The sequence below is a fragment of the Plectropomus leopardus genome, chromosome 22 (assembly GCF_026936395.1).
Source record: "Plectropomus leopardus strain MGB_pleo_1.0 chromosome 22, ASM2693639v1, whole genome shotgun sequence".
Taxonomy (NCBI): domain Eukaryota; kingdom Metazoa; phylum Chordata; class Actinopteri; order Perciformes; family Serranidae; genus Plectropomus; species Plectropomus leopardus.
Genome location: NC_142197.1, coordinates 15,370,653 through 15,442,741, shown reverse-complemented (window position 1 = coordinate 15,442,741; position 72,089 = coordinate 15,370,653). Strand labels below are relative to the sequence as shown.

The window sequence follows — 72,089 nt, the reverse complement described above, 5'->3', positions numbered from 1 at the left end:
TACTGTGTTTTTGTATGAGGTCTGCACTGACCAATTCATTCGAAATAAAACTGGCAGAAAAAGTCACACTGATGCACAAGTAGTGGGTGGACTAGTTTGCTCTGAAACTGCCCTTATCAGAAAAGATCAGACCAGCATGGGGTGATTTGACTCAACTCGACACTCCAAACAAATGGGAAATAGCTAGTGTGTTTTTTTAACAGCGAGTTGTAGGGTCTATTAAAAGAAGTGCCCTCCACTTTTTCTTACAATAACACCTAACATCCAAGGCAGCCTTTTTCTCATCATTTTTATTTGATCTGTTTTAGTCGTTATGCAACCGTGTTAGACTCTGTCTTAGAGTTCTCAAAACAGACCCGGATCTGCAGTGAACGCTTGCTGGAGAAAGTCATTAAAATACAATATAAAGCAAATATCCACTCTCAACTACAAGTGCAATTAAAGATGCTACAAACCTTACAAGTCCTTATAGACTCATACACTGTCACACAATGCTTTCACAGCAGTCCTTACATTCCTCATGTGTGTCAAATTTAATTCATTTAATGACACAATGCACCAAAGATCTAGTAATCTACCTGTTTTGAGGCGATCCTCTCGAGAACTCTGCAGCATATGCACCACAACAAATTGGATTTTCACTGTACTGATAACACTTTTGCTCCAGTAAATATGTTGCAGGTACTTATTATTGGCTCCACATAAAAGAACATACAGAACCTTTTCAAATAAATGTAGCAGATTCAAAAAGTCCTGGACAATCTTGAACACAACTACTACACGACTATGATGACATGTTGAGACAGACAGAATAAACTGGATATAGAAGGGCGAGAGAGCAACCAAGTATTTTGAAATTGCCCCACATACATATTGTAATGAAATACATTTCGAAACCAACAAGCTCCCCGTATGACCACATACGTCATTGGTCCCACATGAGCATTCCCCAATTTATTGCTAAGTTTAGGAAAGGAATCATGGATGGAGGTCATCACCTAATTATCGCTCTTATTACTAAGTCACCTCACCTGACTTCCTCCTCTGCTCCCGTCATGATTATTATGGCCAGTAGAGGTCACAGCCCACAATAAGCATTAATATAGGTCTTTGTAAGCTTCTTGTGCAAACTATGATGGAAACGTCTTTGGGGAGGACAAACATTGAAACTCATTATAGAAAATAAGCAATGGAATTTTGCTGGAACAATACAAATATTTGTCAAAAATATATTTATTTAAGAGCCTTTCAGTGGATATATAAAACCCAAATATTTCCTCAAATTCTAAAAATTATAATACTGTAAGTTCTGTTACTCCATTAGTTAACTCAGTAACCTTTAAGTTATTTTTGGACTGAAACCCAAATATTATTAATGTACCTTGCCACAAATCATATTGTCTAAGGGTATACATTTTGAGCTCTGTTTAGATCTAACAATATAATATAGATGTCTTCGGTGGACATTCACAAAGTTGACAGTGGTCAAACAGTAGAAAGAAAATGTTATGGTCAGAGTTAGACATGTATGGAAAAATAGTAATAAATAATGACTTTATCTTCAGTAAATTCTCATGTCATTACCGTCTGTTTCTTCATGTGCATGTGTGTCTTTGTCCTTTCATCCTCGTGTACTACTACTACTACTAATAAAACATTTAAGTGACATTCTGAAGACATCTTTATAGTTGTTTTATCAACTCTAATGACAGAGCTAAATAATAATTCTCAAATAGCTGGGGTAAAAAAAATAAAATAAATTCAGTTTTCTGTGACATAACAATAACACCGTATTGATTTAATAGTGATGGACTAGCCGAATGTTGCACGTGCATGTCTTCGGGGATGATGGAGCATCTCCATATGTGAACAATAAGTCGATTTTTCAGTTTGCACCACAGCATGATCGCACAGGCTGAGCATAATTTCAAGCCTCCTGTATATTCCTGCAACTGTTCTCTGTATGACTGAGCTGGGATGCCTTAAACAATAAATACAGTAGTTTGTCACAGTGTGAGTTTTTATATTAAGGCTCAAAGGGTAAGATGACTGTGGTGAGGAAAGTAATTACCTTTCAGTGATGAGTATGTGCAGTCTGACAGTGTTTGTAATTGTAACTCCTGGGACTCTTTGTGCTTGTGTGTGTGTGTGTGTGTGTGTGTGTGTGTGTGTGTGTGTGTGTGTGTGCATGTGCATGCGTGTAGTGGTTTGTAATCCCAGTGTGCTTTCATGCATGCATGTCTGCTTTATTGCGCATGCCTGTGAGTTTCCCTCCTCGCCAGCAGTGCAGTTAAGACACACATTGTGGATGCTGCAGCAAGTAACCACACATCAGTGTGTCAGGAAACAGCTGGAGCAAACATCATCTGTCTGTGTATATCTGTTACTAAAGAGGTAGCAAAGGCCATTTAATTTGAGTGTTTGCATGAGACAGCGTTTTTTAAAAATATCTCCAAGTGCTGAGCTTATATTCTATACAAGCAAGTATTGCTGCAGTATGGATAATGTCTGTTGTGCTGATCTTAAGCAGATGATAATGATAGTGACTAAAGGCGGTGGGCAACACTTATCATTTTAATAGAGTATACTGGGATCCTATATATTGCATTTGTTTAAGCATTGTTAATGCATTCATTGATTTCCCAAGAGAATTTCCTCTAATTGTGAAGCAAAAAAGTTTTCCAACAGCACTGGAAGGCAGCATCTGCTAGCTGCTAATGTGACTTCTGGTGTGTAGTAGTTCAATGTAGAGATAATGAGGTAAACACTGAACTTTTGGAGTCACATTGGAGTCATTGGCTTTTAGACATATTTTGCCATGCAAGCTGCTTTGAGTCATTTTTGGTCTTTTTCAGTCACTTCACATCTTCTGCTGACATGGTGCTGCAGCCTCCTGTGGTGTACCAACACAGTCAGAGTCAGATGCAACTTTCAGCTTATGATCATGAATTAAATGTTGATTACAAATATACTGCAGGATTTCTGCGTTGTATGGGAAGCTATGGAATTTGATTATAGTTATCCACGTCTGGATAATTGTTGAAAAAAGAGAAGCAATGAAAAATGTTTGTGTTTCCATAGTGGCCCATTTCTGTTTTTTAAAATATGACATTCAGAATTTCTAAAAATAAATTGATCATGCAGTCAGAGTGTTTTAATGGCATTTAGAGCAGGCAGCGAGCGCAGCCAAAATGTTTCCCACTGTGTGTGATAGTGTGGGCCAGAGTGAGCTTCATGTTGTCGAAGCCAGGCAGAAAGTATGGTGTGTGACTAAAGTACATCCCTTTAGAGTTGCTTGTGCGACACAGCCTCAAAGCTCTGTTCCAAGTTACTTTTAAGTGAACAAAATCCAGACACTTGGGACCAAATTAGAAGGCAAATGTGACAATGTATTCAAATCACATATATACATAAAATCACAAATACCCAAATATTAAGCTTGTCTGAGGTGAGCATTTATGAGTTATGCTTTGACGTTGTTATCAGAAAAGTAAATGGACGTCTTTTCTGTGTGAAAAAAACAGGCTGTTCTCTGGCAATGTTTGAAAAACAATGCCCCAAATTTGTAAATATCCCATAAGCCAGTAATTTGTGCACAACCCAAATAGTCCAGAGCTGTCTAGTTAGGAGGCAAGTTTGGGTGATGGATGGGTCAAAAAACACAGGGCTTTCCTCCAGGAACTGTGTGACCTTTGAGTAAACTTTGAGTCATTTTATAAGTATGTCATCAACACGCTCTTTTCCTAAACCGTATCTATGTAATTTTACTTGCCCAAACCTAACCTCTGTAATTTAACTTTGCTTACGAAGCTTTGTGTTAAGGATGTAACATTATTTGTTGGGAGCTAATTCATAGGATATCTTTTAAACTGCTTTATGAGGATATGTTGAGAAACCATACCTTGATGTCGGTGTTCATCTTTGTTTGAACACAGTAAATAAACAAGGTTCTGCTGATGCTGAGAAAACTGATTTTTTTAACAGCTGGATTTTATAACCATATATTTACATAATAAACGTCTTGCTATTTGTACTGTAATGTGAAATATGGTCAGAAAAATATTATTGAGAAATCAGGAAATTTAAAACTGGAGAAGAATGGAATTTTAAATGGAAAATGCATAGAAACCCTAGTAATGATATGGAAATATGACACCATCAGCATTTAGATTGGTCTATATAAACATTGCTTTCACTATGCAATTCTGTTTGTCACGATCTTTTGGGAAGATGAAGGCTCAATCTACAGCACAAAGCAAGAGTGTCAACCACTGCACAACCAAAGCAAGGAGGTTAAAAAGAGGAAAAGTCATGACGTTGTATTGTGTCTAATCATTAGAGTACAACACATTTGGAGTAAAATTTGGCCTGCACTTCCTGACAGGTTCAGTAGCTGGCGGACTATCATAGAACATGAGGATGATCGATTCATTTCACTGAGGTGTCCGCGGTCGGCCTTGGGTTGAAATATATATTTAGAAAGATAAGGGCGGAAAAAAAAAGCCCAAATAAAAGACAATAGACAAATGCTTTCCATATGAAACTGTTCGGCTGCCACTTATTTGAGCCTACCACATCAGGTCCAGCGCACCAAAGGAGGCTTAAAATACCCGAAGAGCACCTGAGCGTACACGACCACTTTATTTCTAGTGCTGTCTGCTGTAACTCACCACGTTGCACGTGTCATACCTCATAACCCTCATGGGGTCAAAGAGATTGTCAGTGAATATTCTTTACCAAAACAGGAGGAGGATAGTGCTTTAGTTTTCCCCGATAGCTTTTGGTAGCTATGCCCAGTTACCAGAGAGTATTAATGTAAGTTCTTTGCAGTTACTGGTAGTGAAAAAGACGGAGGGCGGAACAAGTGAAGTAACTGTGGAAACTGAACTGATTGTCTGTACAACAGGGGCACCAACAACAATATCACTTGAAAGCACAAGGGGGAAAAGTTTACAGTTTTCACATAAACTTAAACTAGCACGTAGCAGACAGTGTAACTCTACTGGATTCTAGCTGATTACAGTAATCACTTTTATGTTCAAGATGAAGTGGTTACTGGCTCATAAGTAATTAGATTATCATACAGTGGCAGGTGGTGTGCTGTCTGCTCTTCAGGTGGAGCCACGCTGCCAAAAAGCCTGTCTCACAGCACTGTGAGCTGTCATAGCAAGCAAAGCACAGGTGTAACTCATAACATGAACAATGGCTCAGCTCCATTCAGGTGCGTCAATAAACCGTGTCTTTAGAAAAACATGCAGGGCCCTAAATTGAATGCAGTCAGAACGAACCTTGACTGTCACTTACTTCTAAGAGGCTTTCCAGAATCTTTTGTCTTGAGAGATTTCGTGCACAACCTAGTGAGCCTGTGGCATAAAACCAGGGGATATTGGGGGAGTTTCTCCTCTGATCTCTTAATCTCAAATAGGACAGCCTAATTGGAGCTAAACCAGACAAAGCTCTCATGGTGCCTACGCTCTGAGCTAAACAAGGATAATCTGCCAAAAGAATGAACATTTCAAGGTAGTTTATTTTAGTTCCTCTTGTACAAAATTGTCTTTCCTTTCCATCATTTAAACAAGGTCAAATTCATATCACTGTTTTATATAACTAAAGGGCCCAGTTACAAATACTTCACAACTACAAAAGACTGACATTCGAAATTGCTGGTTAATGTTATATTAAAGGTCAAGTGTATAGGATTTAGAGGGGTCTATATTAACAGAAATTGAATATAAGTACTTTTCTCTTTTTCTCAAGTTATCAGAGAAAAAAGGTCAGCCCACATAAGCAGGCGCTGGGCTCGCCACCTATCTGGGACGGGCCAAATAGCATTGGAGAAACACTAATTTGTAATGTGAAACTACTTTCTTTAGTGTTTTTACTGGTTTAAATCCTACCCAGGAGTTCACACTTAGAACATGGGAGAAGTTTCAGCTGGTTGCATTGTGCGATCCTCACCACTAGATGTCACCAAATCTTACACACCAGTCCTTTAAAAACAGCTAGCAGCACAACACTGATGTTTAACCACATATATATGGTGTGCTTTGAGCATATTCAGCAGCTCATTTGCATTTTATTCCAATTTTTCTCTTCACTTTCTATAATTGGAAGCATCTTCTGAGCTGTGCTTAATGTAAACTGCTCTGAACATTTTGGCAGGAGGGAAAGCATTTTTGGGGGAAAACAAAATCGTCTTCTTTCACAAAATCCTGGTGTAATCCAATTTTCTCGTATGTAAAAGAACAATAAGCATTAAACATCGTTTTTTTTTTGCACTTTTTGTTCTTTTTCCACATTGTCTGCCTCTAGTTTGTCATATCAATGAATTTGAGGAAGGGTTTTTGTCATTCAGCAGATATCTCATTTTGGTCTGAGGCTCTCTCAACGTAAGAATCAATAAAATCTCAGCTGAGTAGAAATTCAAATACCTTACAGTGTCTGTACAACGAGCCAAGCCACTATTGTCTGCTGAAGGGTTGCATATTTAACTTGCTCTCTGGCCTTCCGTCATTTGCAGCCAGAATTTAAATGTGGTATTGTGCCTTGCTGGAGGAAAGAAACAGGCTGAAACATCTCAAACTGGAGTAGGCAAATGTTCTTTCAATAAATAATACATGTGCATCACTGTGTAAAATAATCTTGTTACATGTTTAAAACTCATCTTAAGAATCTGTTCTTGTTTCAAGAAAATACGATTTCAGAATTCACATTAGCAAATGCAATCTGCTGTATACATGACAGAACACAAAAAGTGTCAGTGTGTCTTGCACTCAGGATGAACATTTATGTTTGCAGTGTATGAGCTTTGAAATGCAACGCTAGTAGATCTTATATACCAATGACTCTTTCAGTCACCGTCCACCATTCCATGTCTTTAACAGGCTGTCCCCAATGTGCTGACCACTAGCTCAGCTGCGGCCCTGGAGGAGGAGGGAGGAGAAAAGACCTTTGAAGTGAAACGGATCCCCATCAGCCGCAGTGCTTTAAAAAAGTAGCAGCTCAAAGCTCTGAGATGGAGAGAAAGCAGGTAAAGAAAGAGCACACTTTACTGCACTGAAGGCAGATAGGTGCTGTGTGTGTGTGTGTGTGTGTGTGTGTGTGTGTGTGTGTGTGTGTGTGTGATGACATGAAAACTGAAAAGTCGAATGTGCATCAGAGAGATTTATGTGTGAGTGTGCGTGCCTTTTGGATTTGGGGTGAAGGTCCTTTGCTTCACTGCACACACACACACACACACACACACACACACACACACACACACACACGCATATACGTCCACACACATGGGAATGGTGATGTGGAGATCCTTCATTGAACACGTCTCAAGCTCAGCCAAGCATTCAGCTCTCCCAGTGACCTAGAAATGAATGACAACGCAAAGAAAGCTAGACCAGTCCACTCCTCCTTTCCCTAAGGTTCATGAATTCTGTCATCAAGCAAAGAGTATTTATCTGTAAGACATGGGTCTTTGTGGTATGAGAAACATATTGAGCAATAAGATTATATGCACACTGACACTCTTTTGACATTTAAATAGAAACAAAATTGCAGCTTTGTTGTCATTTTCAGTCCAATATGATTTCAGTTCATCTGGTGCTTGACCATGGAATAGTTTGAAGGAATATCAATTACACACCTGGAGTTGCAGTAATTTTGTGAAGAAAAAGTCTGTTTATCTGGTATGCCTCCACGGCGAACAAAGAGTCCAAAAATGGAGAAAAATGAATGATGAATTGAAGTACAGGAGGTGCGTGTTTACAGAAAAACTATATCAAGAGAGCAGTTAATATACAAATGATAATTTTGCAGGTGAAGTATTTCTATAAAAACTTATGCTACATGAAAAGGGCCTATGTCAAAGTCTGTAGAAAGACTCTGGCTCCTGTACCACTGGACAAAAAACCCACTAACACCCACTGACATTAAGCTTGTGTATTTATTGGGAGAGGTCACAACTGTAATTCACTCCTGGGACGAATTACTCTGTTAATCACGAGTATTTAACGGCTCCTGCTCTGATCGGTTCTGATCGGCATTGATGAAAATATAACACTATAGCAATGGATGTGCTTATTTTAGTTCCTTTTCCAGTGTGATACAATGATGTGCCACCACAAAAACTGTCCATCACTGATCAAGCAGCAGTCGAAGTTTGTTCAAAATTTAGTAGGTGCAGAGTTTGAAAGAGAGACTGAATTAAAAAAAACTGAAGTAAAAAAAAAAGATTTCTGGCCTGTACGTGACATCAAATGTGACACATTTGAAAAAATTCAAAAACAATAAGGCATACTTGACAACTGCAGAGCATGTGGTTACTGGCAATGGGAAAAGAGTCTGTTGCCTATTTTAAACTTAATTTCCCAGCATTAAAAACAAACACATGCATACATCTGCTAAGTATGGTGGAAAAAAGGCATCACTGTATCTAAGCCAAAACATTAATGCTGTTAACCTCTTTCTAAACCTGTAAACTGTCTTGCTCTTTGAAATGTACTGTATTTCTTAAGTTCTCTTCCTCCTCCAATGTTCCTTTTTCTCTTGTGTTTCTGGCACTGAAAAAAAACAACCAGTCAGAGTGTTTCTCTTGGCCGAGTTTACCATCAGGTCTATACTTCCCACTCTGCTGGACTTAGACACTGTGAGGTGCAGAGCCAGAATCAGTAGGATTCTGAAATACCCTTACCACCCCTGCAATAGGCTATCCAGCTTCTACTACTCTGGCAAACACTTCCTGTTTAGCCACAAGCCCAACAAAGTGAGACTAAGAAAAAGCTTCTTCACATCATCATCATCAGGATGGCGAATTGTGTCCTCTGGCACATTGCATTTAATGCACGTATGATATACTATGTACGTCTTACTTTTTGCATCCATTGTTTGTTTTTCTGTATGCAACAGGCCTTTAAATCCTTGAAAAAATGTTATGTTGTTGGAACAATATGGATTTAATGGCCTTTTTTATTAAAAGCAAATATTATTATATCATATCAAACATGGAGGAAGAGACTGCACTGGTACAGAGGGAACTGGATTTTGAAGCAAACGTGCCTTGAGTCGAGGTAACTTGAATATATCTTTAATTGGCATGAGATGTGCTGGTTTTAGTGTTGAATAGTATCCATAGCAACAAGAGTAATCAGGTGCCACAAGAATGTAGGTGGCTGTGCACACAAAAGTATGGAGATTATGACCCATCTGTCGTATTTTATATTAATGGCTGTAGCACAGGCTTTTGTTGTACATTTTCTCTTGCCCTTTGTCGGCAGTTGCTCCTCTGACCACATGCACAAAATGCACTAATGGAATGAGGTTGAAAGTCTCATTCTCATAAAAATTAACTAATAAAAAATAATTTTTAAATCACAACGCTTTCCTTCCCTTTCAAAAAACACCCATCTGAAAAATGCAGATAACAGTAATAAAAAGCATTACCCGACACAACAAGGACATTAAAATCTTAGTAAGCTTGCATTGCATATGACTAAAACAACAAAAGTAAAGATAGGGGTCTAATATTCTTCTTAGAAGTGCATTTTTCAGTTCAGGCCTAGAGTGAAGGGACAGGAAGATTGTCTTAAGCTGAAAAAAGGGAGACAATCAAAAGACACACTGCGCTGAGTGACACAGCGTGCCCTCGCTCTCATCCGTGTTAACTTACATCCAACTGACATGCCGACTCACAGAGACTGGAAATGAGCAGGAGATGAGGTTTCGACCCACTGAGTCACATCTCGACTGGTTTTTTCTTATACATAAACATGATGACTGACGCGTGTGTGTGACCTGATCCATCTTTGTGTATGTGCTCGTCTGTGTAAGGGTTTTACTGCGCTGCACACTGAAGAATGAAGGTTTTCAAGGTGTGTTTGATGTTTGTTTTGCATGAAATGTTTAATAGATGGAGAATGAATGCTCGAGTGTTGAAACGAATCAGATGTGGTGCATTTCAGGGAAAAGAGAAATTGTGCTGTAAACATGGAAAATGTAAAGTTTAATAGAACTGACAAGCCTACTAAGATGTATATATAAAACTGATCAACCAATGAGCACACATTAGTGCATTTCTACTGAGCAAAGTTAAGGCAATCTGCCATGTGGGAGAATAAATGTTGGTTTTGTAAATTTCTGCAAAACATAACATTTTTGTGTTCTTATGTAATGGATACATCGAAACTTTGCATTTCTTCATGATTCAACAAGAATGTGATTAATGTGTAGTTATATTTAGGCACAAAAACAAATTCATTCGGTTAGGAAAGGACTTTAGCTTAAAACACTCCCTTTATGTGGCACAATCACTGCTGGAAAAGCCACAGATGACTCGCTGAAAAACACCTTCTTTTGGTGGCACAATCTCGGTTGGAAATGCAGAAATGTCTTACTAAAAGACACCAGGTTTTGGTGGCACAATAAACACTGGAAGCACTGTCAATGTCTTTGTAAAAATCACCAGCTGTTGGTAGCACAATCATGGCTGGAAATGCAGCAACGTCTTGCTGAAAATCAAGTTTGCTTGTCAATAACTGCTGGAAATGTACCAGTATCTCACCAGAAGACACCAGGTTTTGGTGGCATAATCACTGTTTGAAACTCTGCCAATGTCTTAATAAAAAACAAGTTTTGGTGTTAGTCGCAGCAGGAAATGGCAATATAGCAATAAGAGACACCAGGATTTGGATGCACAATCACTGCTGGAAGCACTGTAGATGTCTTGCTAAAAAAAGGGAATTTTGTTGTCACAGTCACTGCTGGATGCCGCCAGCGTCTCGCTTAACACACCCGGTTTTGATGGTACTATCACTGCTGCGGTTTCTTCTAGCAACTGGACTGTAGAAAAAGACCAACAGAGTGACTGATTGATTGACAAAACTACTGACTTTGCCATACCTTAAGCTACACTGCTAACATGGCCAAAAAATAGATTCCTTTGCAGGTGTCTGGGCTATGTTCACATCTAGAGTTGAGGAGCTCAGATATCTTGAGGAAACTGGGCTTAGAAGAACTCCTGTTCTGTTTTGAAAAGAGCCTTTTGAGGTTGTTCAGGTATTTGATCAGGAGTCCTCTCCTGTGAAGGTATTCCAGGCACATACAACTAAGAGAAGACCTCTGAACACGCTCCAGGAGTCATATATCCCATCTGGTGTGGGGATGCCTTTGGATCCCCCAGGAGGAGGTGGAGAACGTGACTGGGGGAAAGTCAGAGGACATATGGGCTACCTCGCTTAGCGTGACCCTGATAAAAAGTGAAAAATGGAAGGATAGAGCTAATGTATTTTTTAGACATCTTTGTGTTGCAGTTAGTAACTGAATAGCATCATTTTTGCTGACAATTTTCATGCGCCTGTAAAATTGAAGGCAAGAGATGTGATGAACAGTCATTCAACAGTGGTTTTCTGTTGCATTTAAAAAAGAAAAACACTTCTTAGGTTTGGCAGCCACACACGACTCAGCATCTCATCTCTGACTAAATCCCATTCTAACCACTCATCAGAAAGTGAAATATTTATCTTGTCTTTTCCACAACACTGAACAGTAGTTGACTTGTGTTGCTAAATTATGTATTTATGCAACACGAGCAGACGCATTTGAATGTTTTTTGACCAGCCAGATCAAACTGCTGCCATTAAAATGTATGAGAGGGCAGAACAGAGCTCGGAAAAGATGAGAAATGAATGGATGGAGAGGCAGGAGGAAAAAAGGTATAGAAAGAGAGGGAGTGGGAGGATGAGTAAGAGGTAGGGAGGGATATTACTGAGCAGTTCCCAATGGACAGTCTCAATATATCATTGCACTATAGCACAATCTTGAAAATGAAAAGTCTCACTTAGTAAATACTGACATGTAATATAAACCCTAGTATGTGCTTGAATGCACTGTATGTGTGCATGTGTGTGTGCCCTCTTACCACTAAATGATTTTCTGCTTATTTTTGCATTCATGTTCTGTAGGCCTGCAAGTGAGATTGATGTGAAAAGAAAAGGTTGCTACATGGCAAAATTTGATTTCTTTCTAATAGCTGCCTTCTTCATTGCCTCTAGTATTTCTGCAATCAGATCAGTAGAATGAAGAACAAGATAAAAGTCAAAGTTTTTAAATTTCTCTAATCAGCATTATTTTCAAAATGCCCAAACTGTAAAAGCTCAAATTCCTGTATTTTTTTTTCAAAAGGTGCAAATTCAGAGATTTTGTCTCTGACAATTTATTTTCCTGTTTAAATCAATGTCAGCTGTTTTTTTTTTTTGTTGTTGGGTTTTGGTTTTTTTTTTGGTCATTTGGGGGCAGTTGAGAAAACTAAAAACATGAAAGGACATGTATATGTAAAGTTACCTATTCATACACCCAGTGCAACATTAGGATTCTTTTAATGCTGGAAGTTACGGCCACCAGCTGCTTACATGAATTTGCTCTTCTCCTGCCGATTTTAACATGAATTTGTGTTCCACAATCTAGCTTAATCGGGGTAAAAATAGGATGTGTCCTCTGACATGCCGATACTGAGTTTACAGCATCCTTTCATCCCGAAGGCATCCCACAGATCTCTCTTTGTCCAAAATATGTTTTCTGACATCCCCAGGATGAAAGGTGGCCATAAGTCTCATGCTCTACTAAAACACTGAGGAGAGCTGCAGATTTGGGGGATAATTTTCTGTTAGTCTATCACTATAATTAGCCTGTCAAACATATAGAAACATACATATTAGTCCATTCTGTTGTTAATATAAAACAGTAAATGCTGCAGCTTTAATACTGCAATACTTCTGAGAAACTGCGACTTGTAACAAAGCTGCAGGTTGTGCCCAAACTTTTCCAACAGCTAGGATTCCTCTCTTAAAGGGTTACTAATGGTTGGCTCCTGAATGGCTGATCTGTGTCAATGCAAGGTAAACAACAGAAAAAGGAAAAAAAAGAGAGAAAGTTAGAAAGATGGTAACTTAACTCCCTGGTTACCTAGCAACCATTCATAAAGCACAGCCAGAAAAACCTAGCCCGGCCAGATTGCTTGGCTGGGACTTCCTGTTTTTAATAAATGCCCAGTTACACTTGGAGAAAAACAGAAAGGTGGGAGTGTGTCTGAACAAACATTGAAACCTGCAGCGAGAAGAAGAATCTTTGAACAGCAATTTCAAAATAGTCTTTAAGTACTTCCCCCTCTATGGATGGAAACAACAAATATGTACAAGATTACACAAGCTATAGAGGGACTGGGGACTGTGTTTTGATGTTATATACAACCTAAAAACTGAGCAGATAAATATGTTGTCAGCAACAGTGGTAGCCATCTTTCCTCTATCCTCAGTCTATTATCCCTCAGCAGCAGCCACAGTCTGTCTCCTTTTTATACACTGAAAATCAGAAAATACTGTAACAGCATTTTACACATCAGCAACAATACTTCAACAAATGGTACATCATCACTGGTTGAATACTCAGATGAGATCAGATGACTTTTGATGTCATCTACCCAAAAATAAATAGTGTGTTTAGCTTACTGGAAGAAAAGTGGTCAGTCATGGACACATGTAGTCACCAGTCACCTCATAAGAGTAACCCTATCCATTCCTTATCACTGGCAGCTGACGCTCCCAACTTAAATTCTGTCATTTTACCGAACCTTATCGTCTGACTCATTTTATTCCTTAATATACAATTCTCACATTTTCAACACGTTTCAAAAGCACCCCAGAAGCTAATACAAATACATGGCCCTCTGGAACAACGACATGTTGCACAAAACAGATCGATTTCTCCTGCTACCAGGCACTGTATGTGGTATTGTGTGGTATATTGCCATGTGTTGGACAGAAAAAAATGTGTGTCTGGTGGAATTTTACCTCCTGCATCCTTTACAGTCAAGATGGTGGTGATGACAAAACACATGAACTAAATCATCTTGTAATGTGCCTGATTATAGTTGATCATATCATATATAATTAGTGTGAATTTTTTTCAACAATTGTGAATCACTGCAACCATTATAGTACCCAAAGCAAACAGTCATGAATTAGTACAAGGATATTAGGCTAACTGGTCCAGTAGTTCGCGAGATTAGCTGCAGACACAGAGATACACACACCCACACATATGATCCCCTGCAGGTTTATGCCTGGTGGATATAATAATTGCTGTATTTTTTGCCAGTAAATATTTATAAATCAAAAAGGGAACTTTTTTCTCCATTATCAGGCAAATTGGATCGTATGTTGTGTACTTAATTTTCTAGCAACAACAGCTTATCATTTTCTTTTCTGGCAGCTTGTCAAGACTTTTGTTTGTCATAGAAATCAGATGTCAAACATTTGTGTGACACGGCTGTTCCTACAATGTGAACAATGTGACAACACTACTGTATATTGTTGTATAGCAGTAATAAAGGCCTAGAACTGGTCCTCCAGAGCCTGAAAATAGAAGCACAATGAAAGAGATGTAAAAGTGACAGTGAAAATGATGGATCAGAACTTCTCACTGTTTGATCATGAAAAGACTGCTCTACAATAGGAAGCTGAATTAGGGGGAAACATGCTTTTGAAGACAATCGCATAAAGAAACAACAAAAAGACAAATAAACAGCCACACGCACTGCCACATACACACACACACAGTCGGGGCTGCAGACACTTTCAGAAGTATGTTGCTGATTGAGGCTGATTGAGCGTGAGCGAGTGCACTGGCAGGAGGCCAACTGTTTTGGGGAAATTACTACGATGAGTGGCACATCGCCTGTCAGCTTTTCTGGGGCTGGGTTACACGCACACCCACCCAACCACAGGCACCCACACACACCCACACACACACACACACAGAGTGTTTCTTGTGAGACTGGAGGGAGGAGATAGAGAGAGAACAGATAAAAGCCTGAATTGCGGTGCATTTCAAAGTGAACAATTCCTCATTTTTTCATCAGACGCTTCACAATTGGGCTTCCTCATTTTCTGTCGGAGAGTTAAATGACAGATAGTTGGTGGATTTGATTCAAAGTGCAAAATGAGCAGTTGATTTCACAACAGTGTGCTTAAAATAACACTTTCCAAATGCCTTTCACACTCTTAAAATGGTGTTACAAATGCTTGATGTGTCTTTTTAATACATTGTGTGTGTCCTGTAGAGGCTCTCGGGTTGTTAAAGGGACAGTTCCCCTGAAAATCCCTCTTAACTGTAGTAATATTTATCTAGATTGTTTTGGTGTGAGTTGCCAAGTGTTTGAGATATCAGCCATAGAGATGTCTGCCTTCTCTCCAATATATAGGATATATATTGGAGAGAAGGCAAACATCTCTACGCCCAACATCTCCAACATGCAGCAACTCACAGCAAAATGATCTACAGGTAAAAGGGAAAATATGGGTTTTTGATGTTAGGGTGAACTGTCCCTTTAAAGAACTTAAACCAACCTTAGAACTTAACCTCAAGTAGAATATATATTTGAATATGAGTTTGATAATGTTTTTTTTTTTCAGATCTGTGAGGGTGAGTGATGCTTTTCTTTGTCGTCTTTCTGCTGAACGTCACAACACAAACTTGTTGTTTTGACAAAGTCTGCATCTCCTTTTCTCTTCTGGCCTGTTTCTTCTTCACGTTCCCACGTCTCTCCAACTCCCCACTTTCTGGCTTTGACGTGAGACAGTAAGAAAATAGAGAGAAAATGACAGAGACCACCTCCTCACAACAGTGGGAGTGAGAGGCATCCTCTGGGGGACCGAGCAAGACGTCTTTGGTGGTTGCAGAAGCTTTCTGGCATCTGCTCAGTGCTCCAACACGATAGCTAATTCTGTTACAGGAGGTATAAACAGTTCTGTTCTATATCCTTATCGCAAACACAGACCCAGGACGTCGGATACTAGCGTCATCATTGTATAACACTTTGGATGCAACAGACAAAGAGAAGGCAACAGAGAGGAGAGAGGGAGAGGGTGTGTAGGATGTGTTGGAGAACAGAGCACAGTGATACATCGCTGATGAATATTTTAAAGGGTCCTCTGTGATGTGAAGAGGAAGAAAAATGAAGACAGTTTTTGCTATGGTACAGCTGTAGTGGGAGGATCTTGAGGAAACCAGGACATGAGGACACACACTGAGACTTATTCCCAAAGAGGGACCAGGTTTAACATGTTTTTCTTCATGTTTCAAAAGGAAACTTCACTTTAATTTCTGTAGTGAAGTGTGTTCCCTTAATGCACTGTGAAACTGCATAACTCTTTTATACATTACAGAATTACCATATCCCGGTTCACATATTTAAAAATCCTTGTGGCGTCACTGTTTCTCGTCCTTTTTTGTTATGACAAATGAAGTTGCACACTAGTTTATACAGTGATGCACAATTTGGCTCATTCATTACCAGTTTGCAGGTCAGGCCTCCAGAGCAGATAAATAAGTATATAGTAGTATAGTATTTGGTTGTGATGACATGACACAGGTTGGATCGTTACCAAAACCATTCAATTACTGTGTCAACTGTCCATCCATGTATCATCATGTTGGCTTATCTCTAATGTTGCAGAGTCATTTCTATAGGAGTGTAAGCCCCCGAACCAACAGAGCACATTCTAGCTGCCTTTTTGTAATAGTGTCCAATGAGAGTAGTGCATTTTGCTCGCTGCTTTTGCATTGCTGAGCGACGCCTCGCCTTTTTCTATTCTTTGCAGCTTGTGTTTTTGCAGGAGCGCCCTGAACGCCTTGATTTGAAAAAAACTTCATCTTGGAGCTGAAAAGTGCTTGGCATCATTGGCTTTTCTTCTCACTGTCCGATCAAATGAATTGAGATGCGGGCCCTCTGTGATAGCGATGATAAGTGGGAGTGTCTAGTTTTTAGCTCATTTTCATCGTTGCCCTAAGCAAGCTGCAAGACATATATAAACAAATTGTCGCCTCAAATACTTTGTACATTTTACCCAAGTAGCAACCTCTGAGACTTAAAAATGAAGCCAAAGTTTCAAGAGCGAATTAGTTCCCATAGACCTCTATGTTAAAATGCCCAATTTTCCAGCAGGAATTACCATGCAAACAGCGGTACAAAAACAGTTTTGGTCTCTATAACTAATTTCAGTATGTATGACAATTGTACAGGGGTCTCGTGTACCCGTATGGATCTCTGTTTCCCTGTGTCCAATCCCTAAATGCTCTCAGCTTCTCCATTTACTATGCGGATTTTACGGTACAGATCTGTAAGTTTGCTTGAGAGCAAAACCATTTTTAAGATAAGGACAGGTGATTCGGTGGTTGCCGAGCAACAATAAAAAAAAGAGCATTTGCAAAAAGCACTGTCTGACCAGAGTTTAAAAAAAATCTGCTCTTGTTTTTTCTGAATTAATGAGATTATTATCCCAGCTCTGAGATTTTTGTTTATAGAACAAAGACAGTTTACTGTATAATTATCTTGTTTAAACAGAAAAACAAAAGCGTTGTCATGAAAACCTTTCTCAGAAATCTGAGATAATAATGTCATGAATTCAGAAAAAGCAATTGCAGATTTTTTTTCTGAAGTGAATGCATTATGCGTACACAGGCGAATTATAAGACAATGGGCCCCTGGGCACAGATGTGCAAAAGGTCCCCCACCTCTCCCACAGAGGTGCAAGAAACTTGACTTGGTGGTGGTTATGCCTCATTCCTTGTTGTTCCACATTTCTTTGTTGTTCCATCTTTTTTGTGGTTTTGTGTCTTTGTGGTTGTTTTGCCTCTTTTGCGGTTGTTTTCTGTCTCTTTGTAGTTCCTTTGAATCTATTTGGTCTTTCTGGTCAGTATGTGGTCGTTTAAGTGACATTTTGCAGGTGAACACCAGCGGAGGCACCTGACACTTTGGGCCCCTGGGCCTGTGCTTAGGGCTGTTCAGTAATCCGTTCATGTCAGCGTAAAATCCTGAATAGTAGACCTAAGAAGCAACAGTGCAAGTGATCCTACAGGTGTGAAAAGTGAGCAACACTAGGTGACGAATGTAACTTTGAAAAATGTGTAAACTTTAATGCGCTATAATTCAAGCTTTCATAAAACAATACCAACTGATGATGAAGTACACAAACTGTAAAAAAATTTAAAAAAAAACATCAGCAACATGAGCAACATCTGAAAATAACAATTGTAATGTCTTACAGTATGGGAACTGTTGGATCTAATGTTTTGGAGCCCGACCCAAACTAGAGACTCAAAGTCAGGATCTCTCGGCCTCTGCTGAATTGATTTTGACCATTCTTTTTAAATCCTTTTCTCCCAAGTCTCCCAACTTTATGGCGCAGCAATATTAAATTGCTAGAGTGCGCCTTTGACATCAGTTATATCCATGGCAACAACCCTTTGGTATGGAGCCAAGAGGCTGGATTACTTCTTTGCTTTGAATATGCTGGAGGAGATATTTGGATTATAAAGACTTATGTTTCAGTCAAGTGATTAAACATGATGACACTCTAACGCTCAACTTTCCTTTGGTATGCTCTCATCAAAGAAACAATTTTACAGACAAAGATGACCTGAATACACACAACAAACCAACACAGCAGTAATAGTACATTTAGGATTTTAATATACAGTTTTCAAGATAAAGTTCTTTGATAAACAAAGGGACAGTTTTTTTGGCTATATAAAAAGCTATTTAGAAACCAGTGACTAGACTCAGAGACAATAGTGGTCGTGTGCTTACATTTTCAGGTATCAAATACAGACACAATTTGCTCAGAGTGAAGAGGATACTCACAAAATTCAGAATAAACGTCTCATTGACTGATTTACAAGAATCACTTCATCAATAGTTTGAACCACGTCACTACACACTGAGCCACTTAGAATGAGCTATACTCCCAGAAATATGCAGAAAAAGAGAATCAGATGGAGGAGGTCAGTTTACACTTGGGTTGCATCAAAAAACAGGAGGGGAATTCAGACTTAGGCTCACAGAAACAGACAAAAACAAAAAGTTTGAAATGGTGGAAACTGGGTTGGTGTGAGGTCATATAAACTGAGAAAGGTTTACACATTGGCCCACAATAGCCTGATAGTGATGGTAATAAAAAGAGTTGTCAAACAGACTGCAGGGCATTGTGTTGCCGAGTGGCTGTGTTTCTGCCCATTTCCTCTATTAACTTGAAGAACTGCAGGCGGCTCCAACCAGAGGCTACATCCACCTGGATCTCTTGGAGCTCATAAACTGTAGTTCATTAAGGTTGCTGCCTCCAGCCATGGCAGGAAAAAAAAACACCCTTTAGCCACAGTTTCTCACTATGCGTATATATTTTTAGTATGATTCTCCCTGGGCGCTGTCAAACCATTTGTGATTTATATTTTGTAGTGAAGTTCTTCCTCCTGTATTGATGGAGCTGAGGGCAAACTGACCTCCAAGCTGAGAGAGACACCCAGAGATAGTGTGCTACTACCACAAGAGCACAAGAGACAGACAGAGAGAGAAGGTGTTTGGCAGTGCAGAATCGTATGCAAAAGATTCATCGCAATATACAGTATACCAATGAGCATCACACTTGGGTCATCACAGAGTTCAACACCATTATTTTTTTAAATTAATATTTAAAGAAATACATTTTTTATGGAGTTTACAAGTCAGTAAAATAAAAGTGTCATTTCCTTTATCATAATACCTATTGTACCAAATGTTTGGCCTGTGTAACCTCAATTACCTGCGCTGTAATGAACTGTAAGCACGGTTTGAAACTTGTTTTGACCCAGGTCTGATTGGTAGGAATAAGAAAACAGATTTACAGTACAATACACTTGTAAATTTTTACACTGTGAAAAACATTTCATTGGTTCTCCTTAAAACTCAAATAATGAAACTGCAAAGGGTATTTGAGGTCAAGAAGCAAGACCCTGCCCCTTCTGGCTTGTAAATCTTTCTATTCTTGCATGGCACATATGCAGTTTACAAGATAACAGTGGCAGATATAGCTCTCCAAGTCATTAGTAACTATTGACACCATGGGTCCTTCATTTCAGACAGATAAAGACAAAGGCAGACTTTAATTTCTTCCTTGCAACCATTGATTTTTCCAGGTGAAATTAAAACTCATGCTGGAGCCTTTTATCAACTGAAGCTAGCTCACTTAGCTAACATCAGCAGCTCACTGTCTCCAGCTGACTTATTAATCTTTGTTTCTGACTCCTTTTAAAACAAGAACCCTGTATCTTGGGTCTTAAATATGCACTTGATGGCTTCATACATTTGCTAAAAGACTAAGAGTAAAGTTGCATGTCCCTGTTATAAGGTATGCTACATGTGACTGCAGCTGCACATAGATCATTGGTGTGCACAGGACAGGAAGCTCTACTCAGCTCATGGCAACAGTTTAAAGAAATGTTTTTCAAAGCCAGACTGAAATTTCCAAAAAATATTGGTGCATTTCAAACCAAGATAACAGCAACAGTGCTGGACATTGAAGCCAATTTTACATAGTGGCCAAAAGATGCCTGTAAATCAAAGGGTACGTTTTTTTTTTTTTTGCGTCACAACCCCAGCAAAATGACTCTTTTCACGATCAGGATCTGATCAATTTGTTCTAATAACAGTTTGAAAGTCTGGAAGAGCCATAAGTTTAAATGATTTCATCACCACTCAGCTTAGCACAGCACAAAATACATAGCTAGCTGATGGGCATTATACGCTGGCCGCACTTGGCCATAGTAGTCCCTAGTGTGCTTGCTCTATGGCCTCATAATGTAGAAGATCCAGGTAATTTCGTACATAAAGAGCAATTTTGGCTTAACATGCCGCTGAGCAACTTTCACAAGAATTAATTGAGGCCCGCTTCCACCTCTGTTTCCTGTTACATTTTATTCATGTTAATGTAACACGAAGGAATTTTACTGTAATCAAATTCACAAATAATGGTAAAATTATTTAGGAATTTGACACAAAGTGAGTTAAATTGCCCTGACAACTAAATGCACAAACAGGAGCATTCCTGTCCTACCTAAACCAATGATCTATACAGGAGGCTGCCACAGATGCAATCAGATCTTTCTCCATTTTCACCAGACCTTGTTATGGCTGCTGAGTTGTGACTGGACAATTACTGTTAAGGGGAGGGGTTCAGCAAACGGTCAGCCACAGTCTTGCCTTCAAGTTAATTTATCCCCTTGTGGTAGCATTTTGTTTTACAGTCGTATAATTGCGTGTTGAAAATGAAAAAGCTATTTTGTATTTACTACAGCCTTTGCAGTGATTACTGGTACAAATATATAATTCCCCTTTTAATTATGGTCCAGGAGTTGTATTTACAATTTAAATATACAGTATTAGCACTTTTTTCTGATAATAATTTAATATGCTTTAATTACCTAGATGACTGATATGTTAACATGTTACATAACAGAGCTAACTACCTGAAATTATATTTCTGCACCAATGTAAAAAGTAGAATATATAGACACTAGTTATTTAATGCATCTGTTCAGGTCACTAATGTTGATTACAAGTAATTAGCTTTTCATTTATCAGTGCCTAGTAAACACTGAGTAATTACTGCACTGTAAAATAAAGTGCTACCACACTTGCAGTGTAGGTGTCAAACAACCATCACTATTAATAAAGACAGCATTTATTTTCAAAGACTCAGGCGATCTCTGTGAACTACGTCTCGGTGAAACTCTTCATTGATTTTTTCTTTTACCCAACCATTGCTTATGTATTCCACGCACAAAACTGCAATCTGTCCTCTTGACCAAAAACAAAAGTGCGCAGCTCAATTACTTGTGAATCTAAGTCGACCCGATGGATTTGTTGTTTACAGCGCATTCATCATAAGAGCACCAAAGAAAGTGTACAGTATATACAGCCCAAAGTGTAAGGCGTAACATGATACAACAGTGTAGTGCAGATATTTATTTTCAGTCCAGTCCACGCTGAGTCCATCACTTTCAATTACAGTATATTCCATGGTGTTATGCTCCATTACTTCCCCACTCTATTCATATTCACTCCATTCAATTTAATCTGGAGTGTTTCATTCGATTCCATTCCACTCCATTCAGCGCTAATGTGGTTTCAATTAGTCCGTTCCCAACCTTTTAATTCCACTCAAGTCCATGTTTGTGTATCTCTGAGACCAGCCCAGTTATCTTTGAGTCACCTGGATATTTTTTTATTATACAGTGTAAGTGTTGGTGTGTTGGTGTGTACATCCGTTCTCCCCTCTTTGTTTTCCTCTTGCAAACTGTCATTACTGCAGAGACACCCTGCGCTACTTTAATTATTATAAGCCTTGTTCCCATGTGTGCAGCATTACACGAACTGTACATTTACAGTTGATGTCGTCTGTAAATTGAGTCCTGTATTTCTATAGGCAGTGTCAGCCCACATGTTTAGCTGGATGCTGTATTGGACTTATTATACAAGGTTGCACTCTATGATTAATTAGCCACATCCCCATAATTTGTGACTCATTTAGGAGGTGATTGGCATTGATTATTCTCCCTTAAGTACAGTTTCCCATACATCAATATTATTTATAGGTGCCAAATACACATATCATTATTATTAATTTTAACACATCTTGTGACATAGTCTGTACAATCATTTTCCTATGTACATTGTACAGTATAAATATTATTACCTTTACCTGCCACTTATAGCATGAGGCCTGTGTTTTTCTGCTTCAGAATCGGGTGATCTGGAGAAATAACCCTGACTCAACCTCTTGTCAGGAACCAGACATCAGATAGGTTAAGAGGCCATCCAAACTGTCCAAAGATATTTAGGCATAAAAGGTCTACAGAAGGGAGGTTTGTAAGTTTTAAAGGTTTCAGGAAGGTTTGCTAAAAATATGTACTGACCCTGTTTTAAGAGCACCCCAGGGCATGAGTGTAAGATTTTGCTTTTTGTTAGCTTTCCTGGAAAAATAGGGGTTATACAGTTACTGTATTTGTACAGAATTATTGTAAAGAATGAACGTAGAGGATGTAGGACACTGGTAGAATGTGATTATTCAGTGTCCATCTTCATTCATGCACCCATTAAAAAATGTGACTAGACTAGGTAAGGCATATCTCTCCTAGCCGAGTCTGAGAAATGCTAGCCAAAGGTCAATAGCTGACTAGTGAAATTTTCATCCCTGATGGGGAATGTCAGTTTAGCAGTTGGAGCCAGCAGGAGTGTAGTTGCTGAGCTCCCTGCGGATCGTGCTGAACGGCGACAGCTCCAGCTCGGTAGTGCACTCGTGTTCGTTATCGTCACTGGCGGTGGCCGATGAGGGTGCGTGGTTACAGCAGCAGCAGCAACAGCAGCAGTCCAGAAAGGCCCTGCCCAGCGGGCGACACAGGAGAAGCAGCAGCGCTGGAGTCACGGCGGCCCGACAGAAGAGCAGCAGCTGGGAGAGAAGATGGAGCACAGACATGGTGTGCTCAGGAACACCGGCCGCCATGTATGCAGAAACTATGTTGCAGATGTTCTCAGGCACCACGCACGCACCGTAGACAATCGCCAGCGCCACAACCGTGCAGTTCATCTGGCTCTCCAGTCGGATCTGCTTCTTGTTGCTACGCACGCTGGCCTGCTCCGCACGTCGGATCTTGCGCGCCGTCACCAATGAGCACCCAATGGTGAAGAGGGTGGGGAGGCAAAAGTAGCAGCCAAAGCACCACCACAGCCGAGCACCCTCGTAGGTCAGGCCCAGCACGTAGAGCATGTCAGGAAGTGAGGTGGATATCCTGATAATACAGCGTTCAACAGGAGGCTCGTCTGGCATCCCTGTGTCCTCTGCCACCAGCTGTCTGATGAGGAGCTCCGGGAGGGCCAGTAGAAGAGCACCGATCCAGATGACAGCTAGCTTAGCAGTAGTGGAGGTGCAGTTTTCGATCATCTCGTAGTACATCTGGACATTGGTGGCTGCGCGGAATCGGTCAATGCACAGAGCGCAGAGGGTAAAGGTGGTCACACCGAGAGAGGCCACCTGAGGAAACACAAAGAAAAATTCATACAACATAATTCATCAAAATTACAATCCTTCTAGTCATTTTGTACAATGAATGTAAAGGAATTAGTCTTTCAGTGGCTTTATTTGACTGAACCATGGTGCCTCAAGAAGACTGTTTATATCTTGCATGAAACAGCAAAGGACTGTAGGGGAGAATAATAGAGAAAAAAAAGCAAGCCTTAGAGCTTATGCTAACAATAGCCTCATACTAGAGATAATCTACAATTATATCATCTGCCAGATGGGCTGCGCTTGTCGAGGTTGTCAGGGCCCCAGTCTTAAATGAATAAAAGAATAACAAGGAAATGACAAAATTATCTGCAGTGTTGAAAATGTCTGATATTATCTTGCAGATTCTTAAAGAAGGGCTGTTGGTGTAGCAAAACAGTAGATTCGTCGTGCATCGCACACAAAACAAAGGCCTTTCTGCCAGTTGACAAGTCAGCCAGCGCCACACAAATAAACGGCAGGGCACACAGAGTAATGGCGTTGGCCTTTAGGTGCACCTGACACTGCTGTAATTACAAGCAGTGGGGCAACAGAAGCACACAGGCAGGCTGTAAGCTGCTATTAGCACTGTGTAGCATCCCCAATTGTGTGTGTGAGAGAGGAGAAAGCCAAGACAGACTCAAATAAAGTGAGACCACAGACACACTCACACACACACACAGCTAGTGAGTGACAGAGTGGATTAAAAACACAGTGCTCGTTCATATTTTCACACGTCCTTTTCAGTAAGTCTTACTAATTAACAAACTTAAATAAATATTCAACTGTCTTCTTGTTGCTGATTCATTCAAACATTTGCCTAACAAGCTAATTGCCTGACACTGCCTCCACATTCTTGATGTAAAAAAAGAAACTGCATATTGTCAGAGAGCAAACTAATTTCCTCAGCATAGGGAAGCATCTGTTGGATTAACTGTCATTTTGGCAGAGTGGGCACCCTGCAAAACATTCCTCTGCAGCTGGAGCATGTGTATGTACCTTACTTCTTGTACTTGCTATGTATTGAGAACTGAAACATTTTTTACCAGTGAATGAGGACATTTTGGCTGGTCCTCACCTTTACAAGACCTGTTTGAGAATTAAGAACAAGTGGAAAGTGGGCTGAAAAATGAAGCCAACGTGGATGTGCAAAAATCTGCAGTTCTTTAAATAGCCACTTGAGGCTGGCTCACGAAGTGAGGCAATCCCTATTGACCCTCATGTTAAAATGTTCAACTTAACAGCAGAAATATGCATATTTACAGCCTGGTACAAAAACTGGTTTTGTTCTCTATAGCCAATTTCCCTCTTCATGGCAACGGCAGGGGTTGTGAATTTTTATATAACTCACCCCTTTACATTATATTAAGGCTTAAAGTTAGGGTGGGGCGTCACTTTAAAGTGACAGGCTGTCTGCTGATAGTGTCCTAGGCTTCATAATCAGATCCACCCCTCGCTCCTCCACAGCACCAGCCTCTTTCCTAAATGTGGTAACTCCTGGCTCAAGTAAAATAAGATGGCAATGGCTGAATTTCAAACGGGAGTCCACAAATCAATGCTATGTCCAATAAATTTACAGTCTATGGTTAAGAGTTAGTATTTTGGTTCAGGGTAGAATTAGGTTTAGGTTTAGAGTCATGGGACTTTGATAAGGGACTTTACATGACCAGACATTTCCCCCCATTCATTGTGCATTGGAAGCCACTGATTTGCTTCACAAAGCATGCTGGGATACCTGCAATGATCAAGCTGGTGGCCTGAAGAGAGAGCGTGACAATTTGAAAATTTTAAACGGTGCTCAAATCAATACAGCCACTCAAGATGCAGTTACAAACGACAGGTGGGGCAGGGTGGAGGCGAGCTCATGCAAATTGGTTGTGTATGGTCGGCATGCGCTGTCACATTAGGGTAAGGGGCTCGGAAATGTATTATGTCAATAAGGGGCCTCGCAAAGATAGAAGCACAGGGTTGTGTGTGTCTGTGTGTATCTGTCCTTACATGAACCAGCTTCTCCCATAATTTTGCCTCCAGCACAAAAATCTGCCAGAGCAGCTTCTGATCCCCCAACCCTCCTCATACCTTGCTTACCTTTTCTCCCTCTGACTCTTACTTATCTCTCCTCTTTTTCACTCTCCTTCCTCTCCTCACCCTCTGTACCTCTTTATACCTCCCTCTTTCCTTTCCTCCCTTCATATCAAATTTAATTACAACAGCCAGCTTCCCAGATGGCCCCAGTGAGCCACGGCTTTAGTGCTCCAAACACATTCTTCCTGGACAGATATAGATGTACACACAATGCAAGATGTTGTGCGTATCTAGGCCTCACACGAACACACACACTGACCCTCCGACACACATGGTTGCCTAACCAGACTAATGAAGGAAATGGTGATGGGTTAAGTGGAGTATATAAACCACCAACATGGTCCAGCTCTCTGGACAGTAAATGTGATCAATGTGACTGCTTTTTGGACCAGAACAGTTTATTATCTTTCGCTTTGCCACAATCTTGTAACTGTCATTGTAGTGAGTTGTTTGGAAATTCAGTTAGAGCAGAACAATCATTATTCATTTAAGCAATACGCATTTTTTTCTCAGAGCAACATGCAGTGGATTTAAGCCAAGCATGATTATGTTATTCACACTCTGGACAGATTAATCCTTCAGGTGATTTGAGCAGGTGTCAAAATTTGAGTGCACTTGGCAGATGTTGTCGTCTTGCACTTATTTACCCTTACTTGGAAGGCAAGGAGCAAAAAAATCTAATAAACGCAGGAGCCTGTGCAGCAGTGTTCAGCTAAGCTTATTTTCATCAATGTCTAGGTGTTGTTTCAAACAACAGAAAAGGTGAAAAATTATGAAGAGCTCAGAAAAGCCAGTCATGTTCATGCTAAATTAGAGGATTTGCATTTGTTTTGACAGCACAAGCTACAAAAATCTTGCATCACAAAAAGCCAGGTTCTTAAAACTGTCCAAAAATTGCATTCTGAGTGTGTTGAATCACTTGTACTATAACTGAGATAGCATTTATAAACAAAGGTATACTATGCTGGATTTTTTCCCCAAAAACAACATTGTATATACTCATACAGAAGTAATGGACCCTGCCCTCTGCCTGTAATTTCTTATTTTATTTTGGTTGTTGTTTGGGATGTTCATAGGCAAAGCGCACGGGTGAGGTTGGGACTTAATAAAAAGTTAGTGACCAGATGCCAGTCCATAAGCACCACACATCCAAGGGAAAGCTAGAAAAATCGCAGACACAATACTGAAAAAACACAAATATAGCAAACAAAAGATAGTCTGGGGTTGGCTTTCACTTTTAACTTTTGCTTGCCATTCTGTTTACAAAGAGTAATCGACAATTCCAGCATAATACACCTTAAAGAAGGCATTAATGCATGTAGTATTGAAGTAAACACATTAATTTTACCACTATTTGACACATCATGGTGATTTTTTTGTTTCAAATAGCTCTTTAAACTGGCACCTTGGCACAGGCTAAAAGATCAACATTCAATCCAATGCATAATGTATAGAAACATACAATTCTTTATTTTGCCCCTTTGCGTTTTGGATAATATCCATGAAGAGATGAGTGTCAGTCTGGAGCTATTATGACACTAAAGTTTTAAACAGGATTTTGACAGCCTCTCCTGATCTTCACCATGAATAACATCCAAACATACTGATACCAACACACAGCAATTCTGCTCTCTTCATTCTCTGACTCATCCGTCAGAGTGGATACCATTCACTGAAATTGTTCTCTGCTTTTTATTTCTCCAGCCCACTCCACAGCTAACACTCTATACAGCTGTGTGCTAGGAATAGATGTTGGTGTTTTATTGGAGAGCAGTGAGTTTTTGACAGCTAACTGCTTCAGTCATAGATCCGACTTATCATCAATTGACTCGACTTTGACTTCCTTTTGATCTCATTTTTCACGAGTTTAAATAAAACATCTGTACTTTTTCTATGCACCAAAAAGGCATAGCTCTCTCTAATTTAGTTCATAATTTGTTTAAATCTGTGTTAATGAGGATTTTGCCAGCATTATCCGTAATCCATCCATCTGACAGGTGTGGCATATCAAGATGCTGCTTAAGCAGCATGATTATTACACAGGTGTGTCTTGGGGTAGTCACAACAAAGGGTTACTCTAAAATGTGCAGTTTATCACCCAACAGAAAGCCTCTGATGTCCTAAGTTTTAGTCACCATGGGTGGATGGGATGAGTTCTTGGGCTCGCATAGTTATGCAAGATCTGTTATTGTGAGGATGGTTGGATGTACTGCCAAATTCTGAAATTAAATTGGAGACAGCTTATGGTAGTGAAAGTGACATTTGAGAAAACCAAGTAGTTTGTGTGCATAGAAAAAGTATTAGATCTTTTACCTTAACTTGTGAAAAATGTGAGCAAAAAAAGTTGTGCTTATAAATTTGTTCAGTTTTGTTCAAGAAGCATCATATCAAGCTCTGATTTTGATCCACGTCTTTCTCTGTAAACACGCACACCAGGCACACCTGTATTCCCATATTTGGTGGCTTTCAATGAACTCACAAACACACACACACACACACACACACACACACACACACACACACACACACACACACACACAAATCCATCTAGCATGCATGGACAGGTGCTTGCACATAGTGAATATTTCATGGCTTGAACAACAGGGCTGGAATGACTTTAAAGGCTGTCATGGAGGACCCGGGGACACAGCTTTGATCAGTGTGTTGGGGCGGAGAGCAAGGGCAGGGTGAACAAGCATAGCTTTGTACTAGAGTGGAGATTAGAGAGAGAGAGAGTGTCCAAGAGTCAAGCCTGGTGGGGTGATGAAGCTGTGTGTTTGTTGAAGAGGGCTATGCAAATGAGGAGCTGAAAAACAGGGAGGGAAGACTGGAAGAGGAAAAAGAGTGGGAGAAAGACATGAGTGAGTAAAGGACAATAGCAGGAGAACACATCAGTGAGTTAGGCAGTCCAAATAATCCACAACATCTTTAGAGTGATTAATGTCAGTGTGGCATTTCCTCATAAGAAGCCTTGACCCTGTCATGTTCAGTTTACCTGCTGGCAAAATGACAGGCCTGCTAGCCTCAGGGTGGAAATGACGCCTCTAAAATATTACCCTATAAATCTTATTTCTTATTCAAAGAAGTAATAGATGCTATTGATATGATTAATTTTTTAGGGCTGTCTGCTTTAATGTGTTAATTGCAATGCAATTTAAGTGCATACATAACACTTTTTTTTAAAACTACGTTAATCGCCGGCTGCCATTCCTATCTCTCAGAGGCTGTAACTGATTGAGATTTAAAGCTAGAGTGATGATACTGGTACCGTATGAAACTAGGGGACTAGTGGAATAGAGTAAACCAACTTCTTAATAAGGTGGCTAAATAACACTCAAAAGTAAGGGTAAATTTTGGTGATGGAAAAACGGCTTGGTCATTTCACAGGGGTCCCTTGACCTCTATGCGTACCCATGAGTCTCACCTTTACAGAAATGCCCACTTTATGTGAGACCCTTGCAGTTGTTTTTGCTGTCATTTGATTCCTGGTCAAGACACTCTGATAAGAATTGCTTTACCTTGTCAATTTGGACCTCATAACTGTTTTGTATATGATTAATTTCAACTAACTATTGAAATTCTGCAAAATGGTTTTGTATTTTGTTATTCTGAGACAGAGCAAGGCTTACTTTCCCCCTTTTCCAAATCTATATGCTACGCTAAGCTAACCAGCAATTGGCTGTAGTGTTATATACAGAAATGAGACTGGTCCTATGTAGTATTCCTTTAATATATTGTTTTGTGAATTATTTTCAAATTGTGATATAACTCCAACTGTTTCCTTTGACCTTCTAAATTTTCTGACAAAACTGTTAAAAACGCCTCTCATAAACTGATACCATTTTCCACTTCATATTATATATTTCCTTTCAACCTTGGACTTCAAGGACTGAAATGGAAAAAAACAGACATAAAAAGACCTTTCATCTCAAACACGTGTTTTCCAGGGTCTGACTGTCGTCTATCTGCGCAGCAGGTGAGAAAGACATTTTCCCCTGGTGCTGTTTTTAATAACGGCCCATTAACTTCCTGATTAAAGGTCCTGCGAGCTGGTGGCACAAAGGCCTTCTGTTATTAATTGGGTTTTAACAAGGACTGGTGGAGCCTGTGCAGCCATACTGTGACTACAGCCACTGTCAGGGGTAATGGGCGTTATCAGGTGATGAATGGGCTAATGCAGAGACACAACAACAACACACACATACAGTCTTCTAGCAAAGAGGCAGGGAGACAATGGGTTACTCCAGCTGCAGTCCTATTTCTGGGTTGAGTGTGTGACCCAGCAAAGGCTCCAGCAGACCATAACTCTAACCAGAGAGACCCTGCCACTGACAGCAGCCATCCGTCTCACAGCTGGGCTGTATGTCGGGGAGAGACAGAAACTGATGCATATGAGCATGCATGCACATTAGTAAGTATGTGTGCATGTGTGCACATCCATATTTATGCAGAATTACTAAATTTGTATCTCATTGTAGGTGTGTGAGTGTGTATGAGTCTGTGTGAGTGTGTGTGTGTGTGTGTGTGTGTGTGTGTGTGTGTATTAGCGCAGACAGACACATGGCTAAATCCATCCCTGTGGGCTGATAAAGATTATTCTCTGATGATGTTAGAGCACACAACTTAAAAAGGCTGTAGCTCTCTTTTATACAGTATGCACTGTATTGTATTCTACTCTGCTCTTTAAAATATTATGAACTCAAATTCCATTTGATATATCTAAAGCTTTCAACAAAGGTTTGTTGTTTAGTTGTCATGGAATTGCAGATGTTACTTTAAAAGAATAGTTTGACATTTTGGGGAATACACTTATTCTCTATCTTGAGTTGAATGAGAACATTGATACCACTCACATGTCAGTATTTCAAATATGAAGATGGAGCCAGATGCTGGTGAGCTTGGCTAAGTGTTGGGTGATGTGATGGTATATACCATGTGACAGCAGAAATGTGTTCACTCGTAGAGATTTAGCGATATTGTATTGTTGTATACCAGGGAAGCTATTTGGGCAGGCTATATAGCAAATCAGAGCTGCAGTCTCACATGATCTTGTGAATCCAGCTGCCTCGCAATGTGTTTTTTATTTGTGCAGACATGGAGGAGGAGAGTGAATTTGTTCTTACAGAAACTTTTTTTTATTAATTAATTTTATGGACAAATATTTGTATTGCACTTTGACATTTAAACAAAAAGATGCAATGCATCTCCCTGAAGCAAATATAAATATTGTACCGTAAAATATAGGCTAACTAAAAAATAAATATGCCATTAAAGAATAAAAACAGTGTTTATTTAACACATATCTGTCGCCAGATGAAATGCAATTGCATCAGTTATTTCAGTCTGTCTTTCAGAGCTGGATGGATACATATCCATATCCGCTATATGACTCGCTTTTTTCAACCTGTGCTGAAACTTCTGTTTGGACTTTGGTGGGACGGAGAGAGCACTAGGAGGGTCTGCTCGATTTACAAAATAAAAGAAAAAAACGGTAGCAACATTGTTAAACTCATTATGCTGCACAAAATTGTTTTATCTGGATTATTTCGTTCTGAAAATCAAGGGAAGACAGAATTTGAAACTGAAATTCAATTAATTGCACACAATTTGATGCTGGACAGAGACAGGTATTCATTTGTGACGTTAGCAGCCCTATTCTTCTTGGCCTTTATGCATTCCTCGTACTGCAGTTTCTGGTGTTTTAACAAGTTGTGTTGCTTTGCTGTGCAGACACAAGTCTCATTTACCTGTTTCGTGTGATTCGTTCTTTTCGATATCAGAAATGCTTCCAAACAGCATACGATGATGATAGATGAAAGAATGATTTTTATTTTGCCTGTCTGCAGTCACAACATTCAAAAAAGTTTGTCACAGACTGCTGCTACAGAGTGCCTGCTGAGCAGCATGACAGTTCAAAAGTGGAGGCTGCTGTTAGTTTACAGAGCGCTTGATTTGATATACAAGAGTTTTCCATGAGCAAAACACAAATTTTAAAGATCAGTTTATCATGTTTACTTAAAAGTGAAAAGCCAAAATTGTGATCATGATGAATATTTGATTAACTGTGCAGCCCTACTGTGACTGTGATATAAAAATGCATATACTGTGTTAAGAGATTTTGACCATCTTGCCCACCCGTAGATTAACTTAGCATAAAGACTGAAAACAGGGGAAACAGCTAGTCTGGCTCTGTCCAAAAGCAACAGAACTACCAGCACATCTAAAACTCACCAGTTAACATATTACATCTGTTTAAGCTGTCCAAAAACAGTTGTAGTTTTACTGATGGTTATGTGCCTGGCTACTTTTTGGCTGAAACTTCCTGGAGTCTTGTCGTCACTGTGAGGTTGCCAGGCAACCCGCTGAGGACAATTGTGTGATGTGACTGAAAGCTCCAGAATAGACCCTGTGCTAGATTGTCTACTGATTACAAGGTAAAGAATGAACTTTCAGTCAATTCATTTCTATTCTATACTGTGAACAAAAGGAACAGTCTCTACCAGCCGGGAACAGAGATCCACAGAGATCACAAATAAGTAGGGCGAGCACACAAATTTTCATCTTTCTTTTCTTCAATTAAATTAATAGCAACAATCCACCCAGTGTCCCACTATTTTCTGTTGCTTTCTGCCCTTTACAGTTGGAGACAGTCTCTTCTGCACAATAAATTTCGCTTCCATTAAATTATATCCTGACCTGTGGCAGATTTCCCATGGACATTAAAAAATCATTCTGCTCTGAGTGTACAGTAACTGCTGGAAAAGTCCAGTTCCACATCAATGATCCCTGCCTAAAAGCATTATGCTCGAGGCCGTACAAAACACAGCAGCTTTCATATCCCCCTCTCCTCTCTTGTATTCTATTCTTTTCTATTAAGACTGCCTACAGGCCAGCCTCTTCAGTGTTGATCTGAAACTGATACGCTGTTCGTTTTCGTTTCCCCAACACACCTGATTCATAATGGTAATCACCCAATGAATATTTCATATTTACATGGATAATTATCAATTTGGTTAATTGCATCCAAAAGCAAGCTTAATCTGTGCTTTATGCTGTTGTGTGGTCTTGTCTCATCATACAAAACACAATATCTACTCATGCACGGACAAAGGGCTGAGTGAATGGACTCACCATCATGAATTATGTAGAGCTGCTAATTATATACCCTGAATAATTTACACATCTTCCAATTAACTGTCATTCCCGTGTCTGATAGACTGGCGGAGAAACAGAGAAGGCACATGACTGAGTGTGTGTACTTACTTTGTGTCGGGGCAGTGTCTATACTGTGACTGTATGTGTGCATTCAGTGTATAAGCACAATGTGTGTGCCAAAATGCTTCCATACTGTGTGTAAGTGTGTGCGTCTTCCCCCTGAGGCTTGCTTCTAATCACAGATAGCTGATGCAGAGAGAGAGCGGGAGAACAGCCGTGGGCAGTGATCAGTGTAGAGAAGGCCATCCCACCCATCTGGAGGATCAGCACACCCTACTGACTTTGCACAAGTGTGTCTACAGGCAAGGTAGTCAGATAGACAAACTGATGGACAGACACAGAATGGATGTATAGAACTGTATGTAGTGAGAGTACGGACATCTTTCATGGCGTGGGCTCTGTGAAACATATTCCTGGACGTTACACAACCATGCAGAGAAACCCAATTTGTAATTTAGTTACTTGAAAGTGTGTGTGCGCATGTGTGAGCTGGAATAGTGAATGTGTCAAACTGATGTATGTCCTGCCATTACCACCAATTTCAGCACAATACATGGGTCTACCTCCGGCCCTCTGTGGCTCCATGCAGCCCTCTCTCTCACTCTCTTTCTTACTCTCAATCTTTTGCTCTCTCACTTTCTTCAGCCTCTTTCTTCCTCTGCTTCAATAGTTTGTTTCTCTCTTTGTGCCTGTTGAGGCCCACTGTACCATAGCAAAGACAGCCTACAGTTTCCTACTATAGGGGACAGTACAGCACGGTAGAAGCCAGATGTATATGTAAGGCACACAGTTGCCTGTAATAAGAATTATAGCCTTGTCTCACTCTCAGAGCAACAAAAAAGCAGCTTGGACAGTGCCCTGGGCATCATCATAATAATGCCCAGGGTACCATTTAGCATCTCTTAACTCCTTTTCCACCAACCCCGAAAAGGGATATGGAACCAATTCCATTTTGGTTCCCTCAGCTAATTTTCAACTGCATTTTGATTAAAATAAATAAATAAATAAATAAATTATATATATATATATATATATGGTTCTGACCCCAAAAGGTGGTTCTCAGCTGGAACTAAAAAATTGCAGGTTTTTCTTTACCTGCAGTACAAACTATGATCAGCGGGTGTGTCATGGAAAGAGGAGAGGGCAATGATGGAGAAGTCATCTGAGAAATCGTCTCAAAAAAGTGCGAGCAGTGGTCTTATTATTAATGGTCCTATTATTAGTTGGTCTATGCTTGTTTTTAGGGTAATAACAAATATCTGTAGTAACAGAACAATAGTTTGCAGGAAAACAATGTACTCTGCAATTTTGTTTGCTACTTACATTGTGCACTGTGCAATACCTTCTGTTGATGACAAATCCTTGATTAGGATGGTTCCATGCATAATGGTTGAAAACACAGGGTAGTTCTCTAGATGGCACCAAGGTTCCAAGAATTCAGAACAGAACCGTTTCAAGAACCAGGGCTAATTTTGGGGAAAATGAGTATATGGGAGACGTACTAGGCTTTCCACCAACTCCAATGTAAACCCATCCATGTGATTATTAGAGGCTCAGTGTAACAGACGTAGTTTAAAGAGAGAGTGTCAGGCTAGGGTGGGCAGGAGTTGACAGGGATGTGTCCAACAAACACTGGATTTTGGACAGGAATCAAGACCAACAAACAACAACATTGGTGGTAGTGCTTCACACTCAAAGCCGGTGTTTTTTGTTGACAAGTGCCTTTTTTTTTCTCTAACCATAACCAAGTAGTTTGTTGCCTAAACTCAACTACCGAGCCCCTATTTGAGTTGCCTCATGTGACTAACGTTGACCATGATCTTTTCCTAGCCATAACCAAATAACTGTGTTGGCCAAACCTAAATGAAACTCAAAAGGCTGCCCACTGCATCATTTTAATAATGGCTGGGGCTTCACCCCAATCAAAATAAAATGAGTAGGGATGAGATCATGTTGATTATTAAAAAGATGAAAATTTTGAGTGAAATGGTCCTTTTGAGCTTCAGTCCTGTCAGTACACCGTTTAACCATGACGTTTCATATAGCCACACTCAAAGATGCCGTTCTTTTTTTTCTAAGCAGGGACATATATCATGACCAAAGTTTTACTTTATTTTGAAATGAGAAAACACATTTTTGCAATAAGTCAATAAAAGCCATTATGGCCCAAACTATAAAGCACATGGTGACAGTAATATGGCAGGACTGTTAGTGGAATTGCCATTACACCACGAGGAGACAACGAGTCTGCAGGGAGTTGCTAGATTTATGTCCCATGATGGAGATTTGCAATTAGCTGTAAATCAGGTTCAAAAAGAAAGGTGTGAACACAGCCACCTCTGTCTACTAATGGAGGTAGTCATTAATAATTGATAGAGACATGCGCAATTACCATATAAACAGGGTTTTACTAATCTGTCAAGGTGCCTTTTAATACTCAGCCCAGTGCCAGAAGAAAATGTTGGCATTGTACTTCACTGCAAACCAAGGAACCAAGGAAAGGTTATTTTTGTGTTACATACATGACTTTATCATTGGGAGAAGGGGTGCATTGTGGAGGGTGTGATACCTTGGCAAGACACCTGCCAAGCTGCAGGCGACTGTTCAAGACCAACAAACATCAAAACCAGTTGTTTTTTAGTGGGCCATCACTGAATTTCCTGTAGCTTTCTAGCCACCAAAACACAGGTGCTTTTAAGCAACCTGTCACAGTGCCATGAAAAGTGGTTGTTTTGAAAAGCAGTTATTATAAGACAAAAAACCATAATCAAGTATTTTTTTGCCTAAACATTACCACACATTAACCCCAGCATTGTTGAAACTTGTTTCAACGTATCCCCTACGTATTGATTTACAATTGTAATGTAGTCATAGTTTGCAGAAACATGCAATACCAACACTTATTGTTGTGTTGGGTTGTTAATTCTATATATTGCATTATATTACATATACATACTTTGGGTTTACATATACACATTCTATCAACATATTATGCAAAGATGTTTTCAGGTGTGTGGTTGATCTCACTTACTACCATTATGTTCTTGTGAACACCTGTGGTTTTATGGTGACAAATAATAAGCTCAGCCTTTAGGCACCAATAAAAAGCAATGTTGCATGACAAAGAACCGCGTTTTTAGTACTATCAGGGCTCAACATTCTATATTTGCCTTTTCATATTCATAAGCATGTCTTTATTTATGGGTAATGAGACAAAAAAAGTTTTAAAAATCACTGCGTTACAGCAGCACAGTTCTGAATGAACCCTAACAAATGGCTCATTTCCCCTTCTGGCTTAAAAAATGCTTACCACACTGCTTATTTGTTATTGTAGCCTACTTTCAAGTCTTATCCTAATCAACTGCCAGGTGCAAAACCCAATTATTGCCCATTAGTTTTGCCTGAATTTGCTGCTCTGTGCATCACTGCCTAGAGGGGTCGTCTGCAATGACAGCAGCATGAAACTGGAGCGTATCCGAAATAATGCAGGCTGGCTGTAACCCACATCTTTATTTTGTGCAGCATTCTTATGATTTCCCTGCCGTGTTTTCTCACATCTCACACCTAAAATTGCTTTCTCTTTGAGGTTTGGTTGATTCCACGCTCTACTTAACACTGAAAAAAATAGGTTTACTGAAGGCAGCATGCTGGGAGGCTCCTCTCTCAGGGGGAAGTTGATACATTATCTGTACCACCTTCTGATTATGCATGCACGGACACGTGAAGTTTCACATTTGTGTGAGAGCTCCGTGTGTAGATTCAGGTATGTGTGACTGGGTATGTGTGTCTTTATTTCAGGCCAAATGTTGACATTCCCCATGACTGAATTTAGGTTAAGTGAAGAATAAAGTCACTCCGTGGTATGCATGTGTGTGCATGTGTGTGTGTATGTTTCTCTGAATGTTCCACAGGGAGAGAGTGAACCCCGGGCTGCATTACTCACGGCCTGTTTTGACACATACCCTCAGACACAGACACACACACACACGCATTGAAGATACTATGAACACAGACAGGCCCCGCTGCACATGTCCTGATAGATATTCACTGTAGAAAACACATATTCACAAGCAATAATATATGCATGGAGACAAGCACATACCACTCCTAACACAAACACACACACACATACAGTGCATTAAGAATAGCCATTTGCTCTATGCACTGTAAGTAGGTTATTAAAGTTATTAAATAATATCCCGTGGTCCTTGTGCAGCTCATATGCAATAACACAGGGAGGGGCTTCGTCTCTCTCTGATCCCCCGATCATTATAACATGGATGCACTCACAAGGTGCTTGCAAATGAAATTGCAAATGAGACACTGTAAGTGTTTCAGTATGTGGTCAGTGGACAAAGCCTGGCAAGCAGAGACTGCAGAAGAGAGGATGGTGAAAATGCAAGCAATCTTGGTAGTAATGTGGAACCACACAGGCTGCTGCAAACTGGATCCCAATTTTAGGTGAATATGAGCAGACTTGAAGTTTGTGACTCCCAAGCGTATTTTCTCCAGTTGTGGCCTACTTTCTTGCATTAGTATCATTCTTCTTGACTCTAGGCTATACACCTGCGTTTCAAAAGGCCAGAGAAAATGATTGGATGTGTGAAAGTCTCTTTTACGCTGACATAAATATTAACTTGATGCAGCTCCAGAAACTTTTCCCTAACTCTGTTTGTAAAAAGAAGCTATGGGTGGTCAAATTTTGTGGAAATCAAATCTCAACATCTTCAAATGAACAGACCTGCAACTGAGGATTATTTAATCGTCGATTACTTGGCCTTATGATAACAATCGATTAATCCCTCATTTTATTATTAGTCAGTTAGTTGTTTGATGTAAAAAAAAAAAAAAAGAGTCAATTAATTCCCAAGATGACATCCTCAAATGGCTTGTTTTGTCTGGAATATGAGAATTTTGGCTTTCTTTCTTGAAAAATTACTCAAACCAATTAATCAATAATCAAATTAGTTGCCAATTCATTTCATAGCTGACAATAATCAATTAATCGTTGCAGCTCTAAAAATGCATCAAGCATGGAAATCTTTGCAGCAGCACTGATTTTAGTTTAATAACATTTGATTAATCTGTCATGCTTTTTTTTTCACAATTAATTGATTAGTTGTTTGGTCTAAAAAATGTCAGAAAATGACTTTGGTATTTCCTAAAGCCCAAAATAATGTCCTCAAATATATTGTTTTGTCCACTACCTAAGGATATTTAGTTTACTATGACAGAAGAGAAAAGAAACCACCAAACATCCAAATTTAAGAAGCCTGAATCTGAGAATTCTGACATTATGTCATTTAAAAAAAAGTAATCACTCAAACCGATTAATCGGTTATCAGATTAGTTGCTCATGAATTTAATGGTTGACGACAGTAATTAATCATTGCAGCTCTACAAATTAATAAGGTGTGTAAAATCCTTGCAACAAAGCTAATTAAGATAACCTGCTCATATTCTCACTTCCTGATGTGACAGCCCTCCCTGTCTGCCGACTCTGAAGTCTCCGGAGGGCGGAGCTGCATTCTGGTCACCTGTTCTGGCTCACTGCCTGTCTACAGAAGCTGGAGCACATCACTCTCTCTGTCTTTCTCTCTCCCCTGACATCTTGTCTTCTCTTGGATATGGTTACAGTTGCTGTCCTCTTTTTGCTGCACTGCACAGCACATCTCTTACTTACTCAGACACCACCCATACTGTAAGTGCATTGCTTTCAGTTTGGTTAGATTTTTATTTTATGTTGAATTTGGGTTCAGAATGAACTCATGTGTGCCGCCTCTCCTCTTTGCCCCTCCTTGAGCCATGTTGTGACAATGGCCACTGAAAACAAGCTTAAGACCCCTGAGCTGGAAAACCCTGTTTCATACAAAAGACAGACATCCACCTTGCTGGTGAATCTGACACTGGTGTAATTACAGTGAGCACACAAAGGGAAAGGCATCAACATGGTATAAACAACCTGCCTAGCATCCATCTAGCCATGAACAGACAAAGAGGAAAACAAGGACCAGAAGAGAGACTGACAGTGTGTTGGCAGGAAAATAGGTTACCTGTAACATGTTTTATCAACTGTATATACGAAACAGGAGAAGAGTGTTATGTATATGTCAGAGCGAATGGGAGATAGTGAGCTATTACCTTACAGCTGGTTTGTATTCATGCGTGTATGTGTTGTCTACACTGCTTGAGGGCTGGGTGAGGCTCTGTCTCTGTCCAGTCGCAGGTATACAAGCAAAAGAGTCTCCTTGTCATTGAATGAGGTGACATCCTATAGCCATGCGTTTTTGTTTTCTGGCCAGTCTGGGCTTAAAAACTGAAACTCAACTCTTTAAATCCATTTAAGCAGGGAGAGGGTGAAACTCCATTTTCATACCCCCGCAAGTCCAACAGATTATGCCTATTGTCACTAAAGAGTGTGACTTGTGTGAAGTGTGGTCACATTCGGAAGCGGGATGCTGTGTAAATGACACTAGCTGAGCCCAAGTGGCAGTTCGTCATATAGGCAGCAGCTTAGGGTGCCACCCATGATGCTAATGGTTGATCTGTAGTGGGAATACCACATCTAGTTGAATCATCACAATCAAAGCATGTGAGAGCATTGATGGGTGTGGTTGAGTGGACTCCACCACGTTCTTTTATTTAGGGTTATTCCGATACCAACACCAGCTTTGGAAATTCCTCTGATACAGCCTAAAACGCTGGCTGGTATTGCAGAATACGCAAAGTCTATGCACCTATCCGACACCAAATTTGTTGAAAAACTACCAAAACTCTGTGGTTGACAATGTTGTATATGAGATCAAAGTACTCTTTTGGGCTAGAAACCAGGGCTGTCCTTTTATAGCCGGAGCTTAGAATCATCAGTCAGTCGACTGAGATAGATTCAAGCTGACCAGTTGTTTTTTTTGTTGTTTGTTTGTTTTTCGCAAGCCAGTGTGCTGTGCAGTGTACTTATGGGGACATTTTAAATTTTAGTGCAGAGTGAGAGCTCTTGTGTTCACGATACTCTTTGATTCAGGCAGCAGCACAGAGGAAATACTACGGAACGAGAGAGAGAGGGACTGCTCCTCTGCTGAGAAGTGGCGAAATTACAGAGCACAGCAAGGTAATGCGCTGCAGTCTCTGGCTTAAGTTTGATATCTAGTGTCTGCAAAAAATGTTGTTACACATATGTGATCTGTTGTTAGCTTATTTACTATATTATGTGGATGCTGCTGTTACCACTGAGCCAACAGGAAATTTCAGTTTTGGAAATTGGTATTGGGGATGAAAAATGTTATTTTATCATGTCTACTTGTATTGTTAGTTGTGTATGATTATCTTGTTCTTGTTTGTAACGAATAAAAGAAATATAAAATGCATAATAATACATCTTTTTGCCCGGGTGGGTGTGGGGGGCTCAGGCTTGCCCAGGGCATGGCATATGTTAGGTTCGGCAATGTTGAGCCCCATTTATGATCTGTCATCCCTGCAGAAAGCAATACTGCCTGTGCCTGTGGGATTGCTTCAAAACTGCTCTACATTATGAAATAATTGCCCCTGAAACATTCAAAGAAGATAAACAGTAGAATCAATTTACCTCCACATAGGGCACCACTTTGCAGGTGAATTCCCCCAGAAGCCAGGACTTTGTCAGCTCATGAAAAACCACCATGGGCAGGCAGAAGAGAATGAGCACAAAATCCCAGACAGCCAAATTGGCCAGCAGTGAGTTGGAGATACTCTTCATGTAGTAGTTCTGGCACACGATGCACAGGATGGCGATGTTACCCGCTATCCCCACCAGAAAAATAACCCCGGAGACGCACGTGATCGCGTACGCGCCATAAGTCTCGCTTGTCACCGGGTAAAAGGGGTTCTTGATCTCGTCCCCGAAATCCTGCGAGTTGGGAGGGGTGATCGGCGTGGCGTCCCATGGGTTCTCCTCCCGGAAAGTGAAGAACTCGGGCCTCCTGGTGAAGAGGTCAAAGGGCAGGTCGGTGGAGGTGAGGGCCACCGGCTTGGGGAGGGGTTCCCACGGCGACGCGTGAGGCTGAGCCAAAGCCCCCGAGCTTTTGTTCGTCCGGCTTCTCCCCCTCTTGGAGGCTTTCTTCTGCTCCTCTTTTGTGCCTCTCTTGTGCCTGTCGCCCTCCTCGGGTCCCCCTTCTCCGTCTCCTTGGCCCATTGAAAACGGCTTAGCCGCATTGTAGTGTCCACCTGCTGGCGTCCTCGTACTACTAAGACCGCCATTCAACTTTATCCTCTTATTGTGGTGGCGCGTCGGGTCCCAATGTGAGACGGCGTTGGGATCCTCCACGGGTGTCACAGTCCTACTAAAGTCGCGCTTGTTGTGTCCAATTCGCCTCGTTTCTCCTGCAATTACCCTCTTCCAGGGGTGAGTGGAGTTAACGGGCCCTCGGATAATCGCCTGCAGTTCCGCCGAAGACGCACCTGTGGCGTACCCCGGCGAGAGCGCACGGTCCCAGGCTTTGTTTTGATGACTCTCCCGGAGTGACCCATGGAAAGTCCTGGCAGAGTATGCGCTGGTGTTGCTGTCCTGTTTAGCTTCTCCATTATTTCTCAGTGACAACAACACATGTGCATGGGCTAGTAACACGAATAACGTCCTAGGCGGCAGAATCTGCATGGTCGCACAGTTTTTAATCCTCACAAGTGCATCTTCATACCTCTGTGGCAGCGCGGGGATACTCCTCCATTCAGTCAACACCCATGTTGGAAACAGCGCAGCGGGGAGCTCACTGGTTCCAAGACAACACCTACATTCATGATGTGCAAACTTGCAAGTTATCTCCTGATTTTTCTTGCCTCACACTATGCAGTCATCTCCAAAATCGCCGCCTCACTCCCCGAGTCACTCCCGTTTCCAAAGTCTTGACATTACCGAGCAGGACAGCGAATCCACAGGGAGAGAAGCAAAGAGATGTGAGGAGGGTTTTGCTGCATATCACCGCACACAATCTGCACAGCACCCAGTTTCCAGCTTTGGAGAAAAACATCCAAAATAGTCTGTTTCTCTCTCCTTCTCTCTGTATGTTAGTGCGTTAGTTTAGTGGGTTGGGTCGGCTGGCAGCAGCAGCAGCAGCAGCAGCAGCAGCGTCAATGCGGTGCAGTCCGGGTAAAGCCCACTAGGTTGTGATGCACAGGAGTAGAGAGAGAGTGTGTGTGACAGAGAGGGAGAAAGGAGGGGTGGAAATCTGTGGTCTGCTTCTCGTTCCTTCCTCCTCTGCGTCCAGTGTCTCACCTCCTCTGCTTTCTCCTCGGATAGGACCATGCGCTGCAAGAAAATGGACTCCCCTGGCGGCTAACCCCGATCTGTCACTCCGCATCCATCACACCGCATCCAGCAGCCCTGGAGCAGGCTACGGCTATAGCCCCCCCGGCAGACAAGCCAGCCACGCCCGACAGACGTGCTAATAAATATATTTCTCAGGGTTTTTTTTTTATTTTTCCGCACAGGCGGCGCTGTGACAGAATTTAAGCAGATGCCTTTTCATCTTCCTCTTGATTTCGTTTTAAAGCAAACAGGAATAAAACTGTCAGTGTGAGGAGAACTTGTTTCAAATGAAAAGCAACTCAAAATAAAACTCTGCCTTTTAAGATATGAGCTGTCTTGACAGGGCCGTACAGAAACCTTAAGGGGGCAAAGTGCTCAAAGTTAAAAGAGGCACCTGAGGCGATATTTAACCCTATTAAACCTGAGTAAACTGACTTTATTTCTTTCAGAAACATAGGAAAAAATGCAAAGAGCATCTCAAGAAGAAGTGATCCAAAAATTAGCAAGAAATTCATTCTAAAAAATACAAGAAAATTACCTGAAAATTATTTAAAAAAAATAAATAAAAATGGGGCAGAGTTAAACACAATCAAAAAAGGACATTACGGTGCCTAAAAATAACAGTTATTGTGCAACATAATTTTAAATATATAATTATGGTCATTATAAATATAGTTTTCTGGACTTTTTTTTCCCTAGCTTAAAAAACTATTTTATAAATATACAAATTTCTTGCACTTTACAGAAGATTTCTTACCATGTTGTTCATTGCCTTTTCCCCATGTTTTTAAAAAGAATTCAAACCAATTTGCTTAGGGTTTAAAAGTTTAAATACATGTAAAAGCCACCTGAATGTAGCACAAAAAAGTGATATTGATGCAGGTTTCAGAGCACCATACACCAACATAATTTATAGCCAGGTCAAAGCTAAATTCTTATTAATTGTTCTTGATAAGGGCCATGGACCTACTCACACACACAGCCTGGACAAACGGTTAATTTGGACATCAAGGGGCAAATGGGCAGCACCCTCAGCCTCCCGCTCTACATGTAACTGTATCTTTAAGTGATCTGCCCAGTTCAACTGACAAAGCTATAATGCATATATGCACTTATTCCCCCTTGGCATATTTTATTTGTGTTAAGAAAACAACATTTCAGGCTAAGCACAGACTCAAGATAACTCTAAAATGCAGGTTCATTATTTATGGTATTTGTGATTTTACTGCTGCAAAGCTTCTCATAGAAATACTGCCCCCTCTGCCAACAACTCACCAACATCTCTTAAATATACATAAATTTATCATATCCCAGTGTCGCAAATCAGCTATGCCTCCTCCCCATTATTCATATTCAACCCCCAACCTCCTCAGTGTACCAGGCTGCAAGCACCACCTTTCTGAAAGTGATCTTAAGCTGCTTTCTGGATTGATAGCTGTTGGGGATATGGACATTGATTGCAGCTTGTTCTACAGCTGCATGCATCAATAACCGCACCATATCACCATAAAATTTGCTCTTCCATAAAAAGGGTGCAAGAGGTCATTTAATAGGCTTTTCAGCAAGACATTTGAATAAACTAAATGTTGTAGGCTATATTAAGAGGCTATATGAAGTACACCTGCAGACGTGCAATGGTTTTCTGAAATACCAGAGATTAGTCTTGTATAACTGAGTGGGAACATTTGTAGATGGGTTAAAGTATTGTAAAGTGTATTCTGACCTCTTGCTGGGATAATGCACTTTGACTTAACTTAAGACTTGACTTAACTTTTCTTAAGACAATGAAAAGTAAAGGAAATAAAGAAATAGCTCAAATATGAAATAGTCGGTGAAGGAAATTTTGGTAGAGTGGTTTAAAGAACTTTAAATAAATAGTAAATGGCAGCCATAGCAGTGGATCCCAACTTTTTTTGGTCAGATGTATCCCACAGTCCTGTTAGATCAACTCAAAGACCCCTTCTTCAACACAAGTATTCAAGGATGTGCTGCTACAGTGATTAAATACGAAAACAACCCAAGACCTGTGGCTAAGTACTGCATGGCCAGTAACTCAGTCAATAATTCAAGAGACTCCCAGGACTAAATGAAATGAGCGCATTATGTCTCAAGTGCTCTAAGCACTGTAAGTGAGGCTTTCACACTGCTGGAGTCTCAGACCACACAAACTGCAGTCTGTAGCATGACAGAGAAAGATATTAAGACAAATCTGCAAACATACACATGACTGGGACATCTACAGATTGTACAACTGTAAATATGTGCAAAATGTAGTGTACCAGCACAGTGTCTGGTATTATACTCATACAAATACTTACATATTTGCATTCATACTGACTTGTGTATTTGTATGCTTGCTTTCCAGAAACATATGCAGGTACTGTGAGAGCCAGAGAGCGGCGAGTGTGAATTGGCAGACATAGTGGACATCTAGCTGGTGACCTTCTACATCAAATAGGTGATTGGAGCCAATTCCAACCAGGGAAGCACAGGCACACACACAAACACACAAACACACACACGCAAAACCACACACACACTCACCACACAGCCAAGTTTCACTGGGGGGGATAAACTGAAGATAGATAACTCTAGTTGCTCCTGCCAATATCTTCCTCTGACCTGGATTCAGTTTAGAAGAAAGAAGTTCTACATGTTAAGTATCACCCACAACATTCGCAGAGTGCCTTAGGTGTACTGAATTTAATGAAAGTTTATTGATCCCTGTGACGAAAGTGAGAAAATGAATACACATTGAAGGTAAAGTATTTCTCAGTCACATTTTGTATATATTAAAGGGATAATGTAGATTTTCCCATCTTTGCTCTCATCAAAGCCACCAGACTCCACTGACAAAAACAGACGTTTTAGCTCGCTGAACACATGAGCTGTTGGTCAACTGCTGCTGCGATCAGTTAGTTAGTTTCTGTTGCTGTGTGAAATTGGTGAATCTGAACTAACTATTTTAAGATACAAATGTCACACAATGACAAAGAAACACTATCTGTTCGAGGCAGCGATAGACCAACAACTCCTGTATTCAGCTATGTTAAATCAACTGTTTTTCTCAATGGAGTCTGGCTTTAAAGAGAGTGATATAATGGCTTTGTTTTCCAGTTGGAAATTGCCGTGTGTATTTTAAGTAAAGCAATGAAAATTTTCTAAATAAAGTGTAGACGTCAAGTAATATTAATTTTTTTAATGTAGGGCTTTTTTAGGTGGCTAAAATATGTTTTGTTGCTGACCCCTCCACAGTAGCACATTGTTTAGCTTCTGGACTCCTGATGCAGCAAAACTCCTGCTCCTTCTCCAAACTGGGGGCGGGATGACTGACATTTGCTGAATGATTTATATTGTCTATGGATAAATACCCCATACAACCTCACTTCAAAATATTTGAACTATTCCTTTAAATTTTCTTTGTAGAGTGTGTGCATGCAATGATTCATGCATGGTTACATCCGAATTAATCGAAACAGTTGCTTTTTACCCCCCTTTTATTATGAAGTGAGTCCATTAATTGGTTAAAGCCAGTCAGTCAGTAAATGTTCAACATCCATTGGGCTTCACAGGTTAAAGCCTTCAATTTAGACTGTGTATCTGACCTTGAAAATACCACCACAGCAACTCAACTCACAGAGCCATTTTAATCAGCTGGAAGGCACAGGGCAACACTCCACATGTAATTATCATGTCTATTGTGCGTGTGGTCCGCAGAGACTCTGCTTGTTGGGCATGTGTGGGTGGAGATAAAGAAGAGACGTTCTCTAACAGATGTACTCATGCATGGAAACACTCAACGGTTCAGACACAGAGGGACATCAAGGGCACACACCATGCGTGTGCACACAAATAAGGGAGCGAGTGCACACAGCAGGACACACACACACACACACACACACACACACACACACACACACACACACACACACACACACACACAGTCTTGAGTTTAGTAGGGCATGTAGGCAGCAGCAACATGCTGGGACCATGAAGATTTCATGGAGTTCACTGTATATTTGTCGTGTGGAAATAAATTATACAGAGCTGCACACACAAAGTACTGAACCAGTATGAATGGAGAGACACACACAGAGGCACCCGACACCCCGTGCATTCACACAGGCTAAACAAAACAGACAACAGACCCACAAACACAAGCCTGCAGTGCATGGGGGCTTCAATGAATTATAGAAGCAGTCAGTTTGATTCAATTTGATCACAGTGCAGCGGGGGAAACAGTTTTCCATACTTTTTACTCCTCTAAATTATTTACACTTCCACCTCCCTGTGGTCTTGTCTGTAAAAGTTATTTTTCTAAATAAATCAATAGGGGGGCTGGAATTTCATTAATCTGCTAGCCTGTAGCTGCAATTTGTAAGACCATGTCACTGTGAAATTGTTGTGATGAACTATCGGAGTGAGTGGGAAATTCTTTAGTGAAATTGCAGTTTTAAAAAGTCGGATTTCACAGCCATTCAGCTGTTTTGTTCAGCATTTGACATTGCAGGCATATCAGTGAGATTTCAAGATTTATGTAACTGCCGTTTGTTCCACTTCTCTCTGGCCAGTGTTCATGCATAGTGAGGCTTTTATGACGCTTCTTACAATGCACCACAATAGCCTGTTGTTCTGAGAGCTTTTGGCTAAAGTTATTGTTATCCTTTAAGCTTCATCCCTTTATGACGAATATCACCATCTTCCAATAGTGTCAGCACATCTTTGGGAGGCTCTCAGGGATGATGTGTGTCAGGCTGCAGCCATGGTAAATATAATCAGAGTGGCTCAGCACATGCCAACAGATAGCACAATGCCGCCATCTGGTGCTATATGACGGAGTATCATCTGAAGTGGGTATCTGAAAAGTTTTCTGAAATCCTCTCACATCATCACCTGATTTTGATCCACAAACAACACTCAATGTAATAAAACCAATTTTAAACTAAAGAGAGTATTTAAATGGAAGCTTAGAGGCTGACTGTCATTTTTAACTATTTTTTTCTTGATACGTTAAATGAATGTATCACTTTTCCTCAACATATTTTTTAAATAAAGCCAAACTTTAACAAGCAATGACCCTCGTCCAAAATCAAATTTATCCTAGTATATTACTCAAACTCTTTCTTTTTCTCTTTTCTTCTTTTCCTCTCTTGGTCACTTCTGTCTCTGCCTCCCTATATTTGATTTAGTCTCCTCCTTTTGGCTCTCTTAAATTTCTTTTGTCCACACCTTTCCCTCCGATATATAAACCCTGAGTGAGATTTCTTTTCTCTTGTGAACAGTCTTCTAAGTCAGATGTGAATCATTTTCTCTCCTGTGTTAATGACAGTATAATTTTTCAAGTAACAAAGCAGAAATATGCTTAGTGGATGTCCAGTTATGTTCTTACTTGGAAGAAAACGTGAATGGTTTAAGCCCTTTTCGGAAAGTCAAATCAAGTCAGACTTTATTTGTAGAGCACATTTCAAAGAACGGCAGTTGAACAAAGTGCTTTACAGTCATAAAATACAAAATAGATGAATACAGAAGCAAATGGCAGTAGGAACATAGGAGAGAAAAAAACACAAAAGAGCAGACTGCAGCACAGAAAGAAAGAGGCACAACAAAAGATTGAGTCAATTGTACGTCAATGAAAAAAGGTGCATCTTCAGTAGCGTCTTTATGCTTTATAGTACCAGAGCTGCCCTGATTCATAAAGGTAAGCTCTTCCAGAATTTAGGGCCAGCCATCACAAGCCTCCTTCCATTTGTGATTAAGAGCATAATTATTCTACCATTAAAGCTGATTTTATTAAGCATATAAAATGATATTGTAAAAAAAATAATGAATGGTCAGACATCTCACTCTTAAAAAATAGAGAAACATGATAAACCCCAGAATCTCTCACACTTTCACACACGCAGCCAGAAAAACTGAGCTCACCAAAACCAACCAGCTTACTGCAAGAGAGACCATGAACAATGTCGAGAGTGAAAAACAGGCTGGCGAAATGATGGGGGAGTGACAGTTATCTTTTCACAGCAGGTAACTGCAGGATATCCACGATTTGCAGAGATCGCTACGTTGGCTAAAGACTATGATTGCAGTAAATGATGCTTTCACAGATGCAATTACTGTAAAGTGTCAAATCTCACTGCCAGCAATCCTCATATACTGGATAAATGAGTCCCATGGTGAGAGGAGACACAAAAACACTTGACCTCCTGAACCCAACATTTAATTAACTATCACAGGTTTCTGTCAAGAGATGTGTTATGTACTCAATGTAAAGCTATGTTGATACAGAATTTAAATCATCTTGTTTGCTATTGTTGTTATGCTGTTAATTAGACTTTTATATAAAATTGGTGGGTGTTTTATGTATTTTATTGCGTTTTACGTTCAGCTCTGTGTGCACTTTGTTTTTATTCACTGCAAGACAAACTTACTGTGGGGGCCATGAAGCTGAAAAATATGGTGAAGACTAAAGTAGATATGAAGAATTGAACTGCCTCTAGTTACAAATCCTGGACCAAAACTTTAACATTGATCGTCTCATCTGACTCTGGATAAGACTCTGCAAAGCTAATTTTCCCACAATCTTCTTTGATGCACAATCATTGGGAGGAAGTCCCCCACTGGTTAGCAACATAACACCCTTTGCTGATGCTGGTGTCAGCAGGAGGGTAGAGGTTAGTCCCTGGCATCAGCATCAGGGGGCTGAAAGCTGTTTCTGACTGGATTAAAAAGGAGTTAAAGGTTTACACTTATTGTTTGATGTGAATCAGGGTTGAATTTTTATCTCAGTGCATAAAAGCAAGAAGAGTGAGGAAGCAATAAAGTAGTCTGTGGCCCTGTGGACACCCAGTATTGACATGCATCTGTGTTAATGCGATTGATTGGGCAACACGTCTATGTGATGACATCTGGCATTGGAAGGCGTTTCCACATGCATATTGAGTGACTTGTGATGGGATCTCACTTCCCCTGTCTGCATGCAAATAAACACACATCTTTTCTGTTGCTAAGGTCACACGTGTTGTTTTTTTTAACCTGCAGGAGACAGTAATGCTCTTCCCGTGCCTAGTCTGCTTGAACTTAAAAGAAGAGGAGGAACGAAAAAAGAACAATAAGAAGACGGGGATGCATGGACATAATTTGGACACAAAAGCAACCATCGCTGGCTTTCAGACATTACGGGTGGACAGAGAACTTGGGAGGTAAGAAGGAAGGAAGGAATGCCCTGTTGGTGCACAAATGAGCATGTATTTCCAACTACGCAGATGAAACCTTTGAATGTAGTCTGAGTTATTGGATCTTAACATGCATTAAGGACACATTAGGTCACATATGTACTTGGAGATTTCCAAATATGATAAGTGGTGGGCAGACCAGTTTCTCTCACAGTAGTATGTTACTTCGAGTTCAATATTGTATATGTATCAAGACAATTAATAAATGATAAAATAATAGTGAGATGAAACACTGATTGAAGAAATCATGGCAAAGTATGATTAGATGAAATCATGACTTTTAGGGACCCCATGCAGAAATATTAAATATTAAATGCCATGGATTTGTACTTTATTTATCAGAGTAGGGAGGTAGCTAGGGTGTGACTTTTTTTTTGTCTTTTTTTAAATAATGACCCAGTTGTGGATTTTGATTACAAAATACAACCACTTAAAGTTGACTGTCCCTCTCCTAAGTCCATCAAAAAGCACAACTCTCTCCAAACAGGCACTAATGCCACTCTGTTCATAACTGAAATTTACTTTGGAGCATTCTACAAATTCCCTTTTAACAAGATAGCATGACATGGTACATGCTGCAGGCGATTTTATTCACCAACATTACTCTGCCTGAAACCTCACCTTCAGTTCTGCCTGTCACACCTGATGCTTTATTCTCATTTTTTGGCAGGACATTTGGTCTTTGTCTCTGTGCTTCTTTCATCTTCTTCTGTCTGGCTGGCTTTTCTTTTGGGCTCCCTGATTTTTGGAAAGGCACTCTGACTTAACTAGTAAGTATAAGATTCCCTTCACATCTTTATCTTAGTAGCAAATGTGTGTTCTGCATGTCTGTGACCTGCACTGTCAGATAGACTGGTGCTCTGACAGTTTGCTCAATGATAAATTTCACTAACATTGAATACCACAGATAAAATAACCATTTCTGTATAAAAAAAAATTAAAAAATTAAAAAACTGACAGAATTGATATTCATTTTTGATTAAAATCTGTTTGTAAGCTGAGCTCTTGCACAAGGGTCTCAGACATTATTTCTAAGCACCTACACAGCTAGTTTTATCGTCATAGCTTTCGGAGCACATTTAAGTAAGGAATATTACATATTTTCTTGGTAATTTTATGGATGGAAAGTTTAAGTCTAAATAAATTTAATTTAGGTTACTTGCAGAAGACTGCTCTCCACACCATGAAAATTCTGGACATGACCACAGAAACTTACAGAGACATACTACAACAGCACCATACAGATGGAGAAGGCGATTTGAAAATGCTAATTTTTAAAAGTAAAGACACTTACTGTTGACCAGCGTAACTGCACTTGAGGAGTGTCAAGTGCAACAGTTGACTGTCTTTGTATGGAGAGTAAAAAGAAATGGGCTGAGCTCACACTCGTGGGTAATGACAATGGCTCTTGTTGTTGACAGTGTGTTATCAACCTTTACTGCTTCGAGTGGGTTAAAGAAAAGTGCTGAGAACTTTAAAGTCCTTTAAGGAGCTTCTTTATCATCTGATGCCACTGGATGGCATTGAAAGCAGAGCAGAAATCGATGAGAAGTGGTCTGTTATAGAGAGTCTAAGTGTTGTATAAGTGAATGCAGTAGGCAGGCCACTGCATCATCTCGGCCTGTTTTGTTCTCTTGTGAGAAAACAAGTGTTTATCAGACTGTAGTGACAGGTGGTCAAATTACACTGGAAACAACTTTCAATTAGACGAGACGTTGTTTTTGCAAAGATGTTCTTATTATTCTTCTTACTTCTCTGTTCATATTTTTGACATTTGCTCTGTTGTATCTAATTAGCCAGTTAAACCTTTCTGCATATTCTTGGAAGCTACCCAGAACACCCACAGTCATGTATTTTGTCATTTGAGTAGCTTCACTGGAGCAGATTGGGGTTCTGTGCATGGTTATTAAGTATTTAAATGGTATTCAGGAATCTTATTATGATCATTATTTAATCTTAATTGTTTTTTCTCTCTCTTTCTTCCAGCTGAGTGTTTTTACATTTCGCAATGATCCAAAATCAAAACAAACAGATATGTGCAAATGGATTCACTTAGACGCCTGTGCCCATGCGTGTACACTCATACACAGAAACGTATCAATATTCACGCAGTGTAAAAAGCCTTGCAATGCACACACAAACGTAAAGACACACACACCATAACAATATGGTTGTGTGGTCAGCTCTGAGTGGTCTGAGATAGTGAGCAGTGGACTGAACATTAAAGGTACTGCATGTAGTTCTGGAGAAAGATAGTTGATTGTTGAGTCTCATTCCAAGGTTGTCAAGTCTCGACACTTTGGGTTGGTGGTTTGGTCCGACTACCAGCCCTAAGGGTTGGTTGCAATCAACTATCTTTCTCCAGAGTTATATACGGCATCTTTAAAGGCCCAGACACACCAGACCGACATCAAAGAACTAGTGACAACAAAGGCCAAGTGTTGTGTTGCCTCACAGTGACTGTGTCTTAACCAAAAAGTTGCCTCTGAGCAAACCGCAAAGACTACGACCAACTAGCATATGCATTCTACGCCTTTGTGAGAGAAAATAACACTCCAGCCCAACAGGCATCAGTAGTCTGTATTTGTTGTTCAAAAAGGGAAACCTGTTGAATGACAGGATTGATTCTAGATGCATATAGTCTGTTAGCACATAAACAATACAACTCATTGTTGAAAGATTAAATTGTATTTCCTGTCTGTTAGTGAACAATAGCACAAGCAATGACAAACCATTTCTGCTAAAGAGCTCAATAGCTGAATTTTATTTTATTTTTTTACTAAATAGAAGTTAGTTTTGATCTCGCAACCTCTTGACTTAAGCTGCTTGTTTGCCTTCCTCACTTTCATTTCTCCTCTTGTGAGCTGAGCTAAACTGCCAATCAGAATAACTCTAATCACTGATGGGCTTCACTGTCTCCAATGCCAATTCAACATGCTGAATTGGCTGAATAAACACCCAACAAGGGTCGATAAGTGCCAATCGATGATGGTTACACTGCAAAAACTAGGGCAACAGACGCTCACAGACGTCTAAACAATAACAATGGATTGACCATCGGCTTGGTATGTCGGTGCTCGAACAAGTCATCCTTTCATCTACAGATCATTTTTCCAGTTTCATGAACCAAGGCTTCTTGTTTAAAACACTAGCAGTGCCACTGTCTCACAAGAAATACACTATATTCATAAGTTAGACACAAAACTTTTATAAATTTTTCCACGTAAAGCAAAATGCATATATTCATACAAGTGACTGGCATAAAAAACAGGTTAAGACGAAAATACAATAAAGCAAGAGGTTTTTGCTTCTTTTACAATGAAAGGACTTAAGTACTTTTTTCCCCATGGAGTTTACATAGTAAATGTCAGTTTTCAGACAACCTTTCGCAAACTGTCACACTGTTAGTCTGGTCTAGCAAGTCGCAATAAATTTGTTAGACAGTGTGGGAATTTGTCTGCAAATGGTGTCCTGCTTGTCCCTCTCCTGTGCACCTGTTCTGAAATAGATGTGTGAAGTGTTCTTCTGTGCGTTGTTAATGTCAGACATATTAGATACATGTTTTAATGAAGCATGCTGAGAAGCTGAAATAGGCTAAAACTAAATATTCATTGCTGTGTAAATGTATAGCAATAACAAGACAGAAAAACAGAAATAGACAGTTACAGCATACTATTCTCTGCAGCAGCCTAAAGCATATAAGAGCAACAGCATCCTCTATTGGTTAGATCATGGCCATGCTTGCTTTTTCTATTTGTGTGTTTGTGTATGAGTGTGTGTGTTGATGATGTTTGATAACTTAAAATATAAAAATCTCAACAATATTACAACTCTTTTCCCTAGGCTGAAAATCTTATTTGATCTCAGGCTTTATTGCTTTGATCACAGTGATGCTGCTGCTCTTTTTTTTGTCTTGTTTAACCTAATATAGTCATATTCAGCTGTGGCTGTGTCTAATATCTGCTTTGCAAGCTAAAAGTCTTCTCCAGTTTCTCCTAAACTCTATTAAAAGTGCAGCATATATCCCCGCAGAATGATTTAATTGAATGATTCCTCCGTAGTTCGTGTTGCTGTGTGTTTCTTTATGGCCAGTTGTGTACGTGATGGTGTGGGTATACCAACAGTAAGTGTTTGTCACTGCTTTTCTGCTGTCTTTACTGTGCAGCCATCTGATGTCATTCTTATATGAATTTCAGTATTTTTCGACAGGCATTGAATTTTATCAGAGGTGACAGGTCACCAAGGCACCGTGCCACCCACCTGATGCTCTCGCTTTGTCTTTTCATCCTCCCTGCACAGGCCTGCCTGACACCAAAGGAGCGCGGCACCATTTCAGTTATAATTCAATAAAGCACAGATGGTTGAGATTTCACACACTGCCTATTTAAACAATGTGGGAATACCATTTCCTGCTTAGGCGAAGAAGGTAAACAGAAGCACAAAATGAATCCCAGTTTTTATCTGCAGCATATTCTTTTTTTTCATGAGAGTCTCAGAAAAGATAAATTTGTTTTTGTCTCTTTATGGTAGTGTGAAGTTTGCGTACCGTGCGTGTATGTGTGTGTGTGTGTGTGTGTGTGTGTGTGTGTGTGTGTGTATTTGCATATGCTTGAGTGTGTGTGAGTGGGGAAATGCTAGAATATATTGTCTGCGGCATGATTAATGTTTCTTTAAACCACCGGTGTGTAGTTCCTCCGTTGGTCAGCAGGTGTCACTGTGCCACAGAAAGAGAGTGCTAAAGACAGGTGGAGGATAGAAGAAATTTGTACAAAAACATTCAACACAGTGCTTATTTCAACAGCTTGATCATTAGTTTTCTACATAAGGATGTGTACACTGACATGTATTCATTAAATGATTTAGCTGATGGCATCATTTACTGCCCTCTGTGGACGGAGAGAGAACATGCACTCATGACTGCAGAGGAAATTGATAAAATGTTACAGTTAAACTGATACAACTTGTGTTAGGCTCTGCTATTTGCAAGCATGTGCTCTCTGTGTATCATGTTTTATTAGTGGCTTTTTTCCCATGCCCATTCCTATACTATAATAACTGTGTGTATGTATCTGTGTGTATGTTCCCCATAGGTTCATCATTACCGGTATTGACGTATAACCAAGGAAATCTAATATCCTCAGCTGAGTTGATCATCAAGTGGAGAAGGGGCTGCTGGATTGTGTGACGCCTTGGTATGCTGGCTGCCAAGAAGTTTAAGGCCATGAAGAGCAGGTATTCTTTTCTTGCTGTGTTTGTGGAAGACAAACTGGGTATTTTAAGCCAAAACATGTTTTCCTAACCCTAACCATGTGTTTTTTGTGCTTGAACCCAACTACACATTAATCGTAGCATTGCCAAAATATTAAAATTAAATTTAAAGATTCTAAATATCACTACATATGAAATGTACGAATGATATCAGTAGTTTGCAGAAAAGTATAATGTATATTTTGGCGATAGGGTTGCATATTGCTGTGCTGCTCTCATGCACTGTTAGTGCTTTTTCCTATGAAAGGTAATGCACCAAAATTTGTGTATATCCCATATAATTTTGAGCCAGTCATTTGTCTATAACCCACTTATCATAATAGGTCAAAATAAGCCTAGTCCCATTGAAACGCCCAGTCCCTTTTACTAGCCCAGACCAGTAAACAGCCGTCTCAATTAGAAGCCTGGTCTGGTTGCCATACAGTTCATTTTTATAGAAGTTCTTTGGGTGTATTAAACCGGGTTTTTGGCTACCTGCTGGTGCTAACATTAGTTAGCTCCTTAGATTGTGCATTTCATTTTACTGAAGCTGTGAGCACCAAAGAAGACAGTAATACCGGCATAGTAAACAAGAAGGATGCAAAAAAAGAGAGGTTTAAATAAACAATTATTTTGTGTGAAGGGAAACAAAAGCCTGTCTCATAAAGATGTCCCAAATATAAGCCTGTTGAGTTCAGTAGTTGAAGCAAATAATAGCCGGGGTTGTTGATGTGTCACAAAACAGAACCTTGACACAGGAGACCGATGTTTAGACCTGCATGACCCTTGAGTCACCACCATGTTTCTTTTCCTAAATCTAATTTACATAACTTTACTTGCCTAACCCCACAGCAACTCCAGCATGGTTCATTTTTTCTACACCTACCAAAATTAACTTTACTTGCCAAAACCTATCCTTACGTAACTTAAAGGTAAGTACATAACGTCATTTGTGGGGTGCTAATTTGTTAAACATTATACAAAACGGTAACAGCTAGTTTTGAGGTAGGGATTTAAAGTGACGTATGAGGAAGCCCTTCTTCTTCTCAGTTAGCATTAACGTTACAGTCACCAGAGGACAGACACAAACCCAAAATAGATTCCATAATACTGTTTAGAGTTTTGAGCTACTTTTATGCAATAACAATCCCTCTTCTGAAGGCAGATGAAACAAGCTAAGTTAGATCTATCAATCAATCAACAAGATACAAAACTGGTGAAACTGGTGCATTGATTTACTGCTCTTCATACATTGTAGGCTGCTGCTTTATAACTGTGTTTCCAGTCGTAGGCTGCAGTGTGAGTGTTTATGGAAATCCATAGTTTCAGGTTGCAGTAGAGTTTTTTGCAGTTAAAAAGAGAGTTGTAAGAAACAGAGTGAAGAACAGAGGCAGTGTAACAGCATATGTGGAGTCAACCAACGACTGAAGAGACAGAGAACAGAAAGCACAGAAGCAGAGGAGCTTGAGGAGGCTGTGGCTCAGTGTGGCCTTGTTTGCTGCTTCATTAATCATGCCTCCACAAGGCTGCACTTCAACACAAGTGTGTGCACAAATGTGCATAGACACAATGTGCCAGAACGTTGTTTTACAGGTAAGGGGATCTGTGTAAATGTCTGTTAGGCATAATGCATGCACATTGCACATTGTGTGTTTGTTCATGCTGTAGATGCTCTACTGTGTGCCTGGTCTGAGACACGGGTGCGTGTCAATGTGTGTACACGTTTCTGTGTGTGTGCAGTAGAAGCTGCTGACTCCGCAGCTCATTACAAACCACCAGGGAGTCCTGTGGCCTTCAACTAGCGAGGAGGAGGAGGAGGAGAAGTCTGTGACCCAGACATAAAGGAAGACGCTGGGATGGAGAGGCGATGTCGGCCAGGGTCCCGCTGGGCACACTATCTACTACACTGACTGCTCCAAACAGCTAAGCGTGCGTTCCTTTTGCACTTTGTGTTCATGTAGGAATGGCTTTAGTGGTAGGTATCACACATTTTAAACATTGCTCTCATACTGTATTTTTTAGAATGACAGCAATACATTTTTTTAGGAATGACCTGATAATAATTGTTGCTTGTTGATGGTCAGTAGTCTTATCTTACAATAAAGTATAGCTTCAGAATGCATACAAATAATATGACTGTAGACAGTATATCATGGACCCTGTGAAGAGGGGTGGATGAAATAATGTGGGAGCCATTGGCTGCTGTGGTGCATTACTGTTTCTGTAACTGAGACTGTTGTTATTAGCAGTGGCAGAAAAAGTATTTTGATAGAAAACTATGCAAAAATACTCTGTTAATAGTCCTACATTTATAATTTAATGGGTGAAAATTAAGCATTATCAACAAAATATATTTTATATATCGAATTTTAGTTCAAACAGGACACAAACTGCAGAGTCCTGGGTGAAAGTATGGTGTCCACTGTCCACCATCCCTCCCTTCCAATGTGGACTTCTTGTTGTTTATACTATGTCAGTTGTAGCGGGAGTTGGGATCAACTTCAATTTAATTTCTTCTTAAACTACATTTAAGAAAAATGACAATAAATCTACCTTTTACCTTTACCTTGTACCGTGATTTCAGTGCATGTATTGCACCAAAATAAATGCTACAAATGCTACAAATGAGGTAACATAGTAACATTTAAATGTGTCATACCTAAATCCTAATAAATACATAAGTAAATCTATAACTGTTAAGGGCCCCTTTGAGTTGGTAAAATCGTCTCCCGATTATGACCATGTCTGTTCAGGTTTTAATACTCCCATTTACTCAAAATTTTGTTTGTTTTGAGACACATCTGGCAAACACAACTTCCTATGAGTGAGACATTGTCACAGCTGGTGACAGAAAACATTAAAATACATCATGCAAATTTGGTTGGAAATCAGTACTTCACAGAAACTCTGTTGATTGTTTACCTCTTTAAAATCTGTGGTGTCTGTGAGGATTCCTCTCACCTCAGGCTAGATGCCATTTAAAAGTAGACAGTTATCGAGATGACAAGTGTTGAGTGTTGGACTGGGAACTAAACCAGCTGTGAGGATCTGGGAGTGTGAAAGTTCTTATTTTCATTTATTCTGAGGAGAAGCTGGTTATGATTAAACAACAGTCATAGATTTTTCCTTCATATCGTTTGCTTTTATTTTCAAAGTAAAAGCGCATCTTTTTTAGTGAAATCAGACATCTTACTTAAATCAGGTATCTGCAAAGTCCCCGCCTAAAGCAATCTGTTACCTATTGGAGGCATTTTTAAGCATCTGTTTTACGTGCACTGTAAGTTTATCAAGCAAAACACAAAATTCAAACACACGTTTGGGCTTAGGCTTGGCCTGAGGGAGATGATGATGATCAAGGAGACGGGCTGAAGAAGGTCTTTTAAGCCTTGAGGCAACTGAAAGAGGGAGGTGAAACTTAGAATTAAAGTGCAGATGGAGATAACAGGAGCAGACATATTAGAGAAGTTTATTTAATGCTTTGAGCAAGTTGGGATTTGGACTGTGCAAGCAGGGCTGCAATTAAGACTATGTAGATTCAGCGTAGATATATATTATGCTGTAACACGCAAATTTCCTCACAGTAGTGGCAGCCCTAGAAATGTTTCATAGGAGTAGTCAGAGGGGCCACTGAAAAATCTTGGGGTGGCACATCAAAACCAAAGTCATCACTGAATTTGATTATATTTTTACAATTAATGTTACTAGTTATCTGATGTGCAGTGGCCAATAGTTGTACAGATAACATTTTTTGAAAATAATTGTGACAATAATCTTCTGTGGAAAACCTTTCATGTAATGTAACATAATGGCAAACTTATTTTTCTGTAGCTGTCAACATAACTTAGCTCTAATATGTGCCGATATCTGCCAACATTTTGTTTTTGTGCTCCACTACTACTTTTAGTTTGAACTGTATTTTTGAGATCGAGAAATATTTGTGTTTTACATTGTAAATGGTCATGGAAATTTTATTATTGGTTCCTGAAAAGTCATGAAAACATTGTGTTGTGGGAATTGCGTGTGGATGTTAGGCAATTTGTCATTCTTCATATAGGCTGGTTATCCTTTTCAATAAAAGATGTATTTTTTAGGAACAAAGTGTCCTAAGTTAAGGGGAAACTCACAGTTACCCGTAGAATTTATTTTCATTTAGATTTATTAATGTGAGTGTTCATGTTCATGGGACCTTTTTGAAAAGACCCATCCTCATCATAATGTAGCTTAAATTCAAAGCATAATTAAGCCCCCAAAATGAGTAATACCGGTGGATGCCTTGTCTTGTTTTACAAGATTTCAAGACTTTTCAAGAGAAATTTAAAGATTTCTAGCTTTACAAAAATGAGCGCGCCACCACCTCTTAAAGACAGCCACAAATAGGGGCGCCACTGCCTCACAGCTGGAATGACAAAAATACAATTACAGTTTTTACAAGGTTTGAAGGAGTGAGAGCAGGGTATTAAAGGTCACCAAGGCCTTATTGCATCAGTTTGACGGAAGTGGAAAAAATTCCCATAGGGGCTTTAAACTATCATATAAATCACATTATTAGAAAGTGTAAGTTTGCAGTTGCTGCTCACCAGATGATACTGATATCGTCTGTGTTGGTGTTCATTTCTGTTGCAGACTCTCAAATTAAGAAATGTACAGTAGTTGTGTTTCAGCCTTCGTCACATTGTTAAATTATGTGTTAGCGTAGAGAAATGAGGTCTATTCATATGTGAAATTCTGGATGAAACAGCATTATGCCTAAAGTTCAGGGATGAGATGACAGAGAAATAGAGAGCAGAGACACGGAAATGAGGCTGGAGCCATATTGGCAGCACAACATCAGTCCCATCCCTGACCCCATCTCTACGCAGCGGTGTCTGAAGATTTCATTCATATTGAGCAGAAAAACCCCTAAGTGTTCATCGTCTCTCCCACCAGAAGAGAAAAAAATAAAAACCACACCGTAATAACACTCTAACATCCTCCATTATTCCAGCTGAGACATCTGCTTCTGTAATGAAACCAACAAACAAACATGCATAATTCAACCAGCCAGCCGGTACTGCATTGAGTGGAAATGAACAAAAAAAAAAAAAAAACAACCAAGAGTCCAATAATTATTCTTGCAGAAAAATGATGAAGCACCACACTTACACCTAAACAGCCTTATTTACACTCATTTGTTAGGAGCAATTCAGGAGCTGAAACACTTGTGTAGTCTGTGTGTGTGTGTGTACGCGCGTGCATGTGAGTGTGTGGAGAGAGTGCAGTGTACCGTTCAGCTACAAAGACAGTTTGTTTTGCAGATGGGAAAGTGCTGGTGTCATTTTTTATGACAAAACCAAACATTAGGTTGCAATAAACAGAGTCAAGCTCAAAATTAGGGCACTAACAGAGAATGAGAGTAATGATGATGGTGCAATAGGGAATAAATCTGGGTACAGACCGCACACACACATACACACGGAAGAAAAAAAGACTTTGAGGCTACAGCCACACACTGGCTTTGGGAATCTGAACCACTGATATATCGTAAGAGCTTCTTGTAGAACCCCAAGATAGCATCCATTAATTTTCAGGAAATTTCCCGCTCAGCAGATAAGCTAACTAAGTTTTGGTGCTTCCCAGTTTGACTGTGTGTTTTGCAGCCAACTTCACATGCACATTATTACAAATGCACAGATGCGCTTAATGAAACTGGAATTCTCTTGATCTTCATTATCACCCTCTTAGCACAGCAAGTCTTCTTAACACTTTTACATTGTTTTCACATATTTTCACAACCCACAGATTTCATAGAAAGAAAAACAAAAAACAAAAACATCTATCCACAGCTGATAGAAATTACTTGCATGATTATGAATCTCTAATGCACCTGTGTGACACTCAAATGCACAATGTTTTGATAGCAACCAGGTCTTACCCATCTGTTGCTATTTGCAAGCATGGATCAAAGACGTGGACAAACACACATTTTAACTTATATGCTTTCCACCCATTTTCCATAGTCACTTCTTAGCCTTAATTGTTTTGTGCAACTTTGCATGGAGATTAAGAAAAACAGAATAAGAAAAAGGAAAAAAGGAAGTCAATAAAGACAGAGAGATTGAAGGTCAAAACTTGAAAAGAAAGGAAGGAAGACAGAGCAAAAACGGTGATTGAGTGAGATGACAAGCAGATAGTAATAACAAAAAGAAACAGCCAAAAATGAGACAAGAAAGGATGCAGAGAGGGTAAAGAGGGCAGCAAAAATCGACAATTAAAGACAACGAGGGAGAGATGAATTATGCATCGGTGTGACTATAGAGGACAGGAGGAAACCAATCTGGAAGGGAGGAGATGCCAGACTGATACAAGCTCCATTTATCTCTACACTGACCTTCTTTACCTTTCCCACTCCTCTGCTAAAACCAACAGTCTAAAAGAGAAGGTAGAAGATGACTGCCAAAAAAAATTGAGCCTGTGAATGTAAGACTGTGAGGAGGAAAGATTAAAAAGGAGTGAAAGAGCAGAGAGATGTGTAAATAAAAGATACAGTCAGCTAAAAGAAGCCGTAGTGTGGACAAAAATAAATAAAGGATAGCGAGAGTGAATGCTGTAAAAAGAGCTGGGAAGATGGGGCTTTTAAGGATAGAAGAGGAGGAGAATGAGAGGAGGGAAGGCTAAAGAGACGGCACGCTGGGGGAGCACCTTGACTTTGACTGCAGAGGTTAGAGGGGATGATGAAGTCGATTGCTATCTTTCTTTGGCTTAAGTGGAAGAAGCACTCCCTCAGCTTTGACGTGGGCAAATACTGTAAACTGTAGTAGTACATTTAAAGGCTTTAAAGGAATAATTCAACACAAAATAACCATTTGTGTATCTGTAACGTACCCCATGGTACCTTGAATTTGTAAAGGAAATTTTGATTTTCTTGCTTGCCTGAACAGCAGCAATAAAGCCAAAAATATGACTCTGTCTCAGGTTTTGTTCCAACAGTGGGGAAACACAAATGAAAAGGCGAGATTAGGGATCCTCCACCAGAAGATTTTGAGCATCCAACACTTAATTTCCTGCATTATAGTAAATTTTGCGCACCAATTTGTGCCTTTAGTGTATTATTTTATGGTGATGATGTCTTTAATTTGGTCAAAATAAAATCCTCTGAATTCTGGCTAAAACCTTACCTAAAACCTTCTGACAGTTTTTTTTTGCAAAACACTGACATGAAACTAATGTTCTACACTGGAAACTTGCAACAAGAAGGAGTCATGGCAGAGATGAAAAAATGTCCCACATTAACACACAGCACTTGTAATGCTTGTCATGTCTGTAAAATTATCATTTCAAGTAAAGGTGGAGGCAATTTGCTGAAACATCTTTGTACACAACATGGGTTTATAGTCCAGGAATGCCGTGTATTTGACACTCTGTCCACACGTGCATGTCTGTTACCGAGGTTAAATATCCTGCTATAATAACATCAGTGTCACAGAGTCAGGTTTAAAACTTTCTTTTCTTTGACTAAGAGAACCTAAATGAAAACAAATGCTGTAAAAATATTCTCTCATTTTATCTACACTTTGTTCAGGCTCAGAGATAATAAAACACAGAAAACCTATGTAGGCCTATTTTTTCTGCACATAAAACTGATCAGGAATCAATAAAAAAATCATACCAATATGTAGAATTGACAAAGGCATTTGTATTAATACAATCTTTCAATTCTCATCCCTATAGTTGCTGTGGCGCTCTACTTTTCTGTGCGCGAGACTAATTATGTAGAAGTGCTTCAAACTAGTTTTGCAAAAATGTATGTGATTGGAAAGTACCAGCTTATGACTCAATAAATGAGACTTATACTAAAGAAGAATTTTCTCTGCTTTTGGGTTCTTCGTTTACTTCAGAGGTAGGCAAGAAAAGCAAAGTTATGTCAACAAATTTGACATAGCAGGGGGCGAGTAACTGATAAACTTACTTCTTTAAGACTTTTTTCTCAATCAGCTTCTAACTATAAGTGATGGAATACATGAACTTGCCATTTTCTGCAAAAGTTGGAATAAGTTTGGCATGTCAAATCTGAACTGCCGTTGACCCAGACAGAAATTACTAATGCAATTATAATTTTATATCAAGCTCCAGTTAAGGAGTCACAGATGATGAGTGCCCAGAGAAAGGCAGCTATTAATGGGATAAGAAGAAAGAAAATCCTGCTTTTCTCTGGATGACAGAAAAGTCCTCACCTCCAAAATAGAACATGACCCAAATATGACCTCTGTGACCCAAAACAGCTTGGCATTGCTCTGTCACTGTGTTGTCTTTACAACAGTCCATATGTGACCTGACAAATACATACAGAGTCAGAACCTAATGACTTGGCCACTGCATCCAGCTCCAGTCAAACCAGCGGGGTATGAGAGAAAGCTGGCTACGTGACCAGTCTCTCGGCCTGCTAGACAGCCAGTCAGTGACTCGAGACGGACAGACAGTCAGTCAGTCAGATTTATATCCAGCCAATCACTCTGTCAACAAAGCAGACGGTCAATCAGTCTGTCACCTAGTCAAATGACAAACAGCCAGCAAACCACTCAGCTGTTCAGTCACACTGTCAGATTTGTCACAACAGAACCTTTCTGAGCGACACGGCAAGAAAGCAATTTTTGCCGGCGCCAAACGCGTCAACATACGGCTCCGAAGAATGGATTGAATTTGCAATGTGTTTGGAAGGAGGGAGGAAGAGGAGAAAAAACAGCGGTACGAAGGACACAAATCGCCATCTCAGGTTTTACGTGAGACAGACAAAAGAGGACGGGGCATATCAGACTTGGGCAAGAAAGTACTTAACAATCCATATTCACAAATGAACAGAAACATGCACACACAAAATAACATTACATAAAAGCACGTGTACACACACACACACACACACACACACACACACACACGTCAGAGTAGAGAATAAGATGTGATGGGTGAACAAAAGCGCCATCAAAAAAGAGATTATATGCTTCATTCAAATGTACTTAAAGATGACAGGTGGACACACACATGTAGTGTAAAAGCCCAAATGCACAGACATACACACAAAATCATGCTTTTTAAAAAAACCCTAAAAATACACGAGCAAACAAGCTATGACAAGAATTCAAAAGGCATAATGGCTCCCAAAATCCAAGGGTGGAAGACCAATTATTTACTCTGCACAAAATGCTCATTGCAGGCTGTAAACTTATACAAACACAGCTCAAACCTGTCACCGTCTCCCCGGATGATTTTATGCTCTCTTGGCAGTTTTCAAAGTTGGCGGAGACGGTGCCTCGTGAGACTCACAGACAAAAAACAGTGTAGATTTTCAACCATATCCAAACAGATCCCAGCACTGCTGTGGTTGCTTCATCATCTACCATTTCACACAATGTCTGCCAAAAAATGTCTGCTAAACGTCTGTCTTTTACACCTTTTGTTGCCTGTTCAGACATGAAATCATCTTATTGAAAAGTGTTTTGTTTTTTTTTTGGTGGGGGAGGGGGGGTGTATAAGTGTCAATATCCTAAAGCAAAAACAGCAACTACAGATCACTCACTCCCAAAAATAGTTCCTGACTTTTACTTCTTGAGGCCTGTCGTTACCCAATCCCTGCCGCCTGCCCGATCAGTTCTGTGCATGTGCAAGCAGTGTCATCTTGGACAGCTATCTATGGCAGCCTCACTTGGACAAACAGATGTTTTATACGCTGCCACATCTGATCTACGCACACGTGATCAAACTACTTCTGCAGAGACTGAGGAGGAAGAACTATGGACATCAGACCCCTGGTTTGTACTACCCTTTTGTACATGGATTAATACTGCTATGCAGTATTAAATAAATGAATAATTATATATGTATATATATATATATATATATATATATATATATACATATCTATATATATAATTATAAATAATTATTAATATGAAATAATTATGAAACTCCTCACTTGAAAACATATTTTTAATCACAAGTTGTTTTCATCTATCAATAATCAATTATATTCTATGCACATTTTGCATAACACATTTCATACTCTTCCTTTTTTTCCTAAGATGAGCTCTCTTAGCATGAAGACTGATTTTCAAGCATAATTTCTGTGCACATAAATATTCGCCGGTAGGAGGCACAGACCTGTTTGTCCAAGTGAGGCATGTATCTGGTACTGATCGGTTTTGCTATAATACATAATATACATAATATTTCCCTTTTTTTTGTTAAATTTATTTCTTTTGATACTTGCGTGTTTTTCTGTTGTTGTTTATTTAATGAAATGACGCTTAGTCTTTAATTTTACTTGATGAACGTATCCATGAAAAGCCAGTTTTTTACAAATAAAGTTTAAAAAACTAATGACCAAACAAACAAAAAAAAAAAAAAAAAAAAAAGGTTATTTAATCCCTGGTGTCTGACTGATCCTCAGATCCTAAGACCCGCCCCTGCATGTTAGTGAATGGTCATAGGCCGAACTAAAAACTCAAAGTACACGCCAGATAAATTTATCACAAACATAGTTTCTGTCACTATAGGTAGTTATCATCACCCTGATGTTTGTTTAAGGGTTTGTTTTCATTATAAGTTCATTTTTAATGAGTTATTAAATTATACAAAAGGGGGCTTTTCCGCAATGATTGACAGCTGTGACAGCTAATCCGTGCGCTCATATTCAGTGGCGCTGCTCACGATTGGTCGGACGAGTGTTTGGGCGGGAACTCCCCCCACTGCGGATATTGCGACTGCGCAGATTCAGGGCTCCCGATGACATCACCCTAGCAAGATGGCGACGCTCGTATCCGGAATATTTTAACTTCCCTTCAGCATAGCGGGGGTAAGTGGGGGCGCGTCGTCCATTTTTATTTACAGTCTACACCTCCTGTCACTAGCTAGTCAGTTTTTCATGGCTGCCAATGTTCTCCTCATCTCCTTTATACTTTATTTTTTAGCACCATTAACTGAAGCCCTGTTGCTCACCGGAGAGCTTCCTGCTTCAGGCTTCACCTGATCAGCTGATCCCACAGCTGGTCCGCACTCCCCCCTGAGCTGGAAACACAACAACACTGACCCCTGAGCTGGAAACACAACAACACTGACCCCTCAGAGGAGTTTCCAGACCTCTTTCTTCACTTGGTAAGTACATTATTAGCTAAGACTGCATGAAATCTGTATGTGGTGGTTAGCTTTAAGATGGAAGTGTCCATGTTTGTTGTTTGGTTTCTGCTCAAGTTGATCTTAGCACAAGTTGTCCAGTCTTTGGCACTTTGAAAACCTTTTTGGAAATCACACATGAACCAAAGAGCATCTAGAAGGTTATTGGAAGAGATTTACACTGCAACTGATTAATACAGTTTGTGTGCTGTCTGGACTCTTTTACGAGATAGTTTTTTTGTATGTGGGATTTTGTAGGCTTAGATTTGAAGTGGTAGTGTCCAATAATCAGAATGAATTGCCATTGTGTTACATAATGCTCTTTTATTGTGTTGTTTCATGCTGGGGGTTATTTTTGCCCCAACAAAACAGTAGTTGATATATTTGTCTGATGGACATCATTTTCAGTTGACAGGAGCTTTTATAGGAGAAATTAACCAAATATTTCATGTTGGCAGAAGAAATGTTAGAGATATCCAGTCTTTTTGGGGGATGTTGTCATTGACAAAACATGTTCACATGTACAATTATAGTCTTGTCCTCTTACAGTAAACAGGTTTTTCTGATTATTCTGATTTGGCAGGCGCAAATGTTGAAATTCACAGAGTTTAGGATGAGTTTAGGATGATAAACTACTTTAACTTAACTACTGTAACTACTGTACTGTTACTACTGTAACTTTTCCCACCTATACAAGTGCAACAAAACACATAAAAGGGTCAGACAGATGCCACCCATGCCAAGTCTGTACATGCCCCCAAACAGAAGGAAAAATCTGTTAAAATAATTAACCCTGACACCTTTGTCACCTGTGTGGGTTGGAATGTGTGTGTGTGTGTGTGCGTTTAGGGCCTTTAAAGCATAGTTATGGTTAGACAACTAAAGGCCGATGGGCAACAACCTGGGTCATATAAGTTTAAAAAAAATCACTTGACTCAAACTTTCCAAGTAAAACACACAGGAAAGACTCAAGATGATTATTGACATGAGGATTAAAGGGAAAATTCAACCGCAAATCAAAAATACACATTTTTCGTTTTACCTGTAGTGCTATTTATCATTCGAGATGGTTTTGGTGTGAGTTGCTGAGTGTTAGAGATATTGACTGCAGAGGTATCTGCTTCCTCTCAGTTATAATGGAACTGCATTCAATTTGTGTTACCAAAAAATACATTCGAAAAGCTCGTATAAGTTAGTAAATTTCACCTGACGTGACAAATTTTCCATCGAGTAAACTAAACTTGAAAGACACGAGCTGATCAGTAACAACATATATAACTTGTGGAAAGCCCGTCTTAAAATTTTTGTATCAGGATTAGGGCGTTTATTGTTGTCAGCATGTTTTTTAAGTGAACACTTTACCACTGACTCTGTCCTGTTCCCATTTGTTTTTGCTCTCCTTTTGTGATTGTTCTTCTACATTCTTATCTCCCCTCTTTTCTCCTCATCTTTTTTTTTTCCACTTTCTGTGTTTTTTCTCCAACTTCGTCTCATTATCTCCCTCTATCTCTGTCCATCTATTCCCCTTTCGCTTTGGCTGCGGTCCTATTTGGCCTAGTCTCTCACTCTCCGAGATCACTGATGTCTCTGTGCTGAAGCCCGAGGAAATCAGCATCCGGTGAGGCTGCTTTCCTCCACAGCTTGACATCGATTTAAAAAAAAAAAAACACAAACAAACACGCTGGTGCTACTCTGACCAAAACACAAGTAATTTCTGGTTAATCACAGATGTGGGACACAGGAACTTTTTTGAGTACTTTAATGATGAACTGAAAAAGTTAAAACATTTTTTTTGTAAAAATAATGGCTTGAATCTGATATGATCAAATTATGGAGAAAGTGAATGTGTTTGGGATGTTTGCATGGATATATGGATTTGGTCGGTTGCTATGTAGCTGCAGCGGAGGGGGCTGCTTGTGTGTTTAGTGACAGGAGCCAGTGGAGTGATGAATGAGTGGTCAACTTGCTTCTGGCACACACCCACACACTGCTGCCCTATCACATGTCTGGTCTGAGCATACACACGTTTACACGTGAACATGTGAATGATTGTGCCCACATAGCCATTCATTTACATTAAACCGAATCACATCTGGAATTTAAGAAGTACTGATGGGCGGTATGTACATTTGTTTTTGAGCAGTTTCCTGTCCGTGTTTGGTTTACTGTACCATATAGAGATCCCCGCTATTCTTTGTTTGCAGAAATATTAAATAGGTGGTAAACAGCAGCACTGTACGTGCCATCTGTTAATGAGACAGACAAATAAAATGAAGGAGAGGCAGACTTAGACAGGGATAGATTATTTAGAAACAGCAGTGCAAAACTTATAGACATAAAACAGATTAGACCAGGGGTCAGCAACCGTTACCTTTATCTTTATGACCTTTATCTTTAATATCATGACAGCCATTTTTGGACAAATACAAATACAAAGTCTGGAGCTGCAAAACACATTAAAATTCCTTATAGCGAAGGTAAATTACTTTATCAGCATTACTAATAGGTCTAAAGGAGCCTTCATTAATGTTTTACCTCAAGGTGGCTACTCTGCAGTGGGCTATTTATGATTATTAGGTACTTTAACTTTGCAAAATTGGTGGTAAAAGCAAACAAATCTGTCTGTTGCACTACTAGCAAGCCTCACTAGCGAGACTCAACACTAGTCACCACTGTTGAGGTTCTGCAAAATTTAGAAGAAAAGGTGCCAGGCTGTATATGATGCATATTTTAGTTGACAAAATGTTATGTGGCTGTGGCTGAAAAAACGTATATTTAATTCAGTGTATGGCCTGCACATTTTATATTTGGAGAATCTAAGATTCGCTTTAGGACAACAACAATAAAATAAGCATTTAATTTCCATATAATTTTTAGTCAGAGCCACAGGAGGGCACTGGAGAGGAGCAACAGGTGTCCCACCCCTGGATGAGACCAGGTGAAACTAAACCTCAAGAAATAAATTTATTGAATTAGTAAGATACATCATCTGGGAATTGGGCTACACAGTTACTCTAAATAGCAAAATTGCAATATGGTCAAGTCCAATATTTAATCATAGGAGCTGCAATTTTTGGATAAAGGAAAAATGTATCACAACATATTAAAAATGAAGCACAGTGGTGAAACAGTGAAGCCTTGACCCACAAATCATGTATTAGATGTAAGGCAGCAGGCTGCAAAAATTACACTTTCATCATAGATTTTTTTCAGGGAAAATGAAATGCAAAAAAAAAAACCCAAAACAAAAAAATATATATAAAAAAACCCATACCCCTAAACTCTCGACTCAGTTTGCAATTGCAATATCTGTCAAAATAATCACAATGGGGGTTTTTATGTATGTATGTTATGTATGTTTTTGCATATTATTTAGCCATTTGTGGGAACTTTCCCCAGTTCATGTCATGGATTTTCTCTGTGCATAAATGATTAAATAATAAAAACTTCAAAAGTCCTATAGCTCTACTCCAAATACTTTTTAGTTACGGATGTTTTAAGTTTAACCTTGGAGCTAAATTTTACATTTTTGCAATTATTTATCCTTCTTTTCTCCAGTTGCTTATTTCTCACCATATTTGGTTGAAATTTGTACTGAACATCCATTAAAGCCTTAGTGATAATTTACAACATGTAACAGTTCTGAATCTTTTTATTTTGTGTGGTATTAATATTGTTCTATTATAATAATATTGTTCTATCACATCTACAGGTTATTTGGTCCTGCAATAAATAAAAAGATAATAAATAAGTAAACAAATACATATATAAATGAATAAAGTGCCACAGGTCTGGTTATATGTAGGTTCAGAACTAAAAAAAAAAAAAAAAAAGATAAATTAAAAGATATTATGCCTTTATACTTTACCCAAAAGTATTATTTTTATATACATAAAACATTTTATTTAAGTAATTATTAATATTCAATGCAAATCTAAAAATTTCAAATAATGTTTAATAAAATTAAAAGATGTGACGTATATATTTTTCGTTAATTCTCGCTCCCTCCAACCAGCCAAAACACACACACACACACACACACACACACAGACAAAATAGTCTGAATAAATGAATGTGCTTCATGTGTAGCTAACCTTCACTCCTCTGTGAAACATCTGTTACTGCATTGCAGAGGCCGTTGGAAGGCAGGGAGAAAATGAAATGTTTTTGTCTCTCTGCACTGAGAGAAGTTATTTTGTTGAAATAAATAGTGTAGAAACAGAGGCGCAGAGGTGGGGAGCCTTGACAGACAGAAAATGCCGGGGTCAGATTCCGAAGCTGGGAAATATAAAGAGTACACTGACAGAAGACGGAGGGAGGAGAGGGATACGTGAGGAAACGCAGCGTGAGATGGACAAGAAAAAAATGAGAGTAGGAGGATGGGATTGAAAGGATGAGAGAGTGGAAAGGGAAGTCAGTCCTCCTTTATGAGAAATGGTGAACGTATAGGTTTTAAAATGGAGCACAGGTCAGGTTTGCAGGTCTGAACATCAAAAGAGCATCTTCAAAAGAGAGAATAAGGAGGAGAGCAGGAAGGAGAGACGCATGAAGATCTTTCATGACCACGGAACATTTATGTGTGTTTCATACATCGCAGAGGTCAGATTTGAGGGTCAGAAACCAAAAAGGGAGGGGGTCTACAGAACAGGAGAAGTGTCTGAAATGGATCAGAGGTCAGGTTAGGTGCCAAGACAAAGAAAGAGCAACATGGAAACAGCAATGAAAGGGGGTCTCAGGGGTGAGAGGTTTCATGAAGTCTGACCCTGCGTTCACAGAGAGAAAACAAAAGACTGCAGGAGCAACAGAAGGAGAGGGAGTGTGAAGTACATTTAGTGTAAACTGTTACTCTGTGGGCACACGGTGAAAGACAATAGGTTTTTGTTGGAACCAGAGCATCACCACAGAACAATGAGCAGTTATAACTGGACAATTGTAACATTAAGCATTTGAAATTTTATACATTTTTATTGTTTAACTCAAACTCTCAAAGCTCCATTTACTCTGTGATGAGTTGTTACGATTACAAGGTGCTTGGATTGTACTTTATTTAACATTATCCTAACAGTACTTTGTTGATTTGTTATCATAATAGTACTTTATTTAAGTTTATCATAACAATACTTTATTTAACGGTATAGTAGGGGTGCGTTATTTAACTTTACAGTGTTTTAACAGTACTTTAACTTTAACGAAACAGTTCTTTATTTAAATTTATTCTAAAAGTGATTTATTTACTGTACTTTATTCAATTTAATGGCAACATAACTTAATTTTATTTTGTTATAGCAGTACTTTATGTAACTTAAAAATCAGTACTTAATTTAACTTTATTATAATAGTAGTTTAACTTTAGAAAAACAGTTCTTGATTTCACTTTACTGTAATAGTTATTTATTTAATTTGATTGTAACAGAACTTTATTTAACTCAATTGCAGCAGTACTTTATTAAAACAGCACTTTGAATTTGTTACAACAGTACATTTTATGTTTGTTATTAACAAACGTAGTAGTAACAGTACTTTAGTTAACTTTGTAACAGTACTTTCTTAGCTTTATTGTAACGGTACTTTTTTAAACTTTATCGTAACAGTACTTAAGTTAACTTTTGAAACAGTACTTTCTTAACTTTTTGTTACAGTACTTTCTTAACTTTTTGTTACAGTACTTTTTTTTTTTAAACTTTATTGTAACAGTACTTAAGTTAACTTCTGTAACAGTACTTTCTTAACTTTTTTGTTACAGTACATTTTAAACTGTATTGTAACAGTACTGTATTTAATTTCATTGTAACAGTACTTTACTTAACATTATTTTGATATTAATTTATTTCACTTTATTAGAACAGTACCTTACTTTATTGTGACAGTAGTTTAAATACCTTTATTAGAGCAGTACTTAGTTGAAAATGTTAGCTTAATGTTTCCTCAGGAACGTTTTACCCAGATTAGTTGTACTGAACTCATCCACCCTTGTCGTTATTTTTCTTTGTT

The 72,089-nt window shown here is 39.5% G+C and overlaps 1 protein-coding gene and 2 long non-coding RNA genes across 3 annotated transcripts in view; 2 read left to right on the top strand and 1 right to left on the bottom strand.

Annotated features, from left to right (window-relative positions):
- Positions 1–18,494: 18,494 nt before the first annotated feature.
- Positions 18,495–42,734, bottom strand: gpr37b (G protein-coupled receptor 37b). Its single transcript, XM_042511513.2, has 2 exons — positions 40,783–42,734; positions 18,495–23,888 (listed from the first exon to the last, which is right to left on the bottom strand). Exons 1-2 carry the CDS (start codon positions 41,827–41,829, stop codon positions 23,070–23,072), a joined length of 1,866 nt encoding a protein of 621 aa, XP_042367447.2. The 5' UTR covers positions 41,830–42,734; the 3' UTR covers positions 18,495–23,069.
- A 7,638-nt stretch (positions 42,735–50,372) lies between these two features.
- LOC148185887 (uncharacterized) lies at positions 50,373–59,342 on the top strand. Its single transcript, XR_015775512.1, has 3 exons — positions 50,373–50,479; positions 54,800–54,941; positions 56,697–59,342. It is a non-coding gene; the product is annotated as an uncharacterized LOC148185887 (long non-coding RNA).
- A 6,056-nt stretch (positions 59,343–65,398) lies between these two features.
- LOC148185886 (uncharacterized) overlaps positions 65,399–72,089 on the top strand; it is a 64,542-nt gene continuing 57,851 nt past the window's right edge. Inside the window, exons 1-2 of the long non-coding RNA XR_015775513.1 lie at positions 65,399–65,781; positions 65,897–66,080. This is a non-coding gene — a long non-coding RNA (uncharacterized LOC148185886). The remainder of the gene's footprint in view (positions 65,782–65,896; positions 66,081–72,089) is intronic.

Excerpts from the sequence above, each read along its gene's own strand:
- gpr37b (XM_042511513.2), bottom strand. The coding sequence starts at position 41,829 with ATGCAGATTCTGCCGCCTAGGACGTTATTCGTGTTACTAGCCCATGCA. Across the intron at positions 23,889-40,782 it reads AAGTGGTGCCCTATGTGGAG|GTGGCCTCTCTCGGTGTGAC; the intron begins GTAAATTGATTC and ends GTGTTTCCTCAG.